This window comes from Pteronotus mesoamericanus, unplaced genomic scaffold (assembly GCF_021234165.1).
Source record: "Pteronotus mesoamericanus isolate MK-2021 breed Mesoamerican mustached bat unplaced genomic scaffold, CSHL_Meso_final contig_75, whole genome shotgun sequence".
In the NCBI taxonomy this organism is placed as follows: domain Eukaryota; kingdom Metazoa; phylum Chordata; class Mammalia; order Chiroptera; family Mormoopidae; genus Pteronotus; species Pteronotus mesoamericanus.
In genome coordinates, this window is record NW_026555249.1 from 5,775,636 (window position 1) to 5,847,232 (window position 71,597).

The 71,597-nt window shown below is 45.8% G+C and overlaps 1 protein-coding gene across 3 annotated transcripts; it reads right to left on the reverse strand.

The window, feature by feature from the left end:
* Positions 1–2,786: 2,786 nt before the first annotated feature.
* C1QTNF3 (C1q and TNF related 3) lies at positions 2,787–20,093 on the reverse strand. 3 transcript variants are annotated; one of them, XM_054584008.1, is made up of 7 exons: positions 19,603–20,093; positions 14,537–14,648; positions 12,154–12,308; positions 10,426–10,555; positions 8,461–8,560; positions 3,890–4,045; positions 2,787–3,626 (listed from the first exon to the last, which is right to left on the reverse strand). In XM_054584008.1, the coding sequence occupies exons 1-7, from the start codon at positions 20,077–20,079 to the stop codon at positions 3,584–3,586; spliced, it is 1,173 nt and encodes a 390-aa protein (XP_054439983.1). In that variant the 5' UTR covers positions 20,080–20,093; the 3' UTR covers positions 2,787–3,583. The 3 variants fall into 3 exon arrangements, with proteins under 3 accessions (XP_054439983.1, XP_054439985.1, XP_054439984.1); XM_054584010.1 differs by lacking the exon at positions 2,787–3,626 and having other exon boundaries at positions 3,786–4,045; positions 19,822–20,093; XM_054584009.1 differs by lacking the exon at positions 2,787–3,626 and having other exon boundaries at positions 3,786–4,045.
* Positions 20,094–71,597: the final 51,504 nt, after the last annotated feature.

The following is a 71,597-nucleotide window of genomic DNA, read 5'->3' on the forward strand; positions in this document are numbered from 1 at the left end:
AAAAAAAACTGGAAACAGCAAAAATATTTCCCAAAATGGAAAAGGTTAAGTAAATTAACCCTTAATAACATTTGAGAATGTTCTTAATATGTTAAGGCAAACCATAGCAAGAAACAAAAATATATAAAAAGTGTAATGTCAAATGATTTGTTCTATTACTATGTTCCTGAAAATAAAAAAAAATGATAAAGATATGCAAGAAAAGACTGACATATACATTCAAAATGCTAATACTAAGTTTGGTGAGATGATTCATTTTTATACTAAATGTTTTTATGTATTTTATAAAATTCCTACAGTATTTTTTTTAAATCAGAACAGAACAATATTTTGAAAAGTAACACTCTAAACGTGATAGAGCATGAAATTGTCTCTAGCCATAAAATACTGCCTCTTCCACAGCCCTCTCCTGCTCTGAGCTGGGTATTGTATTGTCTCCCTCTCCTGTGAACCCCCAACCCTTTGCCTTCTGTGGCTATTAAAACATTCTTCTTTACATTATGCCATCTCTACACTTAGCCTCTCTTATCTATCTATCTTCCTCCATTGGGTTTGTTCAAAAACAACCTTTGAGACCAAAAGTTTTCCTGAAAGATAGGCTTTATTGAGCTATACGCTGGAGAGGAAAAAAAGGAGAAGGTCGTGGGATGTACATTCTAAACCACCAGCAGCAGGGCTAGATGGAGAAGGTGAACATGTCCACTGTCCTACGGTTGGCAGAGCTCTTTTATATGGTGTGTTTGGGAGAGAAAGATTTAAGTGGCTTTGAAAAGATTTATGTGGCTATAAAAAAGATTTATAGATAAGGGGGTTGGGGAAAGGTGAATAAAAGAAAGTTCTGGGATAGGTGAATAGTCTGTAAGGAAGAAGTATTTGATGCTTCTGTGCTGGTTGCGGGCAAGTATTTCATGCTTCTGTGTTGGTTGTGGGCATGTGTAAGCAAGAAGCTGTGGAGGACAGCTATTCTTTCCAGATAGTGGCTTGGAAGTTTATTCAGTTTCAACACCCACTCAGGAATGCTATGGGTCTTTTGTTGGTTTCAGGACCTGACTGTTTACTGGTGAGCTCCTGCCTCTTCCTCCCACCCTCCAGCCTACTGTAATGCAATTTTGGGCATTTCAGAATTTTTCTCTTGTTGGGTTAAAACTCATGGAAGGTAAGTATTGCACTTTAAATGTTGAGTAGCTTCTGCAACAAATAGCACATTATCTTTGCACAAAACAGATGTTTTATCATTTCTAGCCATGCCCTTTGCAGTTCACGTTTAATTATTTTATCCTCTCCCTGAATATTTTTGACTTCAGCTTTTGTTCACAATTTGCTCAGCGAAATTCCTTTAATATAATCTCTTTGTTGTTCAAAGTTCAAATGCAACTCTTTCTACACTGGAAACTCATTCAACCTGATCATTTTGTGGAGCAGCTCTGCACTTACAGGATGCATCTCTGGAGCAAGCAGAAACCCACAGGCTTCATTTACGGAGTTTGCCTTCCCTTGGGTTTTAGAATTTAAAAGTTGGTTGCTTAGCTGATACCTTTAGATCTCCCGTGACCCCTACCTACTACTTCCTAGACTTTCAAATCAAATTCTGGTGATGTGTCACATGTGAAACATTGATAATTATCTTGGCCTTTTCCCACCTTCCTTACTAATTAGTCTTCACCACACCCGGGACTCATCTGCAAGCCCCAAGTGCTTTCTACCAGCTGAAACCAAATCTTGGTGAAAACTGGAATTTAGGCATTAACACATAAAGACTTCGGCCTGTGATGAGGAACACTTCCCCTTCAACACACACAGAGCTCATTAAGGGTCCTCTAAACATCAATGTCTTCAAAACTCAGGTTGAAGTTATAACATAAAATAACTGAAAAGTGGAGTTTAGGAGACAAGTGACGCTGCTCTGTACCCACATAATTGATTGTATGATTTCGCATCATCTGCATGAAAATATTTTAACGTTGTGTTAACAAATCATAGTGACTTTCAATTCTATGACTGTTCAACTTTATTAAGAACATTATGAAACAGTACATGTAACAAAGATGTGTTTATTTTTCACATAATGTTTGTTACATTTTTCTTGCCTCAATCTGACCTAAATCCAGGCCAATATCTTCCTCAAGGCACTTTAGTTGCAGTGTATGTTCTTTAGATATGGAATTCTTTTGGACAGCATGCAACATCCAAATATCTATTGCCAATGCACCTTTACAGAATATTTAGGATATTTGGTAATAGTAAACTTCAACCCCATGACCCCACTGCTCTGGAGGAAGGGGTGACGGGCAGGGGACATAATACAAAATCACAAAAATATTACCAGTCAAGCACATTATAGCTAATATCTGTTCACTTTTAAATAGCAGTGTATGTAGATTCAGGAAGAGTTCGAAAATATTTGCAAATGAAAAGGGTCAAAGGCTGAATTGAGCATGAAACACACTGTTAGCTAATAGGGCAGCCATAATTGATTTTCTCTGCCTCCAGCTGATGAATACAAGTAAACCCACAGTTTAAAAGCCTCTGTGGGAATTCAAATTATAACTGAAAATAAATTAAGAGCTCATTATTTCTAAGGGACTTCATATATGATATTTGTCAGATAGACAACTCTCTATCAGTGCATTTTAAATGTGATTCAACATCAAGGTAATCACATACTTCAGTGATGCTTTGTTTTAAATAAACCAATTTTAGGTACTATCTTTGGGTATTCAGACTGTATCTGTGGTACATTCTCATGAATATTACTTTGGTGACTAATTTAATACTTGAAGAATAGATTTTTGGGGGGAGGGATAAGTAAATGTCAAGTGGCACAGCTGCTCTGTGAATATTGGTTAAATACAGTAATCGAAAATGTCATATCATTTTTATTTAAAAAGGTTAAGAGATTTTTATTGTACATCTTCTAAGTGGAATTCCCTTAGGTTTTGTATCTGTTAGTTTGGCTGTATATAACTGAGTGTACAGCTTCTTCAACATGACCTGTCAGCATGTGTAAAGTTTATTAGGGTAATTTCTAAATTGAGAAAAAGAAGGTGACGATATCCATACGATGTGGACCTGAACTCACCTCAGCTGGCTCTGCAGGTCAGCGTCACCAAAGATCTATTGTACTCTAAGAAACGTAAGGGAAGAGAATCAGTCTCATCAACTAGATCTGGTCAGCCCAATTCTGGATTATGAGAAAATTCTAATACAAACTATTAGAAGCTAGGATTTAATGATAGCAGTATCCTTATTGAAAAAGTATGAGTCCATTATCTCTGGGCACTGTGAATATTTGTGCTATCTAAAAGCTATCAGGAATACCTAAAAAGAAAAAAATCTATACTTTATTCATGAATATTGACCCACTGGATCAAAGTGTAACTTCCCAGTCTAGGCTTTACAAATGTTTCTCGTACTTTGATCCCAGCAGTGGCCGTGTTCTTGCCCAGCGCCGCCATGATCACTGCATCCTGTTTGCTGCAGTTATAATGATGAACCCAAATCCTCGAGGGTTCCTGAAAGCTGCTATTCAGTTAGAAACAGAGCGACCAAAGCTCTTTGCAAATGACTTCTCTGATGGGAACAATTATTTCCAACCTGTATCAAGAGGGGAATTCTCTTTTAGGTGCCTAGGGAAGAGTGATAAAAGTGGTAAGTATATTAGTCAAGGTCACTTGAGAAAACTGTTTTGTGTTTTTGTCTTCTGAGCCCCTGAGTCATCCCACACTATTGCTGTATCTGTAGCATGATTAGCAATGTAACCAATAATTTATAAAAAAAAAAAAAAAAAACAATATGTAGAGCCATCAACTCTAATTTTCCTCAGATTATAAAAATACCAGTTCACCTACAATTCTTCCCCAAAGTGGAGCTGGTCTATTCATGTATTTACTTAGTTTCAAAAAGCAGGAAGCCCGCAAAAGTAGAGAAGCGTTGGTGGTCCCCATGAAGAGCGCCGTTGCCCATTCTCAGCCAAACCTCATCTCCTTTGGCCAACTTCAGCACTGCATGGTTGCTGGACGTATCCGATTTCCCCTTTGTTTCATAGCTGGAGAGAAAATAAAAAAGGTACCAACTACTTAGTTTTGCAGTGGACAGCCTGCTCTTTACCAAAATCTGTCCTTCTCTCTCAGTTCTCATGCATTACATATAGTCCTGTGATTGAGATCCTTAAATGATGTGTGAACAGAAATGAAATGTGCCACTTACATAACAATTGACCAGTGCAACCCTCTAAACACCCCCCTTGATCATTTCTCATTATAATTGTGTGTAATGCTAATGACAATGACCAGAATGACCATAGAAGTTACACGTTGAAGCCTGAGTTCTTGAAGACTGTGTAGAAGAAAGCTCTCTGTTGTCCACCACAACTGGAACAAACAGGAAATTCTACTATGTTCAAGTCTATACACTGGGCCAATGTTACAGCAGGTTAGTCTACCCTAACTAATTTAGAATCTGGTACTAAAGAGGCTGCTGCCATGTCCCAAAGTAAAATACAGATACCCCTCAATTTATGATGAGATTATGTCCTAATAAACCCATGGTAAGTTGAAATATCCTAAGGTGAAGATGTACTTACTATCCCTAACCTACTGAACATCATAGCTTAGCCAAGCTAATTTTAAACCCATTCAGAACAGTTACATTAGCTTACAGTCGGACAAATCGTCTAACACCGTGAATGCACTGTAGAGTATCAGTTATTTACCCTCGTGATTATGTGACTGGCTGGGAGCTGTGGCTCCTGCTGCGGCCTGGCATCACGAAATTCAAAGTATGGTTTCTACTGAATGAATATTGCTTCTGCACATTTGTGAAGCAGAAAAATTGTAAGTTGAACCCTCAGAGGTCAGCGACCGTATGTAGGTCGCATTGACTCATGGTCAGGCAGAGAGCAGTGAAGAAAACAAACCCTATGGACTTGAAACTGGACATCCACGTTATGCTGCGGCAAAACATTTGAGAAAACATGTGATAATTTGGAAGACAGACCTAATGCCTACAAGCTTACCCTCTAATAAAGGAAGTGATTGAAAAGCTAAAATACTCTTTTCTTCATTTAGAAAGTTGTTTCTAACATAGGTGAGATCAGACAGGAACTGACGTGTTGGAAGCAGAGGAAGCAGAATGTTGGGGCCTAATAGAGATGAAAAGCCAAGTGCTTTTATACCAGAAAGAACAGAGATACAGTTGATGTTGGCCTATTAAGACTTCCTGTTCAGTCTAATAGACACAGCCTGTGACACAACCTGGTGGATTAACCATAGTGCCTTTCTAGGACAGTCTCTTTAATAAACAGTGTAGGGGAAACTGGACAGCTGCATGCAAAAGAATGAAACTGGGCCACTATTTTATACCCTATACGAAAGTGAACTCAAAATGAATGAACGACTTGAATGTATGACCTGAAACCATAACAGTAGAAGAAAACATAGGTGGTGAGCTCCTTGACACCAGTCTTAGTTATCATTTTTGGAATTTCAAACGAAAAGCAAAGGTAACAAAAGCAAAAGTAAATAAGTGGGACGACACCAAACTAAAGAGCTTCTGTACAGCCAAGGAAAACATCAACAAATGAAAAGACATCCTACTGAGTGGGAAAAATATCTGCAAATCATATACCTGATAAAGGGTTAACATTCAAAATATAGTTTAAAAACTTATCCTACTTAAAAGCAAAAAAAAACAAAAAAAAACAAAACAAAAAAACCAAACAAACCCCAAATAATCTGATTAAAATTGGAAAGAGGATCGGAACAAACATTTTTCTAAAAAGGACACACAGATGGTCAAGGGGTACATGGAAAGGTATTCAACTTCATTAATTATCAGATAAGTGAAAATCAAAACCACAATGAGGTATTACCCCATACCAATTATCAAAATCAAAAAACAAGATTATTATCTTTATTATCAGAAGACAAGAAATTACAAATGTTGGCAAAGATGAGAAGAAAAGAGAACCCTAGTGTATTGTTGGAAGGAATGTAAATTGCTGCAGCCAACATGGAAAACAGTATAGAGGTTCCTCAAAAAAGTAAAAATAGAGCTAACAAAGGATCCAGCAATTCTATTCTGGATATTTATCCAAAGAACGTGAAAACATTAACTTCAAAAGATATATGTACCCCCATGTTCATTGCAGCATTACAAAACATGGAAACAACCTAAGTGACCATCAATGGATGAATGAGTAAGAAAATATGGTGTCTATATAAACAATGGAATATTATTCAGCTATATAAAATGAAATCTTGCCATTTATGACAATAGGGATCAATTAGGGATCAACTGTGAGGGAATCAAACTAAGTGAAATAAGTCAGACAAAGGAAGACAAATACCATATGAATTTACACATGGAATCAAAATGAAATAAAAATCTTATACAAAGAACAGATTGGTAGTTGCCAGAGGCAGGGTGAGGAGGACAAAAACATGGTTAAAGGAATCAAAGGTACAAACCTCCATTTATAAAATAAATGGGTCATGAGGATACAATCTATGACATGGCAACTATAGTTAATAATATTGTGGTGCATATTTGAAAGTTGCTACATGAGTAAATCTTAAAAGTTCCTATCACAAGAAAAAGTTATTTTACTATATATGATAGATATTAACTAGACTTATTGTGGTGATCATTTTGTAGTAGATACAAATATTGAACCATTATGTTGTGCTTCTGAAATGAATATAATGTTGTTTGTCAATTATACCTTAATAAAAAAAGGTTTTAGAAAATTGCTGTTCTACCAAAATGTATTATTTTTGAAAGACTTCTGGGAGCCACCATTACATTGAGAGAAAAAGACATGAAGACAAGAAATCAAGGGAATAACAGGCTGAAAAACAATCTGCCAAGAAAATAACATTGGATGTGGTTTAACAACGCATATAACTGACTGGTAGCAAATAATTCAAAATTCTGGTTAGTTTCTGAGAAAATGGTATTACCCACCCCCCCCCAAAAAAAACAACCCTGATCTAAAAAGAGCTCAGGATGTTCAACTAAATCCTCTTGGCCTTCAAATTTGTACCAGCAGAAAGTGGGCTGTGAAAGACCCCAAAGAGAACTTACGTTTTTACATGTAGCCACAGAGACAAATAAACAAGGAAGACCCGCCCAGACAACAGGATCAGGGGCCAAAAAGAAAAACAGCCTAGAAACTGACTTGAAGAAAAGGATCCCTCACCCTGAGATTCTGGACTTTGGGCTGCATGTGTTAACCGCAGTTCAGGGTACTTCTGGGGAGAGAGATGGGGAGGCATGTAGCTAAAAGTAGGAAGAGGGTTCAGCAGATACTTGGTAGCCCAGGGGGCAGAGAAGGCTAGCTGTTCACCAGACTTCATGGCCCCTCTTCCATAGGAGCCACTCTACATTTCCTCGCTGTCCTTGGTTGGGTGAAGGTGAGTGGAGAACAATGTGGCAAAGTGCTCCGAATAGAATGCCTGATGCATAACACTTTCAACAAGCCTGTTGCTCTTTCCTCCTTCTGATTGTGGCAAAGACAATGGCCAGAGAGAATTTGGAAGTCAGTTTTACAGAAGGCAGAACCGCTTTCACCAGGCTGCATTTTCAAAAACCAGGCAGAGCCCCACCTCCTGCCTCCCAACCTCCACACAATTCCTTCCCCCTCCCTCTCTGCCTCATACCTTCCCCCAACCTGGAACCGGTGAAGAAAATGGCGTTCCTGAGCGTTGCAGCCACTATCTTCTGGATCCCAATGTTGCAGCGTCTTCATCTACCAGACTCATCCCTTTCTCTGTTGGCATTTCACACATAGTGCCCTCCCCCACTCCCCACCACTGGAGGCCAGGCTCCAGAAGAAAACATGGCAATCCTCACAAGTCATTAAAATAACATTGAATGAGAATAGCCCCAAAGTCTTTTATAGATAATTCACCACCAATTTACTTTTGGGGAAGATGCTGCCTCTCTGCCTCTCTCCCACATCCTAAGCTTACAGCAGAGCAGGTTGAACTATTTCTTTTTAAAACATTTTTTCAAAGGAGGCCTAGTGCCAGGTTGCTAGGATATGTGTCAGAGCAGAAGCGCAGCTGAAAGAGAAGAACCTGCTCCCAGCTCTCAGGCCGCCTGCCCGCAGGGCTGGTACAGAAAGCTGTCAGTGGGGCTCAACTCTGAGCAACGGGCCTGGGGGAGCAGAAAGGCAGAAGGATGAGGGAGAAGGAAAGAGATCATGAGTTAAGAAAAGAATACAAATTACTAGTTATGGGGAGTGTTGCTAGTTCAAGGCCTCTTAACTTGTTTATGCCCACATCAGGTTTATTTCTTCCCAGTGGTGTCTTCCCGGCCATATATTGGTGTATGGGGGCTCTCAGGGATGACATGGTCCGCTTCAGGCTCTGTGGATTCCTCTGCAGTCCCCTGGCATCGGCCATCCTTTGAGCAAACATGGTGGCGTGGATGTTACCTATGATAGAAAAGGCCACCCACCTGTACATGCTGAAGACTGTATTTCCGTTGTGCATGAGGTACACGTACACTTCCTCAACATCCTCGTGCTTCATCATGCTGAAGGTGAAGAAATACACACCTGAAAAAGAGAGGTAGTTATTCACATTTACATCACTATATGGTGCATTGAGGACTGTGAGATAGCAGGAGGTAAGCCACATTGTGGAGGATGGTGAAGGCTGACGTCAAAGCTCAGGTTAAGTGCTGGCAAAGCCACGCTTGACCGCTTGCATCTGACAGCAGCTGACGGCAGCCAGAACCCGTCGGGGTGGAGAAGGAGATAGATAACCGCAAGCTTCTGCTGAATGCGACTGTAACTTTTGCGGAAGAAATATTTTATCATTTAGATAGCTTGGGAATGGAACAATCTTTGCGCGCAGCATTTTCTTAAGTCTGCAAAACCTCCTTGAGGTCTATGTAACCAGCTCTAAAAAATAAATGCGGTAAACAGGTTCAGGGTCATTGTCTCTCCATCCAAGGACAATGCCCCACCTGGTCCCTGCTTTTCCTTAAACTGTGTTGTGCTGTGTCTTTCTTAATCTGCTGTCGCCCCCACTTAGGGACCGCCACTCCTTGCCAGCACCACATGACTTCACACCTCTTTTGTTGATAATCTGTGTGTATGTAGGTTCTTCTTGGCTCTTATTTGTATGAGTGACTCTTTGTCCACTCTCACCTTCAAACTGCTTTAAATTGTTTTGACACAATATTGAAAATGTGTGTGTGTGTGTGTGTGTGTGTGTGTGTGTGTACAGGGGTTAGTATAAAAACATACACAAACATCACAGTAGCAATGATCACATCTATTACCCAGATCTTGGTTTCTAAAGACTACTCTCCAATTAAAGGGAAAGGGCTCCTCGGAAAAGTGGGTATTTCCAAAGCTGGGACAGGGGAAAGTGCAAGACAAGCCCGAAGCAGCTTTGGTGCTAGTAAGGAAATTGTGGGGGCTGATCAATGGCTCTCAAAGATGCGCATGTCCTAACCTCCCCAGCATCTGTAACTGTTACTTTATGTGGCAAAAAGGACTTTGCAAGTATTATTAAGTTCAGCTCTTGAGATGGGGAGATTATCCTGGATTATCCCGGCTCCAAGGGAATCACACTGTCCCAATAAGAGAGCCAAAAAAGTCAGAACCTGTGAGGGGAAGGTGGCGTGACAATGGAAGCAGAGATTAAAGTGATTTGACCAAGGGACACGGGATACTGGCCGCCTCAACACACTGGAATAGGCACGTCCCTGGAGTTTCAAGAACCAGCACTTTCTATACATTGAGTTTAGCCCATTTGGACTGGTTTTGGACTCCTGACCTCCAGAGTTGTAAAAGAATAATTTTATGTTTTAAGCTCCTTAGTTTGCAATTTGTTACAATAACAATGGGAAATGAATACAAAAGTGCTTACATTTTTTTTAATGTTTAAAGATTTTTTAAAGGATCAGACCATCCTTGGGATGGTGGCAAGGAGAGAATAGTGTTATGACACATTTAACCTGTGGGAATCATGATCTAAGAACTTTCAAAGTCCAAGATAACTATGCTCTCTTAGGGGTTGTTTGATTCCGTTCAAATCAGAGATAGTAATCTTAGTAATCATGGCCATTACTTTTTACAGTGTTTTTGTCTTTTCAGATTCTAATTTATTTACTTTGAAATTCAACAGAAATCTATATATGAGCTGCTTGTTTTAACCAGAATTGAAAACAATTCTCAATTTCTTTAATGTCTTCCATTCCTTGTTCCCTCTCCCCTTTCTTTCTTCCTTTCCTCTTTCCTCTTTCATGTCTTTCCTCCTGCCCTTCCCTTCCTTCCTTCCTTCCTTCCTTCCTTCCTTCCTTCCTTCCTTCCTTCCTTCCTTCCACCGTCCTCCAACTCTTTGACTTCCTTTCTTCCTTCTTGATTGCTAGATTGATTCATTCAGCCATTCACTTGTTTTTACATCTCACCTGATACAGGGGCCCCAAATCTACCAGTCATGACATCAAAGAAGTTTCCGATGTTGGTCTCCACACTGCTGAAGATAATGCCGCTATTCTGATTGGTGAAGTGTGTTGCCAGAGAAGCCATGAATGCAATCTAAGGAAAGAGCTGGGGGTTAATTAATAGGCCCTTTATTTTAAAGAAGTAAAGTTTTTATACACGAGTTTATTTCAACAATATTTGTAATAGCAAGATGGGAAATCACTTAAACATTAACCTATGAAGAACGAATTAAATAAATCATGGTAATTTCTAACATTTTTATGCTATGGAGCCATTAAAATGATCACATATAACAGTTCTTCTGATCATGTGTTTCAAGGAACGTTAGACTTTAAACACTCTTAGAAATGTTAAAATTCTAATATCAAACCATATTGGGAAAATTTGGGTGAAATCTTAAATGCACATCAGCATATCCAGAATCTGAGAAGCCTTTAGCCAGGGTATTAGCACTCACAGGTTTGGGGTTAGAGTTTCCAACTTTGAGAATGTTTATCATCCATCTTATCAGGTACTTTTAACCTGGCCAAGTGGCATCTGTCTCCTTTTCTTTGTAAATTTATAGTGGCACATGGCTCCCAGGTTGCTAAAATTATTAAGCAATAGTCATTAAAAAATTACAAAACCACAAAAGCAATTAGAGTAGCACAAAGGACCTCTAGTTTACAAGGCTGCGGGACATGGTGGAGTTCATCCGTGGTCACACAACCACTGTCTGTGCCCAAACGAAAGGCAAGGTTTTCCCCCACTGGTCTTTCAAAGAGTTGCTTTATATTCTAGTTCTTTAAAAATCTCTCATATTTCAGTGCATTCCCTCAAATTACTTTATTTTAACCGCAGTGTACTGTTTCAGAAAGACAGCAGCTGGAAACAACTTTAACAAAAAAATGCTAATTTTCAATGTTCATAGGAATCCCTTGGAAGAATTGATTTTAAAAATATTAGCCAAAAACAATTCAGATGTAATAATTTTCTTGGTAATCTAACTTCATATTTTCAAGTTTTAGATGTTACTGGCAGCAAAAAAAATTTCAAGATCATTTAAAAAAGAAATAAAAAAATAGACAAACTGGTGCTGGTCCACTTACAGCCCCATAAATAAATTTTTAAAACTTTAAGATGAAATAAATATGACCTGGTTTGGAAATCTATGGGTAGATAACAAAAGAAAATGTCTCTAGTGATAAAGAAGATACTGATGAGAAATATTTACATAAAAATTGTGCCATAAAAATCTGAGTTGTAGAAAGCAATATTTGTACCCTAACATGTGATTTAAATATGTAAGTGTAAAGAAGTTAAAAAATAAATGGGATGTTCAAATGTCAACTTATAATATTTTATGGATCCAGAAGTTTACATATTCAAATTGCCAAAAACCTTTCTGTTTAGCATATCTTCAAATTTAGAAAATGGGAAATGAGCTGATATTCAGGGTTGCCTTGTATTTGGTCTGTTGAGGGAGCTGAATTTCGTTCTTCAAAAATTCCTCTTCTCCCTAGGAATGATGGGAAAGCACTCTAAGTGGATCAGACCTTTATGCAAACACCTTGCACTAGGGACTAACGAACTGAGCCTCAGAGTCCTCCGCCCTGATGAGAGCTCCTCAGAGCACCGAGCCTTCCGATTTCCGGCCCCTCGAGATCGGGACAATTTAAAAGTCACCCGGAGACGCGCCGAGGGCGAATTACCTGCAGTTCGGGTGGAATCCCTGGGTAGCCCTTCTCGCCTTTGGGGCCGTGCTGCCCCCGCTCCCCACGTGGACCCAGGTCTCCTTTGTCTCCTTTCTCACCTTTGGCCCCTTCATGACCAGTGGCTCCGTTATTGCCATTGTTTCCATGGTTTCCTTAAACAACCAGACATCATCACATGAGGACTCCCCATCACGCATATCACCTGTTTTTATACTAACACAGACCCAAAATGTACACACTTAATTGTGAAAGGGGACCATTGGAAACAGTCCCAAATGCAGCCATGGAGGTGCCATCAAATTGGATCTCTGTTAAACCGGACACTGAAAACAACCTTAGATACTGTTAGGGCTCCAAAGCCTGTTATTCTCATCAAGTAAGATTTGGGTGAAAAGAAAATTGTGCAGAAGACTGATCATCAAAGCATCATTTATAATAGCAAAGATTAGAAACCACCTCAATGTCCACCAACGCTGGAAGGGCTAAATTTTTTAAAAACTATACAACCAGGAGATGATGTTATATAGTGACAAAAAAAGAATGCTAAACAAAAATACTTAATAATATTAAAAATACTCATTATATTTTTAGATAAAAGATTATAAATCAAAGATAGCATAATACTATGTGTGGATACACACACACACACACACACACACAGTATCATGCATATATGTGTGTGTTATATCCAAGGAGGGGGAAAAGACTAGAACAAACTACATAAAAATATTTACAGTGTTATTTTCTAAATGGATGAATCATGAGTGATTTTGTGTCCTTAAATATACCTTTCTGCCTTTCTGATGTTTTCAGAAAAGGACATGTAAAATCTTTGATAAAAAATTATAATTTTTTATAATTTTGAAAGCAAGATTTGGATAACAATTTCACCACTTCACTTCACTTTGCCACTCTGGGGCAATTCCTATCCCTCTTTTTGTCTTATATTTGTTGAACTTCAGGCCCTTTTGCTGTTTCTCTTGCCTGCTACCTTTGATCAGTTATCACCAGGACTGCAATCCTTCCATATGAACTGTGACTTTGTTTACAGATTACTGAGCAAATGACCAAACTGTTGCAGGTGAGAAACATTAAGCCAAGGCCAGCCTGTCCTGTCACCTCAGATGAGTTTAGACCCGAGGTTTTAGGAGGGTCTGACTGTCTCCTACCTCCAGCCGCTGAACGTCCTGCTGGCTGCCCTCAACAGTGAATGACATTGATTCCAAGCCAGTGATCACAGTTTAGAGCCTAGAGGAGCATTTTCTCCCTTTAAACTTGGTTACATTCAAGAAAGCACTCAAATGTATTTAAAAAATTAAACCTCATTTGATAAAGATTAGTATCAACAAGGTAAAATAAGAAAGAACAATATTGGGGGGGGGGAGCGGGGAGAGGAGGAGAAAAGGGAGATAAACAGTAATGAAAAAAATAAAGAGCCCTGGCTGGTGTGGCTCAGTAGATTGAGCCCAGCCTGTAAATCAAAGGGTCATCGGTTCGATTACCAGTCAGGGCACATGCCTGGGTTGCGAGCTAGGACCCCAGTAAGGGGCAGGGGAGAGGCAACCACACATTGATGTTTCTCTCCCTCTCTTTCTCCTCCCTTCCCCTCTCTAAAAATAAATAAATAAAATCTAAAGAAAGAAAGACAACTTTATAGAACAGAACAAAAAAAGAGGACTTCCATCACATTCCACAGGCCTGGGGCACCACTCAGTAGAGTGGGGATGGCAGAAGAGTTTGGAGGGACCCCAGGAAGCTCCACAGCATTCCCCGTGCCACCACGCATGGTGCAGGAGAGCAAAAATGTCCCCATGAGCCCAAGAGAGGCATAAAAGTCAGCTGAGAGACAGCTGCACAGGACAGACCCTGGGGCCAGGGGAAGGGAACCAGAGCTGGAGAGAGAATCCGAGCGAAGGTGGGCAGCTCAGGGAATGGCACCGTGGAGATGCCTGTAACCCAGACCTGTAAGCCCTCCTCTCCTTCACACCCTTCCTTCATGCATTCCCTGGAAGTGACACAGGGTGTATCGCATGAACCACACTGTGGCAGAAGCGCTGAAACCAGCGTGCGTCCCCATTAAGGTCACGCAGTTCCATACTCCCTGATGCTGAAGGGCCTCCAGCCTATGAACCGAGTGCCCCAGGGCGCCTCCCGCTGTGGGATCCTTCAAGGGGAATAGCCAATGAATGTGACAGAGGTTATGCCGTTCCACCTAAACTGTCTCCATAAACCCAGTCTACGCAACTTCCAACTGTGTCCCGGATTTTCCACGTGTACACTAAATCACACACACCCGTCTCAGATTATTTGGCTTCACCCTGGCTCTCGGTTTGGCACCATCTCTATTAGGCTGGCAATTGCTCCTCTCGCCCGTCCTTACCTGGAATGCCGGGGGGGCCGGGAGGTCCAGGCGGCCCTTGGTAGCCTCGGAAGCCGTAATCTCCATGGCAACACTTGCTGCAGTCTGGGGGCAGTCCACCGGTGGGTGGAGACTTGAAAGAGAGGCAAAGAGAAGCTTCAGGGCAAGGTAAATAAGACCTTTGGATTTCCTCTGACCTTGCTCCCTACCTAAGCATACATCCAAACAACCCCCAACAACATCAGAAAAGAAGGTGTGGGGTGGGGGTGTCAACAGTGAAGGACTCGAGGTAGCTAAGAAGAACCAAAGATCAAAAGGAAAAGGCAACAAGAGAGCCAGCAGAAGAACACATCCCTTGGAAATCCTTTGGAAGGGAATGCCCGTGGGCCTGGGGGGTTGGGGCAGTATGTGTAAGAACTACTTCTCTGCTGGTACTGATGAGAGCAAAGAAGGAAACTCCAGGAATATGGCTTCTTTCCGAACTGCCAGGACTCTTAGATGTAGCTGGATTGAGTTAGATAACCCTCAAATAAGAATGATCAACTTCAAACATGGTGATTAAGACTATATTCATGATAATGGATTGAGCGTTCTTAGACACTCTTCAAGTGTAGCGCTAGCTTTTTAAACAGCCGCAACATATTCAAATTGCCTTAGGACATCAAGGAAGTGAAGTATTCAGCAGTCCAATACATTTGTACGAATTGTCTCATATTAAGTTTGGTTTCATCAAGAAACCACTCAAAAGTATTTTTAAAATATTAAACTCCAGTTAATAAATAGTAACATCAATGGTGGTAAGTCAGGGAAGTTGTTTCTCTATCTTGGAACAACTTCAACTTCCTTTTAATAAATATTAAACACCATGTACTGTTTTATATTCCACTTCAAAAGTTAAATGATTACATTGTTTGAGCAAATATTTAATGAGTACGTAATGGATACTGAATGCATTCCAACATGACACTGAGTTAAATGCTTATTTATTGAAAGATAAATTTCTGAAATTTATGCTTTCACTTCAAGGAGCTAGGCAGAGTTAGAACTGCCTATAAAATTTGGAGTCTCCTTTAAATTGGTAACTTGCCTTTTAATGATATCATACAAAATACTTGTGGAAATGTTCCTAGACACCAACTGTAATTCAATGGTTTCTTGAAAACAGTATATTGTTGGAATGGGATTCATTTTAAAAAGGAAAGGCGGGAGGGAGTGGAGAAAGAAAAGAGAGGGAGAGACGGAGGGAGAAAGAAAGAATGTAAAATCCACATTTTCTCTATCATTAGAAACTTCAGCAGAAAAGACGATGAAGGCTGCACATTGCTGTTCATTTTGACTTCACTTTTTTAAGATCAAAAATGGGCTTGGACCTTTTCCTTACTCTCTCATTCCTTTTTCTGAAAGGTTTCCACCAAGCCATCCAGCAAAACGCAGAATAGTGTCTGTGGCCCTGCAACAGCCCAGAGGCCACATCTTGAATGGTCAGGGGCTACTATTGGGAGCTAACTCTTCGTCTAGTCTTCAGTCTGTGAGACCCAGCTACAGGCAGGCGTGAGAATCTATGAAAACCTGTTGTAAAACTGGTGGAGGAAAAGGAAGTCAGCAAAAGTAATTTGCCTGGAGACAAGGGCTTTCAGACACTTGGGAAGTCAGACGCCACAGCACTGCCCGACCTTCTAGTCCAAAAATGCAATCTGAGATGTATTCCATAATTTCCCAGTATGGTCTTGCAAATGTGGGAAGACAGCTCTTTAAGTTCCAAGAAATCTAGTGCCAATAATGGATTTTAGAGAAGAAGGGAGTGGAAGGAGGTGATGTCCTGAAGTGGAACCATTTGTTTAAGAATGAAATACTGAGACATTAAGAATGTCAGAAAGATCACTAGACTGGAACATGAACTCTCCCCTCAGTTCCATGTGCCTCTAGGGATTTTTTTCCAGCACTAAGATGCAAAGATACTCAAGTCATTCCCAAAGCCTCAAATAATGACTTAGAAAGATTTTGTTTTCAAAGTCTAGTATCTAGACTTGAGAAGTTAAGTCCAGGCGATGGGGGTGCCCAGTACCAGAGCTGACTAGGACTGGGGCGCATGCTGGAGCTGCTTGGGGTTTTTTGAGAGCATAGAGCTGCCACCCAAGTGGGGAGGGACTTCGGGTTACTACTAGGTGGGCCCCTCGTGAGAACTTTCCTGCAACTTTTCACATGTTCCTTCCTCTGGCCTGGCTTTAAAGTGCAGTCAAATGAAACAGCATTTGTGAGTCTTTTGATGGACTCGGAATGAAATGGACAGCATGTGGTAACTAAGACATTTTCTCATAGGTAAGGGAAAATTAGGTAGTCACTGTTTATCATCCTTTAAGTTCATCAATCTTTATCCCAAAAGTAGGTCAAGTGGGAACACCAAGAACATGCAAATGGGCTCTGTGGGAGGAGGAAGGGGTCACTACGGCCAGTTCTGTCTGTTTTGTAGATGGAGGCCTAGGATCAGCCCCTCAGCTCTGCCATTAGTAAGGAACTTCTAGGATAGGGAGTCCATAGCTCCCTGTGTAACCTAAGGAAGAGGGAAGAGATGGAGCACAGGGGAAGTGGGAAAAGAGAGAGACAGGTGTCTGGAACGAGAAGGGGAGACTGATAAAGGTGAATGATGAAGAGCTACAGAGAAGAAAATGCCAGGAAAAGGGAGCCCAGGTCTGCTCACGCCCCCTCTCTGCACACGCTAATCCATCGAAGACCCTGGGGGCAGAGCCACCTTTCTAGAACACAAATCGGATCACCTCACTGCCCTGCGATGAACAAACAAACAAAATACTTGCTGACAAAGTAAGATCTCAGCTCTTTAAGTGGCTAACAACACCCTCCAGCCTGGGGCTACAGTCATCTCACATCCTCGGCCCACAGCTCCGGGGCTCCAGCCTCCTCCCCTCCTCCTGAACTTTCTCAAGGCCATGTTGGACTTTTTTGAAAAAATTTCTTCCAGAAACAGCCATCCTTTTGTCTCATCTTGGAGACCCAGCTCAGCGGCCACCGCCACTCTAACACTCTTTTCCCAACTGCCTTCTGTGCATTGACTTGGTCACATGGTTTTTTCACTGATCATTTCCTGTGCTTCTACTATGTACCACGCTTTAGGATGGACATAAATACACCCAAGCTCTTATCTCTGTTCAGTTCTGCATTGGAATCTGCATTGGAATCTTCAGAACTGAACAGAGATAAGAGCTTGGGTGTATTTATGTCCATCCTAAAGCGTGGTACATAGTAGAAGCGCAGGAAATGATCAGTGAAAGAATGAATGAGGAGAAAGGAAAGTTAAAATAAAAGAAGGGTGGGGTAAGGAGGGAAAGAGGAAGAACAATGGTACCAGTCTAAATTCAATGGGGATCTACATATTCATTGGCAGAAGAGTTGTTTAGAAAAAGCTTAGAATACCAATGACTGAATCTCTTCAGTATCTCTCCTTGGGGGTTTGTTTGGAAATACTTGAGGAAACCATGGAAGTTTGAAAGCCCCCCTTGGCTTCAAAAACAGCCAGAAAGTGACTTCTTGCCCCCCTCATCTGATTTCAGTATGCTAGATGCCGAGGGGAACTAGAGGATGGGGTGGAGAAGAAATTAGTTTGGATTTCAGTGGCCTGCTGTGTGTCCATTGCCAAGAAATAATGACCAATGACAGTCTACATCTGTTTTCCTCTGCTTCTAGGGGCTAACGCCACCACGGCCAGGAACCATCCAGCGAAGCTCTCATCTATTGAAAGTCCAGATCAAGGCTTAGACAAAAATGATAGATCTTCCCCACTATGGAAAACACAATTAGCATCAATCATCCAATCTTTTAGCCAAAAGATTGTCAGATGAAAGGACCAGCTCTAAGAAAAGCTTTCAAAAAAGTGATTGTGTTTAAAGGTCATCATTTCTTCTGCAGCTCCTTAAACGAGCCATTTTTTTCTTGACAAAGCCCCACAGAACTGTGTGGTGAGAAGTCCCAGGTTAGTTCCAGATCTACGAATGATTCTGTGTGTGATCTTGGCATGACCAGATAACCAGTCTCAGCCCCAACTTCTCTATCTGTGGTAGAAGAGGTTTAGATTTCAGCTGCATGTGCTTTTGGGGGGGCTATTTAAATGGATCAAAGCAGTCAATTCTTGAAGTAAAACCAATTTGCTCAAATATCATATAATTCAAGGTATCTCTCCTTGCCCCCTCATCTGATTTCAGCAAGCTTGATACCTACAAGGTAAATCAGAATGTTTCTTCCTTATGTTGTTCACCTAAAAGCAATATAATGTTGTATATCAATTACCTCAATTAAAAATTTTTAAATTATTTTTAAAAAGACATTTAAAAACCCTATTCTTAATGTTTAAAATAAATTGAGATTCACCGATTTGCCATTCACTACACTGAAACTTGAACTCACTCCCATACTACCTTAAAAGAGTTAAAGATTGTTCCCTTATTGCTGAGCTTATACTCTGAGAAATTAGTCACGTCTTCTGTGGTTATCAGGCATTAAATCATACAATAAAGTTTACATTTTAAATATACACAGTCTGTGTTTTAATTCTTTGGTCCTTTTTCAAACAGGCTGGACATAGACATTTAGCCACCTAGAATGCCATAAATCACATCAACAAGCCTGGAAAAATATCACAGTAAACTTTCAAATCAAAGTGAAAAACTCAAAGGGCAGCTCCTCCCTGCTGGGAATGATCAAGGAAGCCCACCTCCCTTACGATCTGCAAATGACAACCCACAGGCCCTTGGCTATCAGCATAGGTCAGCACTCCCTTGTCCATGCAACGGGGGAAACAAACAGTCTAGCAGGGAGCGCAAGGCCCCTGTTGTACTTTTTTATGGGGAGACCCCACAGCCTCTCTCTATCCCAGCCCATCATGCTACCTCTGCTGATTTTCTAACAGAGACCCACAGTCCCCCTCGTAACACAGAGCAACCCAAAAAGAGACCCACAAGCAGCTCAGCAGATTTCTCGAAAGCCTTCATCCCCAGAATTAAAGGTGAAACAAAGAGCAAGGACAGGCAAACTCACGACGCTTTCACAGTAAATCCTTAGAAGAGAACGCTGAGTACCTGGCCCCAGAATGGGGTGATCTGGGCTAGGTCATCTACCTCGGGGTGCGGTAGCTCATCTGGTCTCAGGGGTTTTAGGTCTGTAGAAGTGTTATTATCCACAGTCCCAGTTTTAGCGTGGCTCCGCTCTCTCACTTTCTCCCTCCTGGAACCACTATGGACGGTCTGCTGGTGGCTTTGCACTATTCTCGCCACCACTTTATTAGCTCTTCCGCTCACCTCCATGTATTCATCTTGACACAGGCAAAATGGGAGGAAAAGCAAAGCCAGCAGGTGCCAACAGATCAGCTGCCCCGGCATGATTCTCAACAGAGCCACGGAGCCTCCTGGAGAAGACGGCCGGGGCTCCAGGCGCCGTGGTCGCCTCGGGCCAGTGCCAGGGCTGGAGACGAGAGCCGCAGCCGGCCGGGCGGTTTTATACTTCGGTGGTAATAAAGAAGGCTGCAGGCCTGCCAGAGGGAAAGCAGAACAGCCCATTCATCACTTCCCCACATCACAAGCAAAACGGATTTGTGTGCACAGCTCCCGGTTGCTGGGGTTCGTAAACGTCACACCTTGGCACATTTTTTGTTAAAGTGCAAAGAGAACATATGCATCCAGCTGGAAACAGGGAGCATGTGTCCGGGGGCTCGCTTTTGTGAGGAGACATGGACAGGCTGTGCCTCTGCCCGCTAAGATCCTTCTGGAAAAGACTCCCCTCGGGCTTGCCAGGAAATCCGGGCTCAACTGCATCAATCTGTCCGAAACGGCAGTGGGAGCCCCTTCAGAGCAATGGAGAGAGCTCCTGCACTCTCTGAAAAGCTAATATTTCCCCCTGTGGTCGGCTTAAATAGTAGCTCATTTCCCCTTCCGGACACCAGCAGCAGAAGGCAGTCGGGTGTCCAGAATGCTGAGCTGGATTCGGATGCAGAGCCTCTGGGTTTAGCAAATGATTTCCCTGTCCTAGCAGAAGTATTTCCCCTGAGTTTCCAAAAGCCAAAGTTAAGTCGGAGTTATTAACCAAGTTTCTTATTGTCAGATGAAGCTAGAACAGCCTGCTTTGTGTTCAGAGAAGATCGTCTCTGGCTACTCTTCCTTCTGATGTATTTTTTTTATGGAAATTGAACAAATGGAAAGCACCAAACCAGACACCCTATTCTGTGTACATCAGGAGGGAGAGGATTCTCGTTTCTTTATTTTGCTTGCTACCCTTTTATTAATTTGGCTGAAGAGCAAATGGACATTCCTAATCTCTTTGTGACAATAAATCAAGAGAGTGTATAGAGGTTTGTCATTAAAAACCGCTTCTATCTACCTATTTCATTTAATATTACTCATTCACTCACTAAGCAAGCGGTCACTGGCCCGGCCCCAGGAGGACTGAGGAGACTCTGGGACTTAGAGGGGGTGGATGAATGGCAAGTGTTTGGTGCCGCGTGGACAAGGGGGCACTGTCGGAAAGCCCAAGTTTGGAGATGCCAGTCCTGAGGATGATGTGACAGAGCAGCTGGAGAGAAGGGGGGGTGACAGGGCCCCTCACAGCTGCCCCCTCATTCAGCAGAGGGGCCTGAGAACCCACCACCTCCTGACGCAAGCTGTGTCCCTCCTGCAAGTGCCAGACAGCTGCCTCCAGAGCCCACGTTTATGCATTGGATTTGGTGCTGAGGGTAGAACGAGAGAGCGAGAGGCATTCTGTGAAAGAGAAGCTCTCCCGTGCGCCAGCATAGGGGCCTGGGGAGTCACGCTGATTCGAAGCAGGCAGTTCCCATCGGGTGGGACTCATGACGCCCTGCCAGCCCCCACCACAAGTGTGCCTTCAGCTGTGCGAAATCTCCCCTGTGTTCTGTGCCAGGTGCTCCAGACACATGCCCGTCGGGAGGGCAGCACCTCGAGCTACATGGCGTTCACTCTTAGCGGAGGCAGGAAGGGTAGCACCCCATGCTGTGGACAAACAGGTGGGCGGGTTAGGGGAGCCTGGAACCCAACTTTCAGGGAGACCAGAAACAAGGAATGGCTCTGAAATCTGGGTCACCCGATTCACGAGTTTTCTAGGAGCCATCACCGGCAGCTCCCCCAGCCTGGCCCATCTGGCTGAGAGGCTACACACCAACCTCTCCTGACTTTCAGCTGCACTGAGACTTTTCACTGGTGTTTGCAACGCGTCCATCCATTCTAGTGGTTCTCAATCTTGGCCTCATCATAAAATCAACCAGGGAAATTCTAAATATATCAGTGTTTGGATTCAATCCCAGACCAATCGAGTCAGAATCTCTCGTGGGGCCTGGGCACCAACGACTTTTAAAAATTTCACAGACAGGATTCCAATGTGGAGCCAGGGTTGGAAGTCACTTCCTCATCCTCTCCTTGACTTAACAAGAATAAATACTAACATCTATAATCTTTTGAGCACTGACCATGTGCCAGCAAAGTACTTCTTTGCTTCAGCTCACTGACTTCTCTCAGTAAACCTGTCATCCCCTCTTGCCAGCGAGGAAACAGAGGCTCAGAGAGGTAGAGTGACTTGTCTGGTGTAACCCAGGAGGGAAGGGGTCATCAGGGTTTGCCTCTATCTGCCCCTCTGCCTTCCTCCAGAGAAGCAGGGGAAGACAAATGACAGGCGGACCGCAGACAGAAAGCCTACTCATAGCTCAGGAGGCCTGCTCACTGGAATCTGAGGCCAGAGAGTTACAAGTTGAAGTGTGTCACCCCAAAAGATGTTCAAGTCCTAGCCCCCAGCACCCGTGAGAATGACCTTATTTGGAAATAAAGTCTTTGCAGATGATCGTGTTAAGATGAGGTCATTAGGGTGGGCCCTAACCAGATATGACTGTGTTTTTATAAAGAGGAAAACTTTGGACCCAAGACAGACGCACACACACAGGGAGATTGCCACGTAGAGATGGAAGGAGGGATCAGGGTGATGCCGCTACCAGCCAAGGGACGCCAAAGATTGCCGGCCAACGACCAGAGCCAAGGGGAAGGGCATGAAGCGGGATCCCCCACACAGTCTTCAGGGGATCCAGCTCCGCTGACCTCAGACATCTGGCCTCCGGAGCTACGAGACAATAAATTCCTTTATTTAAGCCACCTGATTCGTGCCACTTTGTTATAGCAGCCTCAGCAAATTAAGACAGAGAGCGTGAAGGGAAGCTTGAAAAAACTACAGCCCAGGAAATGGCAGTCTTAAAAAAAGTAGCCAACTGTTTAAGTTCATGAATGCGGAGTAGCGCACCTGACCCAGAGAAGACTCCCCAGCCTCTCAGTACAGGGCCTTTTCACTTCCTCCAGTACCTTCCCATTAAATGCATTTGAAACCCTGGCTCATAATTAAATCTTACTTGGGGTTGTCATCTTATACACTCTGACAATGTCCTTTGTTCAAAAAAGTGAATTAGTATTGGGTATAATTTCTTGCTTGTGGGCTGAGTATTGAAAACCTCTAGAATCGGGAGTCTCACTTCTGCACCGCGGTCTCTGTCCATGAAAGCCACAGAAGATGCCTGGAGACACCTGTCTGCTGAGATGCACGGAGGCTGCCACAGACTCTGGCTTGTTCAGCCGACCCCACAAGTCCAGACGGGATGTTGGCAGCGCCAGCACCACGCGCAGCAGAGGTGCCTATGAATATGTGCGCTAAGTCAGCCCCGGGATTAGCTCTGACAGCCAGAAGCAAATATTTGTGTAGCTTTACAAAGACAGCTGTTATGAGATGTGTAGGTGCCCTGTGGCCTCCCCGGGGTACTCCACTGTGGCTTTGGCAGAAAGGAGATCAGCTGTGGTCTGGCAAGGGACAGTGAAGAACTGTGTGGGACTGAACATGTCTTTTTTTCAGCGCCAGTTTACGGGGTAGCAAAAGAAGACGCCTGTTTGCAGGATTTTCAGGAGTGCAGTGAGACCACCTCGCTCTCCCCCTTCCCACTGAAAGATCCTCAGTGCAATTCTAAAATCAAGGTTTGAGCCACTCGATCTAAACAAACTAAAGGTTTATTAAAACGCAAGACTAAGCTACTCCCTGAGATGAGCTAGGTTAACTTGTTGGTCATTGATGGTGAAGGCTTTTTCAGCGAATTTTTATTTGAAGAAGAATTAAAAGAAAGGAGCACGTTTTTCTTTTTCTTTCTTTCTTTTTTTTAATTCAGAAAAGGGACATTGTCTTTCAATATCAGCTATTGCCATTTGAAGAAAAATATTTTCACGCGTGGCACCAATGTGGGGCACAGTGAGAGGGAGAACACAAGTCAGCTCGGCTGGCTGGTCAGCCGGGTGTCCTCGCCTTGGTGGGACTATATGGTTTAGGGTTTGACCGTAATGAGGCAGGGGCAGGGGACATATCACCAGTGTCCCAGGAAAGACGCCACCTCCACGGCCAGAACAGGGCTGAGACTGAGGTGTAATAATAGCATTCAAGTGAAAAATCTAACTCTCAAGTGGACTAGACATGTTTTATATGTTTACTAAACAACAAATTCCCGCTGTAGGAATTCTTTCTTTCTTTCTTTTTTTTTTTTTAAGATTTTATTTATTTATCTTTGGAGAGGGGAAAGGAAGGAGAAAGAGAGGGAGAGAAATATCAATGTGTGGTTGCCTCTCGTGCACTCTCTACTGGGGACTTGGCCTGAAACCCAGGCATGTGCCCTAGACTGGGAATCAAACCAGCAACCCTTTGTTTCGCCAGCCGGTGCTCAGTCCTCTGAGCCACACCAGCCAGGCCACCGTGTAGGAATTCTACAAGAGAAGGCAATTCTAGTCAGAGTGATGTGTGATCAAGGAGGAACGTGTGTGAGCGCATGCTTATCCGTGATGGAATTTGTCAGACAGTAGCGTATTAACGGCTGGTACCATCGAGCACTGGTGTCAGCAGTCAGGGTTCAAACAGAAAAGCAGAAACCACCTCAGGGATGTCAACAGAGAGAATTTAACATAAGGAAGGGTTGAATGCAGAGATAGTAACTGCAGGAAGCAAGCCGGGAGTTGAGAGGGAAGAAATTGGTGTTGTTAGAATTTAGAAGCTGGAAGAAGAGACCCTGCGGTAAACAAAAAAGGACAAGCAAGTGCCTTCTGGGATCCCCCTGCCTTCCAGAACCTCCTACTGGTTGGCAAAGGAGAAGAGTAGTTTACAGAGTCCCTGTCCCAGCGTCCGGAGGCAGAGCTTTGAAGGCTGCGGCGGAGCTGAGAGACAGCAGTGTAGCTTTTGTAACCTGATGCACCAGTCTGCGCTCTCAGCGTGTTCCTGCCCCTGGCAACAGGTACTCGGGTTCCAGGGACAGCGCTTGAGATCCATCATCCAGGTGGGTCTGTCTGAATTCTCTTTTTATAAACTGCATGCCGCTCATCTCCACTTTTCCTAATACTTTCTTTCTTCAGACAGAGGACAGTGCAGTTACACAAAACCTTCCCTGTTTCACCCTGGAGACAGCAGTCAGGATGCCTGCTTTAGATTTAGAGCGTCCATAGACGACCTTCTGAGTCGTCCCCTTCCAGGGGACTTGCCAACCACGCATCGGACACTAACATGATGACCTTCCCCAGGACCAGCCTGTTCAACCCCTTGTTCCTCACTCAGAAACCGAGGTCCACTTTTGCCGTTGGAGGCCCAATGAGCTTGCTCCAGACCCTGAAGGAGCCTGAGGCAGAAGCAGCGCTGACACCTGGGAAGCCTGTCCCCGTGCTGGCCTCCAGGTCATCTGACGAGGCGAACTACATTCACAAAATGAAGGCGACACAAGTGTTGTTTCCTCAGAGATCTTGCTGAGCTATAAAGCAAGAGCCTAAAATTTAAGCTAATCCTCAAAATGGGAAATGGTTGTTAATCAGAGCTGTGTTATTAGTCAGGGTTTCCCAGAGAAACAGAGCCAGCAGGATACACAGAGAGGGAGGTTTACTCTAAGGAAATTCCTCCTCAGGCTGCAGAGGCTGTCAAGTCTGAAACTAGCAGGGTCAGCCAGCAGCTGACGGTACAGTCATGAGTCTGGATGAAGGGGATATGGGGCCGCTCCAGGGACCTTGGTCTTTTCTCTTCAGGACTTCAACTGATTGGATGAGGCCCACCCATGTCTTTAAAAGTTCTTTCACAGCAACGTCTAGGCTGATGTTTGACCACACAACAGGGCACCAAAGGCTAGCCAAGGTGACACATGAAACTCACCGTCACAGGTCTCACTGTGAAACAGTGAATCTATATGCCAGGAGAGCTGGGTACGTTTGGTAACCACAAAGAATAATTTAGTAATACTGGAGACCAGAAGATAATTTTCCCATCCTGAAATATTGCAGGAGAATGGGATAAAGACTTTGGGAAGGGCCTGTGGAGATCACTGCACTGTCCCTGCCCCCAAGCCCCCTAAGCTCGCCCTTGCTTGGGCGCCCATGGACTTCCCCACCCCAGTCAGACACTTCCTTCCATTGCCCATTAATCCTCATCTGTCTTTCTCTCCTGGTCGCTGTCTCCGTCCTAAAGAGCTCTCTCTGATCCTAGAGTCTTGCTTCATGACATTTTGCCAGGCTTATTCAGATAACACAAGAGTGGGTTCTTTCTCTTTTTTTTAAAGATTGTATTTATTTAATTCTTAGAGAGAGGGGAGGGGAGGATGAAAGAGAGGGAGAGAAGCATCGATATGAGAGAGAAAAATCGATCCGTTGCCTCTTGCACACATCCCAACCAGGGACCGAACCTGCAGCCCAAGCATGTGCCTTGACCAGGAATCCAACCAGCAACTTTTCAGTTTACAGAACATGCAACCGACTGAGCCACATAGGCCAAGGCCACAGTGAGTCCTCTTGCTGTTATAATACATGTCTGAACTATTCACTTAGTACTTAGTATCATGTCCACGGCAGACACTGTTTGGGGCCCCAGAACTATTGTTCCCTTTCTTCCTTGTAACAGAATTTGATTTTGCACTCCTTTCTAAAGAAGAGGACCCCAGGTGCAGGGATTGAATCTTGACTGGTGTCATCTTTTGCCAGTGATTATTTTGGGCACGGACACTGAGGTAACACAATGTAAAAGAAATCTTCTGCAGGACTTGGGGGAGGGACTTCGTGCTCTTAAAACGGGACATACACAAAAGGACATGTACCTTTTCTGTCTTTTCTTCCACTTAATATTGTCCTGTTTATATGTGCAGATGGCAGAACAGAAAGATGTAAAGAACCTGGTCTGTGACTGGCATCCCTGAGCCACTGAGTATCTATCTAATTCCAAACTATTCAACAGTCTTGCTATGTGAGATAATATATTTGTATTGTGTATCCCTTTGATAAACAATACTGCCTTTATTGTATTATTACTTAATATCTCTACACATTTGTCTTATCTTTGCAACTAGATCGAAGAGCCTTGAGGGAAACAACAATACTACATGTATAATTGTGCAGAGCCTTATTCTGCAACTTTCACATGCAAACACTCCACAAATGCCCTCTGCTAGTGGAATAAACAAATGGAATATATACTCCAAATGAATACATTGTACAGACTAATCAGTTAAGCCTGCCTGACCTGAGGAGGCTAGAGAGCTGGAAAGCCTTCCCCTGTTTGGGTGCCCCAGTACCCCTCCTGCGCATGCCAGCCATTCTTCCCCGAAGGAAGCCTTCCATGGCTGTTTATAGCAGAAACAGTGTCCCGTATTTCCATTTCATTGTTCTCTTCCTAGATATTTTCCAGCCTCCTTTGCCATTCAATTGGGACCAGGTGGACAGAGAGATGGGGGATGGGTAGAAAAATGGGTGGGTGGGCTGGCGGATATCAGAGAGATGGGTGACAGATGGAAGGAGGGACAGATGGACACACGAATTTTGGCTTTGGCTTCAGACCCAACCTCAGTGTGAGTCCCAACTCCTTAACTTTCTAGCTAGGTTACTTCAACCATTCCAAGCCTCAATTTCCTCCTTAGTGAAATGAGGCTAATAGTATCTGTTTCGTGTGGTAGTTATGAAAATTGAAAGAATTCTGTAGCATGTCACTCTCTTCCCAGCATGAAGCCTGGTACTCACTACCTATCATGATGCAGGGATGGGGTGGGGCAGGAGGTGGGGAGGGTGGAACTAGAGAAAATCATTAGAAAAAAAAAAAAATCAGGTCACTATAAACCGGTTTAGGCTTCCTGCTAGTGATTAAGCAATTAAAATCACATTGGATTTGTTAAACCTTTTGAGGTTTATTTCAGATGGGTAAAACCAATCAGTTTCTGTTTTTAAGTGCTGGGAGAAAGTTTTCCTCCACTGAATTCCGCTTTGGGTACTAGAGGGTGTTGGTATTCCGTAAACAGTGTGGGAGCCTTGTGTAATTTAAAAAGATATTTTATTAATTTCTTTTACTTCCCAAAAGTACCTTTGAGAAAATAAGGACAGATGTCTTTTCTACGCAGAAACATAAGAAGCTCCTGAAGGAATACAACTCTAGAGATTTATGAATAGCTCAGATAAAACTTCTACTCTGCCTTGAAAATCAATCATTTATTTCAGCAAATAATAGGGCAGCTCTGTCTTGTCTGCTTTCTTGGTTTGCCACAGCCTGTTCCAGCATCTTCTGGAGGTATTAAAGGGCAAAATGTTTCCACATGAGTAACTCTCAGTCCAGACACCCCGCCCGAACCACAGAGAGGGCAGATCTGGGGCTGGCGTCCCGAGTCCATTTCTTTGTTCCAAGTCTTCAACCAGGCCCACATGAAAGTCATTGTTGAATTCCAGACCAGGAGCCCAGCCAGCGTGTCCCCTGATGAGGCTACTCACTCCATTTGTTCCGGTCCCTTGCTGTGACATGGTGCTCCATCTCTCAGAGCCCTTGATCTCTTTTGTTTGCATCTGCACCACAAATCCAGTCAAATGCCAAGGCTCCGTGACTGCATCCTCCGCCGAACACATCTGGGATGGATTTGGGTCCGAAATTAGCCAGAGTTTGGACACCTAGTTGAGCTGTGTGTCAGAGGTCTCATGTTTTCTGAGCAACAGGAGCACCCTGGGATTTTAAGAAAAGCAGAGCTGGCTCCAGCCCATTTAATCTGTTTCTTCACCCTGTTATCTCTGAATGAAGAATGGCTCAGGAAGAAGTAACATGCCCGAGGCAATGCGGCTTGTCGCTGGCAGCTCCAGAACTAAGGCATAGATCTGCTGACTCCTAGACCAGTGACCTTCCCGCCTCAGGACCAACCGTGCATTGTGTATCTAGTGCACTGAAGTGCTGCTCTGCAGGGTTTAGGGACTGAAGGGGGATTAATTACTGGTCTTTGCTAGGCTACATCTCACTCAGGCTTCTAAGCAGAGTTAAATCCCATCACCTCCATCCGGACTTCCCCAGGAGACGGAGTATCAGCGGAGAGAGTACCAGGCCCAGTCTGGGGAGACCTGGCTTCGGTCTCTGCTCTGCTCTCCCAGCTGAGTGGCCTTGGGCCCTTGGTGTCCCCACACAGGCCATGAGTGTCAGAGCAGGGCCTCCAGGCAGGGAGGGGAGAGGGCGGGCCCCTCTATCCTCTGTCAGGGTTTGTTCCTATCCTCTGGCAAAACGACGGCAGCCCTCTGAACTAGGGGCGAAGGGAAGCAAGCCTCCTGTCTTCCCCTCAGCGTGTGGAAGGTTTACCTGGGGAAGGAAGGGCATCTGGATGAGGAGTGAAAAATAAGAGGGAAATGTGTTTCTGTACCTTAGTTCTTAGAGATCCAATGTCCTATTCTAGGGTTGGCAATCTTTTCTGTAAAGGGCCAGATAGAAAATATTTTAGGCTTTGCTGGCCATACAATCTGTCTCAACTATACTCAGCTCTGCCAGTGCAGATCAAAAGCAGCCATCAATAAGATAGAAATGAATGAGTGGGTTGTGTTTCAATAAAACTTTATTTATGAAAACAGATGGCAGCCCTTAGGCTGCAGATCCCTAATCTATTCCACACCAGATCTCTCCAGGGTAAGACTTGACTGAATTAAGGAAGAGATTGTCCAGAAAGTCATTGTTGTTCTCTAACTCTTAAGGAAAATGAAGAGTGGAAAGATACCAACACAAGGACAAGAGGGGATGCTTCTAAAACAGCTGTGGGAATCTGCATCTTTTATCTGCTTCATAACCTTCCTGTTTGTTTTCCTTCTGTTTTTGTCAATATCTTCATGACATTTGTATCGTCGTCCCTTTCTCCTTTTCCCTTCTCCTCCTTTTCCATTACCACCCTTTCTACCCCCACATAGACAGAAGGCCTCTGTATCAATTGGGGATGCGGGTGTTCAGCAATAGGACCCATCGCAGGAAGCCTCGAGCGGAAAGACTTGCACTGGAAAGCTGTGAGATGCTCATAGAATTGACTGGCGCCCTGGCTGATGGCTCAGTGAACTGAGTGCTGGCCTGCAAACTGAGAGGTCACCGGTTCAATTCCCAGTCAGGGCACGTGCCTGGGTTGTGGGCCAGGTCCCAAGTTGAGGGCGTGTAAGCAGCAACCAGTTGATGTATTTCTCGCACATCAGTGTTTCTCTCCCTCTCTCTCCCTCCCTTCCCCTCTCTCTCAAAAAATAAAATAAGATATATAAAATCTTAAAAAAAAACAAAACCCACAGAATTGACTGGCAGCTAGAGGGCCAGACTTGAAACACGCAAGAAATGCAGGATGGAGGATCCTACACAAAAAGGTAATCGATGATGTCACAGTAGGATCTGCCAGGCTCTAATGTCAGTGCCTTGTAGTCAGGTCCTACTTCCAGACGCCCCTTAAGCCACTGTGTCTAAACCTTAACCAAGTCATTGCTTTTTGTCATTTATTCCAAATTCAGGTCCTGTGTGGAAGTATCCAATTGCCTGATTCCAAACCTACGCACCCGTGCCATGGCTGGCAAAGGAGAAGGAGAAGAGGAAATCTATACTTCAAATCCTATACTGGATGGTAGGTCACTGAGTCCCCCCAACACACAATGGGAAGGTCTCACCATACAGACAGGATAGAGACATTGAACGAGCCAATAAAATGACAAAAGTCAGTTGGCACAGATGAGGACTTCAAAGCCAAAGTTGGCCCCTGTGTGAAACACCCAGTTCACATCTGAGGACTGACATGTTCACCTCTTAAGGACTGAGGGTAGATTCTAAATTGATCACAGTATTGCTACTTGTGTTCTGCCTGTGGGATCAGGTGTAAGAGGTAGATGTAGATGGTCAACATAATCAGACTCACCTTCTCCAGCCATAGAGGAATCTTCAGTTCACAGCAGGGAGCATAAGCTTGGAGACCAATCACTCCTTTATACTCCTTTTGGTGCTGGGTGGACTGTAATCTGTTTTCTAAGTCCATGGGGGCTTGACCAATAAATTGAAGCTCCAGAGACAGATGCGGTGTCCTGGCAGCTGTGCCCGTGAAAGTCTCCTATTTTCCCACATGCACTGGGAAATCTGCATACATCTGTCCTCAGCATGAAACACACAGCAACTGGGGGACAGCTGCTCAGCCCTGGGTTAACAGAGTTCATTACCCCCGACACCCACCCCTTGTAACCTGGCCATTCTGTTCAAATGGCTGCAGTTCTAGGAAGCAACCTACTCGAGGTGTATCACTCAACCTGGTCATTGTCTCTAAAATTTCAGGGACCGCTCTTCAATTTAGGAGCACCATCCATCCATTTTCCCCAGAAATGCCTGATTTCACACTTTTCTAGAAAACTTAATTAGTTTACCAGGAAAGGTCCTCTGTTTGATTGAAAGTCATGCAACGCTTTGATGAGTTCCAAGCCATTATTTTATGGTTTCACAACAGACAGCACATCGGGAAGGGGGAGAAAGAGGAGACCGAACTGATACAGACTCAGTAAAGTGCAGTTTTAGGTGCCTGTCATGGAACAGCCCTTCACACTGTCTCCAACAGTTGCTTGTGCATGTTTGTCACACTCATGGGTTCGCCTGTCCCAGAATGCACACATTTATATCCAGTATTCACACTGGAGTTCGCTTTTTGTTATTTCTGACATTATTCTGTGTTGTAGAATTTTACTTACTAATTTTTATCATGACTTTTATATTCTCATAACCAGTCAGTATAGTGAAATGTATTTTATGAATTGGGATATATGACAGACAGGAAGAAGTAACAATGAAAAATGAAAATTTAGCAAGCACAAGAAATAACTTACTTACTAATACCATCAGCTGACTCCAACCACATCCTTAATTGAATCTGAGCCCAGCTGACCAGTGTTGACCTTCGTTTTCCTTAAAAAGTATAACACTTACTAAGAGTCCTGTGGTGTTTCTGGAATAATACTTTCTTTATCTTACATATCAAAATTTGTGAAACTTATGTACATCAACTTACTTTCTTCTGAAACTGTCACACCAGCTTCTAACCACTTGATTGACATGTGACAAGCAATGGTCTGAAAACCACACTTTGGAAAGTACTCAGTTTTCATACTCAGTACAGAATCACTGATTTACTTAAAAGAAATTATAGAAATTATCTACAATAATTTTCAAGCTTGTGGGCCATGTGAGTCCTTAATTTTATGTATCACTTTTCTGGGCCATGATGCCCCAATATGTGGTCAGACATTATTCTGGATGTATCTGTGAATGTGTTTTGGATCAGAGTAGCATTTAAATCAGTGGACTTTGAGTAAAGCCTGTTGCTCTCCATAATGTGGGCGGACCTCATCCAACCAGTTGAAGGTCTCAACAGAACAAAGTCTGACCTCCCACAAAGAAGAAGGAATTTTGCCAGCAGACGGCCTTTGGATTTGATCCACAGCAATGACTCTTCCCTGGGTCTTTATCTTGACAACTGACTGTACAGACTTTAGAGGTGTCAGCTTCTACAACTGCATGAGCCAGTTTCTTAAAATCTCTTTCTGTCCATATATTGGTTCTGATTCCCTGGAGGACCTTACTAAGGATAGATGTGTGAAACTGAGTCAACAGAGGAGAAAGGTAACTAGGAAATGGAATAATGAGAGCTTTTTCATGAGAATGAAGGGGACCGCCCTGGCTGGTCCTCTGCAAGGGCAAGTCTGTGAGTTTCTAGACACTCTCCCAGCACAGAGAATGGAGGATTTCACATGAGGCTTTACATTTCAGACCTGACTCCACTCTCTACTCCCTTACCTTTGCCTGTCTCCCCTGAGGTACTGTAAAAACCACATGTCCTTCTTGAATTCTAATTCTGTCACCAATAGCTGAAAGTTACTGATTTGGGGTGGATGGTTGGGGTGGAGTAAAGGCATGAGGGGGAGAGAGAGAGGAAGAAGCAAGGAGCAAGGTGAACTTCTTAACTGCTTTCCTGCTAAAGTCTCCATACTTAGCTACACCTTGTTTCCACAGCTCATTGGGCAGCTACTCTGCATACCTTCAAATACCCCAGGGGTCCCAGAGAAATATCACCCTCATCAGAATATGACAGCCCTCAAACCAGGCAAAAGCCTGAGTAAGACAAAAGATGGGCCGGCCAGAGAGGCTTGGCTGGCTCTCAGTGCACACCGGAGCGGGGAAAAAATGGAAATGCCACGGGGTGAGCTAGCTCTGCTTTTTCCTTTCTCTAGGAGTTGGTCCAGTTCACAGGCTTAGGCAATGTGCTAAGTTGCAGAAAGTAGACTTTCAAAGCCGTCTGTGGGAATCACAAGTGTCCTGACATGCAGCCTGCCGCTGTGCATGAGACTCAGTCAACTACCCTCTTTCCACCAGTAAACCTGAGAGAAAACCCTTATGGCACAGGGTCTTCTCTCCCTCTCCTTGGGTGGAAGATGGGCACTATTCATTCGCCTTACCTGTGTGGTCACAGTGGTTTCTTCTATCCCTAATAGCATTATCACATTGCATTGCAATATGCATTTGCTACTCTGAATTCCCAAGTTCCTTTAGGTCCGGAACTCCATGCTATGCGTTTTGTTTCTCTAGAGTGTAGCCTATTGCTATCATTTAGGTTGCAATGGTGACTGTGTTATTCTTTAAGTGAACAAATAATCATTAGCACAAAGCACTCTTTTAATAAATATACTTTGAATGACTGCAGAAATGGATGAATGATCACACCTTCAGCAAGATGCCCCAAGATACACAAATTGACCAAAACATAGTTCTCTCCCCTGCAGGGATTTACAGCCAAGAGAAGGAGGCCAACAGGAAAACAAAGAGCTATGGCCACATGAATGTGAGGGCACTTTGAACTGGGTGCAGGGGAGCAGAGGGGACGTGGGAGGTGCCAAGCAGTTCCCCCTCTTGATTGCTTTAGTCTCCTCAGGCCACCGAGACAACGCACCACAGGCTGGGCGGCTTACAACACAGAAATTAACTTTCTCATGAGTCTGAGCTCACGGTGTCCGCAGGTTTGGTTACTCCTGAGGCCTCTCCCCTTGGCTTGTGGGCGGCTGCCTTCTTGTTGTGTCCTCTCGCAGTCATGACAGGGGACCCAAAAAAGCCCGGAATTTATTTCTAAAAAAGTGTGTATTTATTCTTATGCGTTGAAACTTCAGTCACCGTCCAAGTACCCTCCCTTTGATACGTTACACCGATGGAGATATTTTTTCAGAACTTTAGTAGTTCTGCCATTTTTGTTTCACCTCTTCCACATTGTCAAAATGTTTCCCTTTGAGGAGTTTTCATCCAGGGAAACAAACAAAAAAAGTCACTCAGGGCCAGATCTGGTGAATAGGGAGGGTGGGGCACAGGGTCATGGCGGTTTTGGTCAAAAACTGCTGAACACTCAGCCTGGGTCGGGCAGGTGTGCTTGTTAATCACACCCATCGTGAAATGGACAAACGTGGTGAAAGAGTCTTCAAAAAAGTTCACTGACGCTGAACGCAGCCTCTCACAACAACTGATACAGATGGGTTCCTAGAACACTCTCCCAGCAGGGGAAGCCTGTACTGCAAGACAAGGGGCCCACCCTCCGGAAGATAATTCCAGGGTTTTTTGAGTTCCCCCCTCATATGTGAACTTCCAAATGTCCTGTTCGTAGAGGTTCGTCTCAGATTATTATTAACGCCCGCACAACAGACCTCATTTTCATTTCATTATCTCTTTAAAGGCCCTTTCTCAAAACAGTCCTGTTCTGAAACACTGGGGGTTAGATCTTCAACATATGAACTTTGGGAGGACACAGTTCAGCCCCTAACAAGATCTATGGCCTCTGGGGCGTGAGCCTGGACCACACCTCAGGCTCCAGCATCCCAGCCTCCGACTTGTCCCGGCTTCACTGCAGCCACCACAGCCCCTGGATCTGGGCCTCCGTCCCTGCTGAGCCTCTGGGGGTGTGATTACAGGATGGGGAGCGGCCACTTTCCTTGGTGCCTGATTGGAGAGTTAGGCCTGTCACTGAATAACGCCCTTCTACAGAGACCACCAGCGTGTAGAATGTGACAATGTATACGAGCTGCCCATGGAGGCATCTCATGCAAATATTTCCTCATTCAAATGACATCACTGTCCAGCTCTGTGGGGCTGGCCTTGCTTGAGCAGCATGACAAAGCGGACGAAGTGCTCCTCATCTGGCCTTTGGTGGACTCTTTTTTCCTACATTTTTGTGCACAGGGAGAAGTAAGTGTCATTTCAAAACTGAGAGTAGAGCTCTGGCCCTTTACTTTCTTCAAAACTTGATCCTAGAATGGAGGAAACCTGGACCATGTGAGATGTGACCCAGGTTACAAGAAAAGCAAACAGATTTGCTATAGTGTTATCTACAGCTAGAGAAAGAGGGACAGGAGCCTGAATGAGTAGAAAAGTAAGGCAATTAACGTTCACAAAGCCCCTACCTATATGCACACACACGATGCAAAGCCCCGCGGCAGAGAGAACAGCCCCAGGAACGTCCACACGTTAATCCTGGGAATCCGAGAAGACAGATGCTCTGTTTGGTGGAAAGGAGGCTTTAAAGACGTGATTTAGATTATGGACGTGGAGTAAGAAGGAGCTTTCAGTTGACTGAAGGCAGAAGAGATGCAGCAGAAGGGGAAGCTGGGCAAATCCAAGTGTGAGAAGGACTCAACACACCATGGCTGGTTTGAAGCTGGAGGGGACGACGCACCAAGGAACGCAGGGAGACTTAAGGCACCGAGAGGGCTCCCCACTAAGAGAGGCTCCTGGCTCCCAGCCAGCAGGAAGAGGAGTAGTTGAGTAAATGATGGGCGGCCGTTCAGCAAAACACTGCACAACTGTTACAAACGAGAAGCACTGTTATTGATGTGGGAAAACGCTCATAATAAGTGTTAAATGTTCAGTGAAAAAAGAACTTTTCTGATAAGCACACGTGTGTCTACAGTACAAAATTTTTCAAAGTCACAAAACTAATCTGTAAAACCTCCCTTTTCAAATTTGTTCCAAACCGAAGCTAAATTTGGATCTTGGGCTGCCATTCCCCTTGGAACTGGAAGCAATATTGCCCGTACAAGTCATATTTGTTTAATTTTGTAATAACTCGTCTTTCACGTAGGAAAAATTTCAATTTCAGCAGGCTGTCTTTCCCCATCTTTTTTTCCAGGGTGGGTAACAAATAAGCCCTTGGGAGAAATTTTATATCTGAAGACTCTTAGCTGACGTGTGCCCTGAGGCACATAGAAAAGGCTTGTGGGTCCTGAGGCCAGGGGAGGCGCCGGGGCTCCGTTAGATTCGCCATGAGCACATGTCTGGCAGCCATTTCCATTTCTACCTGCTGATGCTTCTCATTTACTTTGCTGATTCCATGTGCTTCACCCTGGAAGCCAGACAGAGGATGACTCTGTTTTCAAAAGGAGCGAAGGGAGGGAGGAAGCTTGGAGAGAAGAGTTTGAGACTGCAGTTCAGTTCTAGGGAAACATGGCAAGCCAATGGGACATCCTCAAACCCAAGTCCCCCTTCCCAGCAGCAGGCCTGCCTAGTGTCCCTGCCACACTCGCTCATTAGCTGGGAACCCTGCAAAGAAAGACTGGTCTCCATGGGAACCCAATGATGGATTTCCGAACACAGCAGCTGGAAATCTGCTGGCCACCACAGATTTGGTCACTTTTCAAGAACAAGATTAAAAATATTTCCAAAGCATTTATCATCTAGATTGAAAGAAAGATCAGGGGGGTTTTGTTTTGTTTTGTTTTGTTTTGTTGAGAAAGCCATTTATAGCCAAGGCATGGTAAGGAGCTGGAAATAGGATACATTTGGTTGCTGCAGGTTCTTCTTTTGTTCATTTGGTCTGAAGTCGTTCTTGTTTTCCAGGCTCCATCAGTTGCTATCCCTTGCACTCAGAGAGTTTACACGTAGCGGGGGAGACAGAGATTAATCATTATCAAATGTATAACTGCAAATATATTTTTATATGCACATGCACATGCATGCACCTTTTTAAGGAAATTGGGGCCATATGTTAATCACGTCCTATATATTCCTTTATTGAATTCTTTAAATTGTGGTGAATTTTTGTCTCTACATTTAGAGTCGTGGCCATGATGACCATCAGCCGCCTCTGTGGCGGGGAAACGGTTTAAAATGTGCCTGTGGCCCAGCTCAGGCGGCCGCCTGCCTGTGACAGCCACCTGTGAGGCCAGCTTCCACAAGGGTGACGGCGGGGACCTGCATGGGCCACTCCAAATACGCCGCTTCGGCATAAGGATTATTTTGAGCTGAAGGCAACGGCCACAGCAGACTGACAAAGTGTCTGTCCTCAGCCTAACAGCAGTTAGCCAATCTGAGCCCTGGGCTTGCGCAAGCCTTGGCTTTTGGGCTTGCACGGTCGTCACCACATTGCCCAGTTTTAGCGAGAAGGCCAACAAGTCAGTGTAATCAGAACCCCGCCTTCTATATCTCAATGTCTAGCCAGACTCCTGGCCCCAACTCGTGCCCCAGGGATGTCTGATCGCCTTCAGCAAGAACACTCTTACGTGAGTTCAGTAAGAACCCCCTTACCCTCTTTAGGTTTCCTCTTTAGTAATTTTCCATCCACTGTCCCCCTTGGCTGTAAAGTCCTGCTGGTCTATGCTGTGTTGGGACTTGAGCTCAGTTCTATACTGAGGTCTCTTTCCCCCTATTGCAATAGTCCTGAATAAAACCTGTTTTTACCCCTTTAACAACTACCCTGCTCTGATTTTTCTTTAATGAGGCACAGAAAAGCCCTCTCTTTGCCTCTTTCTGTTTGCCTAAAAGAAGGACAGAGGTTTCCCTTTGTGGAGGTGTCACCCCCCCTCAAACCCGGAAGGGCAGAGTGTCTTGAAATCCCCTGAACCACCAGAAATGGCTCTAGACAGGACACACAGACAGGAGTCTGTGTAAGAAATCTTACCGAACCCATTTGCCCGTTCATTAGTGTCTCCCCTATAGTTACCTTTTTATAACCGACTGCCTCTAGAAGCTCCAAGTCCTTTTCCTTTTTGTCTATTACATCTCCACAGTGTATTGCTCTTGGTAAAAATGGCATATAAGCTTCAGCCCTAAACACTTCTTTAGGGTCTTCGTTTTCTTTATATGAAGTCCTCTGTGTACACATGAAATAGTAACGTCAAATAAAACGTGTATGCTTTTTTCTCCTGTTAATCTCTTGCCAGTTTACTCTCCTAGGCGCCAGTTGCAGAACCTAAGAGGGTAGAAAAGGGATTGTTTTCTTTTTATCACCCTTCAGTTTAACAAGGGTGAAAGTCAGCAGGGGATGAGGAAGGGAAAAGGGCAGGCAAGATCTCCGAAGGGGAGGGCCATCCATTGGCACCGTTTCGCCTTTGAGAAGAGTTCTGCCCGTAGAGATTGATGGGGAGAGGAAGTTCCCCACTCTACCCTTCCTGAGTTCTTATGACTCTTCTAAAATGAAAATTTACACAGCACCGGATTAATGAAAGAAAAGCCTATTTAATACATGTACTTGGGAGATTATAAATGATGCCCTGAGAAATGATGAACCAGCCAGCTTATTATATTTCTTAGACAAACAATAAATTTGTGAAGCATTGAGACAGGACAAAGACAGTCAGGTCTGGGTGCTAATTAGCAAGGAATCTAAAAAAGTTTAGTTTGGAGGAGTAAATTATTAAAGGAGTAACAAGGCTTGTTTATGTAAGATTTTCAGTCCTGGATTCCTTAACTCTAGCAATAAAGGTGCCTCTCTCTTAGCCACGCCCCCAGATCAAGGAGGGCGCCTTTCACAGGGGAGGTTTGTTTCCTGCGTTCAAGAGGACAAGAAAAGGTCCTCGTGCGCTTCTCATACTGACTGCGGGTCAAGGAACTTGAATTCAAAGAAATCAATATACCATTGTGAAATATTTTGGGGTGGTCTGTCCTGGGCCCCAACGAGAGCTAATGGTTATTTGCAAACTAGGCTCTTTCTTAAAGAGGCTCTGATATTTGAAAGTGGGAATCACTGTCCTGAAATGTAAGCCACTGGTCTCGGTTGAGGTTTTGGTCTAGTGAAGCCTGGAGCCTGGGGTGGATCTGACCACACCCCTGTGGCTACAGGCGGCAGCCGATTTGTTGGTTTGAAAGTTACTTTGACCATGGTTTGGTAAGATGGGTCCGCCACAAAATACACAATCACAGCATCTATCTGTTGTTACTTACCAAGGTGACGGTTATTCCCAGACTCATCATGGACCAATTTTGTATAACTTTTTTTACAAGTATCTTTTATTGATTATGTTATCACAGTTGTCCCATTTTGTTCTCCCCTTTATTCAACTCCACCCTGAACCCCACTCTCTCCAGCATTTCCCCCATTTAATTCATGTCCATGGGTCATACACGTTAGTTCTTTGGTTTCTCTACTTCCTACACTATTCTTAACCTCTCCTTGTCTATTTTGTACCTACTATTTATGCTTCTTGTTCCCTGTACCTCCCCTGCTTCTTCCCTCCTCCCCCTTCCCTGCTGACAATCCTCCCTATGATCTCCATTTCTGTGATTCTGTTTTCTGTTCTGTTCTAGTTGTTTGCTTAGCTTGTTTTTGTTTTTTGTTTTTTTAGGTTCAGTTGTCGATAGTTGTAAATTCATTGTCACTTTACTGTTCATAGTTTTTGATCTTCCTTTTCTTAGATAAGTCCCTTTAACATTTCATATAATAAGGCCTTGGTGATGATGAACTCCTTTAACTTGACCTTATCTGGGAAGCACTTTATCTGCCCTTCCATTCTAAATGATGGCTTTGCTGGATAGAGTAATCTTGAATGTAGGTCCTTGCTTTCCATGGCTTTGAATACTTCTTGCCAGCCCCTTCTTGCCTGCAAGGTTTCTTTTGAGAAATCAGCTAATAGTCTTATGGGAACTCCTTTGTAGGTAACTGTCTCCTTTTCTCTTGCTGCTTTGAAGATTCTCTCCTTATCTTTAATCTTGGGTAATGTAATTATGATGTGTCTTTGTGTGTGCTTCCTTGGATTCAACTTCTTTGGGACTCTCTGAGCTTCCTGGACTTCCTGGAAGTCTATTTCCTTGGCCATATTGGGGAAGTTCTCCTTTGTTATTTTTGCAAATAAGTTTTTAATTCCTTGCTCTTCCTCTTCTCCTTCTGGCACCCCTATGATTCAGATGTTGGAACATTTAAAGTTGTCCCAGAGATTCCTAAGCCTCTCCTCATTTTTTTGAATTCTTGTTTCTTCATTCTGTTTTAGTAGAATGTTTATCTCTTCCTTCTGCTCCAAATCATTGATTTGAGTCCCAGTCTCCTTCCCTTTGCTGTCAGTTCCTGTATATTTTTCTTTATTTCACTTTGCATAGCCTTCATTTTTCCCTCCATTTTGTGACCATATTGAACAATTTCTGTGAGCATCCTGATTACCAGTGTTTTGAACTGCGCATCTGATAGGTTGGCTATCTGTTCATCGCTCAGTTGTACTTTTTCTGGCGTTTTGATCTGCTCTTTCATTTGGGCCATATTTCTTTGTTTTGGAGCTCCCCAGTATGTTGTAAGGGGCAGAGCCTCAGGTATTCACCAGGGCGGTGCAACCCCTGTGGCTGTGCTGTGGCCCAGTCTGTTGGGCAGGGGTCTGAGAGGGAACATTGATGCTTGCTCAGCTCTTGCTCCACTTTCAGGTACTTCCCCTGCGACCCTCAGGCAAATTAGGTCTTTCTGTTGTTGATTCCCAGTTGGGTGGGTTTGTGTATGTTCTAGGACCCTGTGAGTCTCTCCAATGAACTCTCCTGTGAGGCTGGGAGTTTCTCCCACCACCGCAACCCAACAGGTTTTCACAGCCAGCAGTTTGAGGCTTTCTTTTCCTGTACTAGAACCCTGGATTGCACAGTCTGTCTCACTCCCCAGTTGTTCCTCCCAGTTTATCTACAGGCAAATGTGGGACCACAGAGTTTGCCAGCCGCCACCTTGCCACACATCCTCTCTGCCCTGGCTGCCCAACTCTGCCTCTCCTACCAGCCTGGATGAATGTTGCTTCTTTAACTCCTTGGTTGTCAGACTTCCATACAGTTAGATTTTCTGGAAGCTCTGGTTGTTTTTTGTTTTTAAATTTGTTGTCCTTCTTTTGGTTGTGCAAGGAGGCAAAGTGTATTTACCTATACCTCCATTTTGGAAGGAAATCTCTCCCAATTTTGTATAACTTGTTAAATTTGTCTAGATCCCCTGAGTTGAGTCCTTCAGGTTTAGGGGGTCTTGCCCTCTTCATCCCTCAGTGACTTCCACAGATTATTTGCCCAGGGAGCACCCATGAACTACCACTACCCATCACCACCACCAAAATCAGAGAAAGCCAACCCCCCTCCAACTAGATTAGGACAATGAGATGCGTAAGACCCTTGGTTGCAGTCTTGTGATCAGGGGGAAGCCCTCATTGCAGTTGGCAAGGGAAGGAGCTGTACAAATAGGCTTTCTGACTCTGACCACAGCCATGAAGTCAGTTTCCAAATGTGATTCCCAGCTGCTCCTTCTGCCTTGACCACAGGCCACATGGCAACTGGTGAACCTAGTAGGGAAGCCAAGACGCTCTCAGCAGCTCATCTGTGAATCTTATTCTCCTGGTATTATAGGAACATCTGCACGGTTCATTTGACCCTGCAGAGTAAGGAAAAGAAAAATGCCACATACTGGCTCACTTGTCAGCAATGAAAGACTTTCCACTGAGCAGGGCAATTGGCTTCTGAATAGCAATGTAAATGAAGTCATTCTGCAGCTGGAGCGCCTGCAGCCAGACGCTGGGGATCAGAGACCTCGTTGTTTGGGCCAGAGCCCAAAGATTTAAGAGCCAGCGTGCAGAACAGCCCCTGTCTGTTCTGAGACCCCTAAACAGAAGAAAGTGGATGAAAATAAAGCAGGAGAGATGTGGGTTCTGAAGAACTCTAGACTGAAACCACTGGGAAACCCTGAAAGGGTGAGCAGGTCAAGAAGATCACAAGATCATATCCCTTCACATCTCCAAGAATAAAGGACCCACTCTTTCTCCTCCATTGAGAAGCAACAGTAGTCCACCTAAGCTGTTCATCTCTACATCACAGCCTTCTTCTTTGGAATTTCTCAGGGGACAGGGTTCATTTGGGGTTTCTAAATTTTATTATACATGCTGATCCCTCCGGAAAAGTCACCGCAACCGTAAGAAATACCCAGAGCCAGGAGCTAGCCTGTGTGGAAGTATTGCAGTCATCAGTGGGTAAAGCTGGAGCGGAGGATTCAGTACTCATTGATGCATTGTTCAGTGTATAGTTCTTTTACTGAAACATGTGTCAGAAACAATTATAAATGCATCTGAATTGTGTCCCCCAAAAAGACCGGTTGAAGTCCTAACTCCCTGTACCTGCGAATGTGACCTTATTTAGAAATAGGGTCTTTGCAGACATAATTAAGATGTCAGTTAAAATGAGGTCACACTGACGTGCTTTCTCCTACTGGAAGCAGGATGGGCCCTAACCTGATGATAGATGGCCTTCGGCGAGGAGGGAAATTTGGACACAGAGACACCTGGAGAATGTCATGTGACAGTGGAAGCTGCGATTGGAATGCTGCAGCTGCAGCTGTAAACTGAGGAATGCCAAGAATTGCCAAGAGTTGACAGCAATGCCAGGAGCTGGGAGGTGAAGGAGGAGTCTTCCAGTCTGAGAGGGAGCGTGGCCCTGCCCACACCTTGGCGGCGTTGAACTTCTGCCCTCCAGCTCTGTGAGAGAATCTAATTCGAAACCAGCGTGCAGTGCTTTGTTACGGTAGCTCTGGGAAACTAACACAGTACCTTACTTTTCCTTTTCCTTTTTTGATAGGAATCACATGAAACAGAACTCTTCAGATTCCTGTGTTTGTATGACACAAAGTCTTAGCAATAGTAGAAACAGTAAATGTATGGAATTACATGTTCTATGCCTCCCAACTATCAATCACAATATGCACATTTCAGTCAACCATGATGGAGTAAAAACTGACTTTCTATTGCACATGAAATAACAACGTTATCATCATGTGGAATGGCAGTCGGAAAGAATACAACCAAAAGTTGTAGGAAAAGTATTTGGAATTGTGTTAGGCAGTTACTGAATAAAAACATAATGTTAATATTTGTCCCCCCAGAATATATCCATGTTCTATTCCCCAGCACCTCTGAATGTTACCTTATTTGGAAAAGGGGTCCTTGGAGAGGTAATCATGTTAAAGATTTTAGGATGAGGTCATCCTGGATTGTCCAGAAGGCCCCTAAATCCAATGTCCAGTGTCATTATAGGAGACAAACAGGGGAGACAAACCTGAGAGGAGGAGGTAATGTGACCACCGAGGCAGAGATTGGCATGTTGTGGCAACAAGCCAAGGAGCCACAAGACATGCTGGTGGAACAGGGTGCAGCTAGACCCCTCCCAAAGGGGATTTGTAATGGGGTCCAGAAACTGGGGTGTCCAAGACAAATACAGGATATTTTCACCCTTCCCTCCAACGCAGGCTGCCACGGGAGACTGGCCTTTGAGAGTAATTTTGCATGTCAACAACAGCAGGTTAGCTTCCTGCCTCGTGTGCAAAGATGGTTATTTTGCATATCAATGAAGCTCACCAGGAAGGTTTGTCTAACTTAAACCCTGGATGTAAACAGGCAGGAAGCTCCTCTGGTTGCATCACGCCTGCCGAAGGAGTCAGAGGTGGGATTGCTGGGGAGGATTCCCGCCGCAGTTGGGACCTAGGTGTGGCAGCCATGCTAGAGGCTTTTGACCACATGGTTTTGGGAGCAGAGTTGGGGCTCCCTTCACCACGCGGCTTAGGAAGCCAGAAAGCAAGAGGTAGTAGCCACGCAGGCGGTTCCCCCTGATTACAGCATTTGTGCACAAGAGTTCGGAGGTGGTTTGCTCCACACTGTGAGGGAACAACACGAAGACCATGCAGGAAGGAAAAGGGAGAAAGGACTCTTGCTAGTGGGCCATGAGAAGGTGCCACGTGGTTCTTAATTAAGAACTGGAGAGCGTGGCGACACAGCGGATGGTGCTGGGGACAGCCAGAGGCCTGCCTAGGCTAGCTGAGCTCTGGACTCCTGATCTTTTTCTTCTGAAGGATGGTACCCCTGACCGGCCTGACTGGCCTGACTGACCTGACTGGGCAAAGTGGGGAAGGCAGGACTGTGTGCGTTGATGGGTGTTCTAAAGGGATTTTGAGATTTAACAGTGACATTTAGCCATTAATCAAAACCTGTATAATTTTTGAATAAATAGCTCCTTTCCTTTTCACCAAGCTCTGTCATTGAAAGCTATAATTTTTAAGGGTGGCAAACAAATGACCTAGAACAGAGGGACCCTGAGGGGGGCGTCTTTCCGGTAATAGCATCTGGGCTCCCCCCCGCCCCGCCGCCCCCGCCATGGGTCCACGTTTGGTAACTCTGGGAAGCCACCAGAAGCTGGAAGGGGACAGAAGAGGCTTTTCCCCTGGAGCCCTGGAGAGCCTGTGGCCCTGCTGACAACTTGATTTCAGGCTTCTGACCTCCAGAGCTGTGAGAAAATGAGTTTCTGTTGTTTTAAGCCACTAAGTTTGTGGTCATTTGTCATGACAGCCACAGGAATCTAATAGTCAGTTGTTGGTTTTTTTTTAATTTTGTAATTTGTTATTTCTGCTCTTGTTCTGAGTAAATAATCACTTCCATACCTAGCTGTGTACTCAAAACCTTGCATTCTTTTCCTAGGTTTGTTTAAAGGCAATGGGAGATGCGTCACCTCAGTCCTAATCTGGGGATCTCTTTCCCTTCCTAAAACCCTGTGAGAATCTAAAGAGCTTATATTTGGACAACAGGGTCTGGAGACCGAATACTTCCAGGTCACCCCTGAGCTGTGACCCATTTGGAGTCAGATGAGTCAGGAGACTCTGTTTCCTCTGAGCTAAGCAAAGAAAAAGGGATGTTTTGCTTCATTTCCAAGGCCAAGGCTCTTGCTTTCCTTTTGTTTCCATACTCGACCCCTTCAGAAACCCCACACTTGTCTTCACAAACTATGTGGTAACAGGGCACAGGCTTCCACCGTTCTGGAAACCACCCCCGAAAGCCATGCTGCCTCTGATGTCACTGGGACGCCTGTCTTTTCCTCTCTGGGCCCAGTTATTTGCCTCTCTCTTCCCAGCACCCGCCTCTTTTCCCTCCCCTTTCGTGGGCTGCTCCCTGATGCCCTGAAACCCCCCGTCTTCCATTCTAGGACAGAAAGGCCATTCAGTAACCACTGGGGTCCCTAACTCTAAAGATGAGGGCTCAACTACTCTCTTAGAAGCAAGGTGGGCAAAGAGCTGGGCCTAGTACCTCATCTCTTGCAAAGCAAACACAAAAACATATGAAAACACACTCACAAAAATCAAACTCCCAATCAAGTAGCCTACCATGGTATTGTTCCTTTTTCCGTTGGTGACGGAGGAGAAGCAGCCTGGCCCCACCCCTGCTGCTGAGCAAAGCTCTGGGTCTGAGCGGAGCTCTGGGCCAGCCTGCCGGTGGCCCTGTTCCCCACAGGGACTCTCCCATGCCGTCACGTGACTTGTACACTTGAACAGTGGTGGCCCACTCTCTTTCCTTTTCCTGACAACCACCTTCCCTGTACGACACAGGACTATGGAAACGGTGCAGCCACAACACTTCAGAGACCCGCCATCCGGGACGCGGTCTGAAGGGTCACAGGAAGGGAACTGACGTTTGTCAGCAACATCTGCTACCCTGGGACATACTGTCTTCCACTGGCGCTTGCCTGAACGCTTTGAGGAAAAACATGTGTCAGGGGAAAAATGTACAACTGTGCATCGCTGGGGGACTAGTCATGGGCAAGCTGTCTGCCTGAGTAAAAAGCTTCTTCTCCTGAGAAGAGGGAGGCAGGAACCTCAGGGAAGCCCCCAGTTACTGGAAGCTTCTAGAAGCCTAGATTAGTTCCTTTGGCTCAGTTTTTTAAAATGATCCCTTATTGATTCTACCTGCATTTCTGTTATTTCACATAGGTGAGCAAATGAAAATCAGAAGATTTAAAAACCTTCAAAGCACCTCTTTCACCCCTGCTTCAGCATTTCTGTGACTTTACTGAAGTCACAGGCCTGGGAGCCTCAATTCCAGGGGGCTGCTTTTGTCCTCCAGTAAATCCCATGCCTTGCTCCACCGCCACCCACAGTCCCCACGGTCCCCAGAAAGCCCTTCGGATGGCTCTGCTTTCAAACCAGCCTGCCCTCCTCGGGCGGAGGCCAACAGCCAAGGAATTCAACCTCTGACCTCATGACCAGCTGAGGTTGTTCACTCCTCAGCATAACACACTGGGTTCTGGGAAGGCTTGGAAACTTGTCCTGAACCACTGCCCCTATTCTGTACTATGAATTAATAACTATTTATGAATAGTTTAATTGCAATGCTAACAGCACAATTATGCCCTATTGTGCCTTTTCTCTTATATATTTGTAAAACAAAAATACTTGAATGGTGACACTGTATTTGTAACCCAGTCTTGACTCTGTTCCCATTTCTAATATTTCTATATTTCAATACCTAGAAATAAACTAACTTCTAAGATGCTCTGCCCCAAACTCTCATCACTGCATGGGTAGCAGAGCCCGATTTTAGTGGGGCTCCGTCGTGCTGTGTGAAACTAATAGGCTGAGAAACCCCCACCCACCTCCCCACCCACCTCCCCTGTATGTTCTAGTTGGATCTGAAGCAGCCCTGTCTTGGAGGGACCCGTGAAACCCGAAAACCTGGCTTTTGTGTTGCCTGTCACCTACTAGGCCCAATAAGCAGAGACAGGGACTGGATCTTCATGGGCGTTTTATTCAGATGGCTGGCGATCTGAGAAGATGGTGCGTTTGCACCCTGGCTGACCGTATTATCTTTCTTTTCAAGCCAGCCTTTTTATAAAGGGGCAGAAGTGTAGGTAAGGGATTTGGAATTCTGGAAAGAGGTTAATCAGATAAAAGCTGCATTCTGGCAGTTTCTCTAACATCCTTTCCTCTGCTGACCGGTGATTTTCTTTCTGTGTCCTGTGTCCTGGGCAGTGGACTGTCTCTGCCTGGAACGCAATGGCTCAGGTGCCACCTTGATTGCTCATGGTCTCTCCTGGGGCACAAAGGTCAGTCACTTGTGACCCCTGGACTCACGCTGGGCTGTACCTGCGGTTCCTGAAACAATAGCTTTCCACATGCATTAAAGACGAGGCTTATTAACTATTTACCTGAAACTAAAATTCTCCAACCCTTGAGTCCCCCCTTACTCCCCTTCCCCTTCCATTACCTTGTTTTCTCCTCCTTTAATTGTCCTTTCACACTTCGTAAAGTGCTCACAGTGCTCTTCCCCTGTTTTATTCTCCAAACCACCTTGAAGGGGCTGCAACCGACCCTCTGGGAGATTCGCTGGTGCTCTCAGGCTCCCATCGCTGGCAGGCAGCAGACCAGGCCGGAATCAAGTGTCCTGACTCCAACCGCAGTGCTCAGGTAGGGGTAACAGTGTGGATCACTCCCACTCATTGTGTGCTCAGCCCAGCTCTGGGCACCAACTCCAACATCCTCGTATCATCCCTGGAAGGTAAGCTCTTGGATCAGCTGAAAAGAAGACACGGAGATGAGGACTCCAGCATGAGTTATCTGGAAGGTGACCGTATAAAGCAGACCTAGGGGGGCTGGGGACAGGAGGGCAGGAAAGAGGTGCTCATAAACGGTGCCACCACCGATGGGATGATTGGAGCCTATTCCTGCTGAGGACACGCTAGAACCAGAGTAGAAGTCACACCAGATTGACTCACTAAGGGGCAAGAGCAGCCATTGTCCGGGGGTCACTGTGATGGTGGGGTGAGGGCAGGGCGTAGGCGTTAACATCCAGAAGCAGCGAAGAAGTCGGGGAGGAGCGCCACAGGGGTTGAGCACAGCATGTGGCTGAGGCTGGTGGGACCTGCCACATGACCGCTGCTGTGGAAAAGAAGAAACAGCACGGAGAGCTCTAGCCACCTGCCCAGGGTCGGAAACCCGCGGTGGCCAAGCTGGCTGTAAAGAGTCAGAGGAGGGTCTGCGCTCTTAGCTGCAGCTGCTGCCCTGTCGCCTGCCTCGCCGTCCGGCTGATGACCCATCCCTCAGCCCGGAAGCCCCCGCGCCTTTGCCTCCCGCCCTCCAACCCTGCCCTGGCCGTGCTCCTCTGGCCTCCATGCTCGGGCTCCAGAGGCTCCAGAGGCTCCACATGCTCCTGTCTCTTGACCTCTTCCTCCTTGCCCCCACCCCGCCCCGCACCTCCCGCAACACAAATGCATGACCCCAGGGTTCAGTTTCACAGGGGGTTCAGGCATCAGAACCCCCTGGGGCCTTTTCTCTGTCACAGGCTTCATGATCCTGAGACCCACAGCTTTGGGCTCCAAAGGTCTAGGGAGTGGCAGAGAATTGGCATTTCTGCCCCTTTCCTGGGTGATGCTGCTGCAGGCCCCGGCCGTGTCCTGAGTCCCACTGCCCCCGCAGGCGTGCGGGCAGGACTGCTGTCTTCCGACCCGCCCAGGGCGTGCGGGTCTCATAAGCCAAGCAAGCTGGAGATGAAAAGGGAGCACGGAGCTCCTGGGATTGGACCTCACGTCCTCCATGAGGAACTCAGGTCCCGAAGGACTAAGTGAGGTGCCCAGGGTCACTTCTGAAGTTCTGAGCATGTAACCAAAAGAAGTGACCGGCTTCAAACACAGGAGGTCACTCAGCCACCCCCTTGGGGCAGGCCCTGGGGGGTAGGGACTGGGCAGAAAAGCACTCCTCAGAGGAGGGGGCTGAGTCCCACTCCCTTCCCCCACCCCAGCCTAGGAGGAGAGGCTGGCTTGGTCTCCGCCAGGGTGACACTCCGAGGGTGCTGGCGGCGGCAAGGAAGGAAATCGGGTGAGGAGGGTGAATGGGAGGCTTTCAGAAACCTGAGGGCCGATGGGCAGCGCTGGGTCAATACCTGTATTGACTTTATCCCCACATTTATGTGCTCTTCAAACAAAGAGCCAATTCAGTTGGCTGAGCTCAAAACTGAACTAAAACAGTTAAATGTTATTTAGTGCTGCATAAACTGAACTGCTCCTGGACTGAATTGCTCTATACATTTTGATGTTGAACGTGTCAGTTACGATCTGGACATGTGTATAAGTGCCTACTATGCAGCAAGGCCCTTGGAAAGCAACGGTGAGGCAAAGTCCAGGATTTTTCAGTTTGTCCAACTGAAAAATTGCGCATGCATGTGTGTGCATGCACGCCACAGGTGCTGGGGTGAAAAAGAGGGCACGCTGGTGACAAACACCTCAGTGTTGACAAATGCCTCAAAACTGTTGGCATTTCCCACCAGGACTTTAGTCGATAGCTCTCTCCTAAAATCGAACTCTCAGGAAAACATTCCCTTTGTTTCCCTTAGGATGGACAACCCTCACTGTTTTACTTCCTCCGCAACCTAAATTCCCCTGCGCCCTTGAAGCGTTGCATGTTTGGCTTCTCAAACACAAGAAGGACGCACATTCTGTGTGCAACAAAAGGATGCTGCCCAAATGGGCATCTTTGGTGTTTCTTTGGGCTCAACCAGGCTGTTGTTGACTTACCTGCTCTACACAGCACATGTTCAGCAGAGATCCTGTTGTAAAAAACAAACAAACAAAATAAAAAAATGACCTGTCCACAGATGATCATGAAGCTAAAAGAAAAACCAAGTCTTGGACTGCTTAAAAAAATGAATTTTCGCATACTGAAATGGAAGGGGACAACTTGCACAGAAGGAAAATGGTTGAGCTGGACTTGAGTGTAGAGTTTGTTGGGTGACAGCGCCCTCTATTGGTGCCTTTAAGGAAAACAGGCAGAGTTTTCCTGAGTTCGATTTTGGGAGAGCTCTAGGCTAAGGTCCTGGTGCGGAAATGCTAGTAATTTCGAGGCATTTGTCAAACCTGAGGTGTTTGTCCCCAGGGTGCCCTCTTTTTCACCCCAACACTCGTGGCAGCCCCCCATTTCCCAGCGCCTGCCCTCCTAAGCCTGCTTTTCTCAGGCTGCTCAGAACGCCCGGCCAGGGCTGCTTCCCTCGCCTCCTTCCATCCCTTCGGCTGCCTTTCTCCCTTTGGGAACCTCCCTGCCCCTCACCCTCTCAAGAGCTTGGGCTTGACCACTGTGCTGAGGGACTCGCGGACACAAACAAGACAAAGAGACTTCTTCCCAGCCCCATTATTGTTCCAAAGACATTAATGGGCAACTTGGCAGACGGGACCCAGTGTTTGTTGTCTGGCCAGAGGCTCTGAACAGAAAAGAGACTCCAGGCCAGGACTAAGGAAGGGAAGTGTCACATATCACAGAAACAGAGGGAAATGCTTCTAGAAAGTTTCCTGAAATTAGAATCATAAACAATCTGAACTAACAAGCAAAACAGAGACAGATTCATAGGTACAGAGCAGGCGGACAGCTCTGGAAGGGGAGGGTGATGGTGGAGGAATTGCGCAAAATAAATAAGTGAATTGAGAGAAAGAACTCATGGCAACAGCAGTGTGGTGACTGAGGGGGGGCTGGAGGAGGAAGAGGGTGTAGGGGGGATAAACGGTGTTGGAAAAAATAGAAGAAAAGAAAAAAGAAAAAATTAGAACTATAGGTACCAATGACTTCACGGAGGTGGGGCATGAACATTTCAGAAGAGCATCAAGCATTTTGAGAACCAGACTCCTCTTTCTTAAACCTTCCATGGCGCCCCTCCAGAGCGTTCAGGGTGCTCTTCAGGACATGCTCCTGCCACCGCAGTGTCATTGTATCAGGCACTGGCCTGGCCGAAGTCCCGTTCACGGAATGCGAGCTCCCTCTGGCATGAGGAGCGCCTGCCTGAACTGGAAGCTGAAACTTGAAAGAACGAAGACTCGCTGGTAACAGTTTCCTTTTCTCCTGAAGACCCCTCAGGCGCCACACTGCTGGAGCTCCACAGCTGACCTTCACCCACAGAGGGCACCGTGCAGAGGCGTCCCTGCTGCTGGGTCACCTGGAGGCCAAAGCAAGGACAGAAGCCACTGTCCTGCCTAACCCTCGCAGAGAGTGTGGCAGCACCATTGGGTGACTCCACAGCTGACCACCAGTGTGTTTGTGTGAAGCCCATGTGCGGGAGGTGCTTTCCAGCTCTTTTAGTGACCCGGGGCACCCGAACTCTGCTTTGAGAGTGAATAAACAAAAGGAGGAAGAAAGAAGAAAAAGTTCACGCTATTTTCCACACCCATTAACATTCTGTTGAGATTTTTCTTCTCCATTTCCCACTTGTCCAGCAAATGCCACCCCAGGTAGCTTGGGTGATGTCCCGAAAGCCCTAGCGTGGAAACTGACACCATTAAGCTCCACTGAATTTGTGCTGAGTTGAAGCTGCTTAAAAATCCCTTACTTTTCCACAACGACTTTCATTGCGACAAACATTTTCTCACTGGTTACCAGCAATTCCCCTGGGTGGGATCTGAACTGGGTATTATTCCCCGTTCACAGCTGATGGGAAGGCGGATTGGAGGGATTAAGGGATGTACTTGAAATTAGTACACAGCGAAGTCACAGTGCCACATGCTATCATGCAGCTCTACTGATCAAGGCAATGAGGGCAAGTAACTGGCTCAAGAACACCATCCAAGTCCCATCTCTGTGCCGGTGATTTTCCCTGCCACTGTTCTCGTTCACTGAATTTCCATGTGCCCCTGGCTCTGTCTCTGGACTCCTATCCTATTTCATCCGTCCGCCTACGCATGCACGAGCCACACTGTTCTAACTACGGAAGCTGTATTAGAGTTTTAATGTCAGGTAGACACCCCCGTACCTTCTCTTTCAGCATTTTCTGACTATTCTTGCTCATTTCTTTTTCCACCTGAAATCCAGCATCACCTTGGCTAGCTTCTTAACCAAAGCTTGCTGGTGGTTTTGGTTGTTGTTGTTTAATTGGGATCAAGATAACTTTATAAATTTATTGATGAGGTAATGGCATGTTGATATTGCAGAATCCTTCTCTTCAAGAACAAGGGATATATTTGCATGTGTTTAAGGCTAATTTTGTGTCTTTCAGAGAAGATTCCGTGTTTTATTCATTTAGATTCTAACATTCCCGATTAAGTATATTCGTAAGTATTTAATGTTTTTAAAGGCATTTTTCATGGAGTTTTCCTCTAACTGGTTATTATTTGTTTATATAGCTCTTTATTCTTTTAAACTCTTTTTATTTCAGAATAAGGTTAGATTTACAGAAAAGTTACAGCATAGTACAGCGTTACAGCATAGCCCCCTAGCCAGTTCCCCCAGGGTGGCAGTCTCAGGTCCCCGGGCTACCAGGGTCTCAACTGAGAAACCGGTAGTTCTCCCTCACTGTCAAAGTCCAGCCTGTGTTCAGATGCCGCTGGTTTTTTCACTAAGTCCTTTTTCTGTTCTGGGATCCCACCCAGGACACTCTATTCCGTTTAGAGGTCGCATGTCTTTAGTTTCCCTGACCTGTAACAGCTCTCAGTCTTCCTTTGTTTTTCACGATCGTGACAGTTTGGGGAGTACTAGGCAGGCATTTTGCAGGACGCCCCCAGTTTGAGTCTGTCCGGTGTTTGGCTCACAGCAGGCTGGGGGACGTAGGTTTGGAGGGGGAGCGCCTCAGGGGTGACGTGGGCTGGTGTCGCTCCTGTTACTTGTACATCCTGCTCCGCTGTGGAATTCTTTCATTCTTTGTCTTAGTATCATCACTGATTAGAGTGTCTAGTTATATTGTCACATCAGCTGCAAAAAAAATGATAGTTTTACTTCTTTTTTTCCATGCTCCTGCCTCTCGTTTCATTCCCTCGCTGGAAGGACTGAACCCCGAGGGGAATGGATGCAAAAGGTGAAAGACAACAAGAGCCGATGCAGGAGGAGAGGGTCCAGGCAAAGGGATTTGGATGGTTCAGGAGGGAGGGGAGGAGGAGTGGCCGGGGAAATGGCATGACAATTTACATAGTGAACAGGGCAGAGCACACGGGAAAGTCCACATGGCTGCCACGTCCACTAGAAACACGGATTCTGTCCCTACAGAAACTGCTGTAGCCCGTTTGGGGCCTAACACGACTCCCACGGGCTGATGTCGATTCACCCCATATCTGAAGCCACACTCGAGCACCCGCGGAGGCCCGTTCAAGGAGGGAAAGGCGCCTGAGGAACCCAGATTTCTGCACGGCATCCCTGCCTCGCCCGTGTCTGCGAGCTGGGGAACCGCCCCTCCTCTCACAGCCTCAGCCTGCGCACCTGTGATCCCGGCCTCGCAGAAGAAGAGCAGGCCCCTGGGGCCTTGGGGGACTGGGGTGGGGGAGAAGGGTGGGGGAGGTTTGGGGCAGGAGGGGGTCAGGTACACGTCCTTGTAGTGGTCTTCAAATCACCTGCCAGGGAGCAGCCACAAGAAGCAAAACTTTAGGATTCAGTTCAGAAAGCACAAAGCAGACAGAGGCACCAGCTGGCGCTTTCTCTCTGCAGGGGGCAGGGGCCAGACAATAGACTGTGATTTTGCTGCAACCCTGAACCTCTTTCCCAGCTTTGCCATTAGTCCGTGGCTTTGTGTTCAGAACCATTGTCCTTTGAGCCTCTGTGGTTCATTTAAAGAAAAAAAAGAAGACACTTAAGGCTGTTTGGTAATATTTTTCCTTTCCTGAAAGAAAAGGAAATTCATGTTAGATAATTGTATGCATTTGTCAGCAAGAGGGCCCATAGAAAATGAAACTGCATTTAACAACAACAACAACAACAACAACAACAACAAATCAGGCTTATTTGCATGAAGAAAGTAAAACAAGTTCAAGTTCTGGGCTTTGCTACTAATGCTGTGAAGGATCGAGGGGGTTTATCACCACCCTGAGACTCAGTTTCTCCATCTGCAAAATGAGGGGGTTGACCTGAGCACTTTTCTATTTATTGGTTAACGACACCCAATTCCCCCTCGAACTCTAATCTTTTTTAAAAAAGATGTAAATCTGCAGTATAAATGCATGCATGTCAACACCTTCAAATGCACGTTGGATTTTTACAAAGTAGTGGAGCTCGGCTGTCTGTGTGCTTATTTTGGTTGCTCTGTTGCACAAAGTTTCTAATCAATTTGCAAGAAAATGTTTGCAAGTACTAACAGTCTTTACAGTCTTTTACTTTTTTGGTTTTTTCATTTTTGTCTTGTTTTTTTTTTTGTTTGTTTGTTTTCAAAAATCGCTTTACCAACGCAGGATACTCCTTAACTAGGGCAGATTGGGTTAAATCTGAGGTCATCCTAAAACAAAACAAACCCGGAAGCTAGCTAACCAGGCAGCCTAAGTTAATGCATTTCAGTGTGTCAATAATTCTGAAGTACATTTTAACAGCATTTCTAATCACAAATTTAAATAAATTTTTAAAATGAAAGTGGAACAAAATATTTGAACATCTCGGCCAGGCCCTCTGCAGAACCCTGGCTTCAGAGAGCATCTGAAATCCACTGGGCTAGCTGTTCTCTAAGACGTGTTATGGTTTGAGGATGAGTGATCCCTGCCTCCCCCCTAACCCCCATCCCCATTCCCCACCCCCACCGAGATCCCCGCCTCTGCTCCTATATTTACTCTACAAATATTTGGTGAGTTCTTACTGTGAACTGGGCTTAGGAACACTTCAGTGAATCTCCCCAAATCTGCGTGCACCTGCCACACAAAAGCTTCACCTTTGGAGCAGTTTCAGTTTATGCTGTGTCACATACGGCTAGCTCTTTTCCAAGTGACAGTGCGGCCCACCCAGTGAGTGACCTGTTCCTGGGCTGTAGCCGAAGATGGTGGGCCATCAATCAACCTGCTAACAGACAGCTGCTGAAGACAAGAGATCTGTTTGTTCCTCCCCCCTCATTTGTTGGCTGAACAGCAGGGACCAGGTCTTTAGCCAAGCCAGGTTCCCAGCAGAACCAACCCTGCGTCCTGGGGCTGTGGGAAACACATGAGTAAGTGAGCCCCTGACACTGGGTCCATTTGGTGCTTCTTCAAGGTGCTCTGAATAAGGTGGTAGCTTTTAAAAAAATATAATGTCCCATTCAGAAAAACTCAAGAGTCCTCTCAAAATGCTCCAAAGTCAGACTAAGAGAAGGGCACAGCCTTTGTAAGCTTGGAGAATTAAGTATCGTCAAAGAACCTTGTTTTATTAAAAGCCTTCTGTCCTTTTAGAAACAATTCTCAGAAACCCCATTCAGCTCAAGGTAGACTATTTAATTCTCCAGACTCTTAAGAGAATGTCAGTGGGAATTCAGGCGATGTCATTTGGGTCCTGTGATAATGTCTTCTTAACAATTTACTAGGTTAATAGCCCCCAAGGGAAGGGGAAAGTAGAATAGACAAGCCTGAGAGCACTTGTCCAATAGGTGGCGCTGTCCGCTTATCCCAGGAGCATAAATAGACCCCGGAACTGGTGTAGGACCGCCCCTCCATCAGGTGGCAATTCAGGTCTGCTGTTGGGAAGAAATTAATCTGATTGGAAAGGTATGTCGGAGGATGAGGTAGATACACTTATTGGGGGAAGTGGGGGAATTAAGCAACGACTTTTATCAACTCTCCTGAAACTAAAGAAAATCAAAGCATGAAGCTGGCAAAACAAACGACTCCAAAATTCATGAAAGCATTTGGCTTATTTCTTCAAGTATAAAAACACCCATCACTGTGGTTAATTGAGCCAAGAATGGACGCATGGTTAGAGCTATTTAATAAACTGCTTGTTGTCTTCCTGAAGCTTGGAAGGAGTTTCTGAGAGTAGATGCAGTTTCTGCTCTCATCCACCAGAAGGTAGCAAAGTCCTACAAACTGCCTTCCAAGAGCCCGGGATGGTTTCAATCAGGCAGAAGAGGATGAATTAGGTGCGCTGCCCTGCTCAGTTACGGAAATGGGCACTGGCCAAATGCTTTACCTGCCATGTCTTGTACACGTCCATAGAAAAATGAAATATCTAGGACTTGAGAAAGCAACTGCTGGGTGTTCAGGACAGGAACCTGTGGTCCTCTTCCTGCAACCCCACCAATCACAAGACCCAGACCCGTGGCTCTGGCCTCTGCACCTCCTTCCAAAGGCCATCCTCCTGCGGGGACTCTGAAGGCCCTCTTGGGATCAGCTGTCCGCCTGTGGATCAGTCAGCCCTGGGGAGGGGACATGTGTCACAAAGTGTAGGCGTGGCTACGGAGTCCCAACACAGAGAAGCAAGAAAACATGGGTTCCAGTTTCATTATTCTAATCTGCCCTTGGAACATGGGCCATTGGTTAGTGTCTCCTTTACACTGTAGGAGCGAGTGCTGACTCAGAGCAGAGGACTGGTACCCTCCAATTCTGAACTCCATACTTCTTCTTTTTTAATTTTTAAAAAAATTATTTATTTATTTATTTAATTATTTATTTATTTTTACAGAGTGGAGAAGGGAGGGGGGAAAGACATCGGTGTGCCAGAGAAACGTCGATTGGTTGCCTCTCGCACAGCCCCTGTGGGGGGCCTGGCTCAAAACCCAGGCATGTGCCCAGACAGGGAGTAGGATCGAATGACCTTTTAGTTTGCATTGCAGGACAACTCCCAACCCCCTGAGCCACACCAGTCAGAGCTGAGCTCCATACTTCTATTGCTATGACCTAAGTTGGTGAGCTTTTTTTTTTGGTTCCCATTACTATGCTTGGCTAAGTTACATCACCTCAATCTTGTATTTCAGCCTTTCCGTCTGGCGACTTAAATGCCAGATCATTACCCCAAGAGTTTTCTTTTGTAACGTCTGAGCTACTGTCCCAGTGTGCCAAAATCTTTTCCATTTTTATTCTATTACCCATTATAGGAGAAAGCTTGGCCAACACTATTTTTAGCTATTAATTTAGCAAAGTTTTGTTTTGTTTAAGAAACTGAGTTTGGCAGGAACTGATTGAGATTATACTTTCAGTGAGCTACCCAGGGAAATTGTAGGAAATGTGTAAGAGACCTAGACATACCACTTCGAGGAATTTATTATACAGAAATTCTTAGAGCTATAAACACAGATTAGAATATTTAGATTTTTTTCTCATAACTTATAGTTGCCAAAGAATTACAAACACATTTACCATCCAGCAGTATGGAAATGCTTAAATAAATTTTGATATATTCATTCAATGATATATTTTTGCCATCAATAAAAATGTACTTTCAAAGACTTCATGGTAGAGGAAAATATGTATCATGTAAATTTAGCAGAAACGTAAGTGTTGTCAATAATGTTTTGATTTTTACTTTCTATTTATTTTTAGTAGAAAAGAAACAAATTTTCCTTTTGTTTCCATGGGGCCCGGTGAGCGCCCCCAGCTCTCCTAGCCAACAGCATTGCCCTCCTTAGGCTGGGACGGCAGGAGTTACTCTGTCACTGGTGACTCCGCCTTCTCAGCTTCTGAGTTGGTCCCCCGAGTAGCAGAAAGGACATCACCTGAGCCTCAGACCCAGTGAGGCCTGGGATTACACCGCAGGCAACCCCAGGCCGTCTGCCCGGGACGGAACTGATGTCGTGAGGAGGTCAACGAAGCGGTTTCTGCGGTGCCTCGCCCGAGACCCGAGCTTTGCTTTCGTTTCGGTACCGCTCCCGCTCTACTTCTAAACTAAGACTGGCCCTTGGGCTAAGACTAAGAGGGGCCCCAGCCTCTTTGGCTGCTGTTCTGAACCCCATTCCGGTACTGCCACGGGCCCTTTGTCCCGTGGCTTTTCACGCCCTACCTGAGCTGCTCAAGGTCACCCGGAGCCAATAGGGCCAAGCCACCCGGAGGTCGCCGTGGCTGTGCTCCCTGACACACAGGACCACCTTGCTGCCGGCCCTTTGCCAGCCTTTTTACCCTCCTGGTCTGCGTTGCTCCTTCCTCCCCGCCTGCCTATGAAATCGGGGGCCCAGGACGCCTCCTGCCCTGGCCCAGGCTCCCCATGATATTGTGCGTGTTAAGGGTTGTGGGCGCACCTGGCCGTGGGAGGACTGGGGGAGGGGGAGGAGAGTGTGTGTGGCGGGAGGGTCCTTCTTAGAATGTGTTTTTTATTGTAAAAGCAGAAAGTGAAAATTACAATTTTGTCACAGGAATACCCTTTACGGCCTAATATGATCTCTTTTAGTCTTTTCTGTTGCTATGTCATTTTTTTAGTAATAGAAACTGTGTAGTAGCTGGAACTACTTAAAGCACCCTGGAATGGCGCTTCTCTTCCTCCGTTCTTTTCCTTCCCTCCGTCCCTGCACACCCCTGTCTGATTGCCGGTGATTAAGGTAAGATCAGGTGAGAGGAGGAGAGGGAGCCTAGTTACTCCCATTACTCCCAACGGCAATTCCTTAGTTGTGTTGACAGCGTGTCCACGGCCTCCTTGCAGGTGGGCCACCGGCACCAGCGTTAGTTCCCTTCCATAGATGAGAAACCTAATACAAAACGACTTTGCGTGGCTTGTCCATCAGGCCACGGTTACCGGAGGCGGGGCAAGCCCTCTTCTCCGTGTCCCGTCGTAGGCACCGGGTCCTCGGGGTTGGACAGCCATCCCCTCGGGGTCTGACTTCCTGCGGGGAAGAGTGGAGGCCGAACGGAGCCAGGAGCAGGGGCGGCGGCGGGAAGGGGCGCCTGCGTGGGCCGCTCCCGCCGCGCCTCGGGGGCTTTCCGCGGGACTCGGAGCAGCGGGCCTGTTTCCCACGGGGCGTCGCTGTCGGGTGCCTTCCCGCTGGGCCTCGGCCCGCGCGGAAGGTCGGGGCTGCCTTCCTCCGGCTCCGGGTGCAGGGCGCGGGTGCGGGAGGGTGCCTGATGGGGACGACGGCTACGGCGGAGCCCCCGACACAGGCAGCCTTCGGGCGCCACGCGCCCGTCTCCTCTCAGCCCCTCATAGGCCTTCTCCGCGGGTTTCTAAGTGACCCTTCATCCCTTTTCTCTGAAAAGAAAGGAGGCGCACTCTGAATTGCGCAGCCCTCGGTGCCCACCCTCCAAGCTCTCCGCGTGTTCCCCACGGAGTCCCTGCGCGGAGGCCTTGACGGGATGCGGGACAGGCGACTCGGATGGCTCAGGGAGGCGCGGGAGCCCCTCTGTCGTGAAGTCCTTTCCCTTCCTACCTGCAAAACATCTGTCGGACGCCCCCCTGGGAATAAGCAATGGAGTCTATCCTACGTGGCCACCGAGCCTAAAGGCAGAGAGCGGTTGAGCGGAGGGGGACCATGAAGGTTTACTATGTTAAGATGAGGCCGTGTGGAACCTGACGCAGCTCTGAAACAAGTATCAGAGAGTTAAGGCAACAAAAATTCCTTTGTGCGGGAAGGGAAGGGAGAGAGACGAGCTTCTTCCTAAACAGAAAGGTTACCACTGTTCCCTTTCAGTTTGCAGGCTCCCTTTCTTGGCCGGCCACTTACAGGAAAACTGGGTAAAATCGGATTTTAAGTGGCAATTTTTCTCCCTCTCTGGAAAAAAAATTACTATTTCCCTTAAATATAAATATTAAGAGGCACATCATCTATTAATTCTCTAGGTGTTATAATGACTTGCTTTTCTTTCTTCTTTTGAAAAGATGATGCTAATAAAGAAAATCTGCTCTTTTTCAATATCCTTGTGTGATAAAAAGTCCCCCACATTGGTTTTTAATTTTTATCATTCTAATATTTTAAACGGCAGAGCAAATACGTAACTGCCTCCTTCTCTTACAGGAAATCAACCCCCTCCAAAAAAAAAAAAAAAAAAAAAAAGGGAGAAACAGCAACTCCACCTGTGATGGAATTGGGCGGTAGAATGAAATAGTTGTGCTCAAGTCATCTCAGTTGCAGCATCTTGGGGCGGGGGGCGGGGGGAAGCTGCCAAATCCTCGGCAAGTCCAACACCGGCGCAGAGAGGCGGCAGGTGAGATGCGTAGGGGCATCAGCGGAGCCAGCTTTGGGGCCTCGGAGAAGCTGAGAATGGGGTGCGAAGCGAGGACTTGCTCAGACCGCCCCTGCTGACAGGGCGCAGTCGGGGGCTGGGCAGGATGGAGGCCGGATTTGCACGGTGCAGGGACAGTCCTGCGGCAGCTGCGTCTGCTGCCTGGAGAGAAACAAAGCCTGAACTAGTTACCTACCCACATGACCCTGAGTCTTAAGAAACTGTACGGCCATCCAGGGTCAAAATATGCTGGTTCTGTGCGTCAGACATCAATCGCTGGGTAACTAACCACCCCTAATATAGTCGCTTAAAAGGACAGCTAATTTATCTGCTAAAGATTCTGAGGGTCAGCAGTTTGCACTGGGTTCAGATGGACAGTTCTTCAGGTGGTCTCGCCTGGGGTCACTCATGAGGCCAAAGCCTTCCTGCTGCTTGGCTGGAGCAGGTCCAAGAAGCCCTCCCTCATGTGTCTGCCAGTTAGAGCTGGAAAAAGAAATCCGGCCTGCCTCACCCTTTCTCGTACCAATGTGCAGGACTAGACGTCAGCAGAGCCATGCCTTCCAAGTTTTCAGAGAGAAAAAAAATGACCAAAACATAGGGCTGCAGAAAAGTGTTTTTAATGCATAAGAATCGAGAGACGATAGCTTCCATATGCTCTTTGCATTAACCACTGAAGGGCGATGTTTAGCCAATTGCTATAGGCTCAATTGCGTCCACCCCTCCTAAATATTCGTAGGTTGAAGTCCTCCTCTCCAGGGCCTGTCTCGTGAATATAGGGTCTTTAAAGAGGTAACTAAGTTAAAAGAAGGTCATGGGTGTGGCCCTGATTCAACATGACCGCGGTCCTCCCTTATGAGAAGAAGAAATTTGGACACAGACATGCACAGAGGGAAGACCATATGAAGATGCAGGGAGAAGACGGCCGCCTACCAGCCAAGGAGAGAGGCCTCAGAAGGAACCGGCCCTGCAGACACCTGGACCAGAAACTTCTGTTCTCCAGGGCTGTGAGAAAACACGTTTCTGCTATTTAAGCCCCCTGGTCTGTGGAACTTGTTATGCCAGCCTGAGCAAACTAATACACAAACCAAGAGAAATGACTGAAATTAATGAAAAAAGAAATGGGATAAGCATTCAATTATTTTGCCATAGGACTGAATCTAACACAAATGTAGGTAATATGTCATCCATTGGCAGAGCACGTGTAAGTGTAAGTCCAGCTTTAAAAGACCTGTGTCCGGTCCTCCAAGTAACTGCTGGGTTGGGCCAGCCCACTGGTTCCTTGGGGCCACACTCTGCTCCATGATAATGAATAACTTCCAAAGTGGCCTGTAGAAAACCCTAGATTTTGGGTTAAGAGCCTCAGAAACTATTAAGAGGACAAGGAGGTAAGCCTGGGGGTCTAGATCCTTTCCTCTTCAAGGGCAGCCCCCCAGGCTTCTCAGCAAGATTTCACCAGAAGGGAGTCTGCTGCAACTCAGGATGCCCAAACAACAGTGAACTGGATCGTTTCTGAGTTCCCTTCCAGGTCAAAAAGCTACTTGCATTTTAAGGTTCGTTTCATCCCATTAACCTTTAAAAAATGTAAGGACATGATCATTTATGTGGAATTTGGCTGAGACTAGGGTGTTACCACCCACGTTCCCAGCCAAGACCCACCCTGGCGGCAGCAAGCCAAGGCGGCTCCTCGGCTCAGGATGGGCCTGTGTGGGAAGTGAGTGCTCCGGCTAAGGATGGCGACAAAGAGGCTGACCAGGGAGGGGACCAGGGAGCTGGATCCCCAGCTCTTGGGTGGCCTCAGAGCAAGAGCTCAGAGTGACAGGAAGAGGCTCCGTTGGAGGCATTTGTGCCAAAGCAAATCTTTGTGATTGTCGCTCTTCTCCCTCCTCAGCAAATGGCTGGGATCTCACCGCCAGGCCTCAGTGGAGACAGGACTTCTCCTGAACAGACAGACAGCACAAAGCTCCTAAAAGGCTGATCTGACCTTTCCCTTCCAGAGCTTCGCGAAAGGCGGCGCCCACACCTAATAGGTACCCTGCATGCTTCCTCCTCTGGGGTAGAAGCCTTTTCTCTCCTGTCAGGATCTCGGGAAGGGCTTTGTTGGCATGTGGGAGGGTTTTCAAGGTGTGCGCTTGTGTGGCGCGAAGGAGGGACAGACAGGCAGAGAGCTGGAGTGGGAATTGTCCTCCACTGGCACTCAAGTTCTGCATGGCAGCCGTTTCCCTTCCAGGAAATGTCAGGCAAGTTCAGAGACCACCGCAGGCTTGCAAACAAATTGTTAATAAAGGGGCTTCCAGCCAGGCTGGAGCAGGCAAGGGGAAGCTCTGAGGCCATTCTCCAAACAGAAACAGAAAAACAAGTGGTGCTCAGAGGACAAGGAGGCCAAACATTAACCTGTTTGCCGGGAGCCCAGAGGCCGCAGGAAATGGCCAGGGGCTCTGCACAGCCTCTAGTCGCAGGCGATCATCAGGCTTTGGAAGGCAGCCAGGGCGACCGAGGCCTCATTTACTGGGTTTCTAATGGCTCCTCCGAGACCCAGCAGTGTTGGATGAGAATTCCTTGAGCAGACGGTTGCCTGACTGAGTTCCCACAGCACAACTTGGACGTGCTTTTCATATGATTTAAGAGCCTTGGCGTCTCTGAAAGAGGAGGCCGCGCAGCTGGCGCATGAAGTCCTGCAGTTTGGGGTTTGGAAAATCCTCTGCAGAAGAGAGTCATGGCAGCCCTGAGTTGTGACCAGGGCCAGAGCTCAGCTGTCACCAGGGTGGTGGGGTCGCCTTCCAAATGGGTGGGCGCACGGGGCTCGGTCCCTCCCCGAGGCTCACTGCCATTTCCTGGAGGGCCGGAGCACTAGCAGGGCTCCCAGAGGAGGCGTCACCGTGTCCGTTCGCGGGGGAGCAAGAGAGGGACAGGTCTCGGGATGGTCCATTCAGGTGCCACACGTTGTCATGGAGGATTCGGTTCTCACAGACCCAGGAGGTGGGTTCTGATTTCAGCTCCCAGCAGAGCCAGAGCCTCCCACTGTTGGGTTCCCGGACCCCCGTGGGGTCTGGCAGCCAGGCTATTCTGTCACTCCTCCCCCCCCCCCCCCGGCAAGAACCTCACTCCCTGATTCACTTATGTCTTCCCTCATTCAACAAATACTAAATAGCCACTAGGCATAAAGCCACAGCAAGGACCATCACAATGGAGAGGACGTGGTCTGGTACTGTGCCGGCCACTGTCCAGAGGAGACAATGAAGTCACTGTCTTCATAGAGAGAACAGGATGGTGGGGAAAATAGACATTTTCTCTTTTTTTTATTTAACACTCACATAGTCCCTGCTATGGACAGGGCACTGTTACAAATATTAACACATTTACTACCTCTTTACAGACGCAGGAGAAAGGTAATATTCACATCCCCATTTTACAGATGAGGAAACTGAGGCACTGAGACATTAAAGTAACCTGCCCAAGATCACACGGCTGGGCAGGGCTTCCGTCCGGGCAGTCTGCCTCTAACGTCCAGCCCTTGAACCTTACACCACACCTCCCTAACACCCATTGCTTCTCCTGTGAATGTTACACCAGCTGACTCATGAGCAGATGAATGCAGATTGATAAGACTACACTGGAAGGAAGTGTGTGCTCAGTGCTTGGAAAGCACCTAGGATTTTTCACATAGGTTTGGAGTCAGGGTGGACTTCTTTGAGGAGGCCGAATTTTAAAGATGCCCCTCCCAAGACTCCTGTCCTCTGATTGTTTACTGCTGTCAATGGTCTTTACAAGGTGTAATTGAGATTATAACTGGCCTTACTATGGAGATACTGACTTGAATTATCTGGGTGTACCCAATCTAATTATGTGAGCCCCCAAAAGTTGAGGACTTTCCGCAGTGAGAACAGAGATGAGGCAGGAGGAGAGGTCAGCAAGGTTCAAAGCATTGCAGGCTTCTAAGATGAAGGGTGCCAAGGAATGTGGGCAAATTCTAGAAGCTGAGAATGCTCCCCAGCCAACAGCCAACAAGGAAACAGGGAGCTCAGTCCTACAGTTGCATGGAATTGAATTCTGCCATCAGCTGAATAAGCTTGGAAATGGATTCGTCTCCAGAGCCTCCAGAAAGGAATGTATCCCTGTCGATGCCTTGATTTTAGCCTGCTGAGACTTTAAGAAGACCATTTGAGCCATGCTGTGTCTAGGGTTCTGAGAAACAGAACTGTAAGGTACATTAATACTGTTTTAAGTGGTAAAATTTGTGGTAATTTGTTATGGCAGCAATAGAAAACAAATACAGCCTTGGCTGGTGTGGCTCAGTGGATTGAGTGCCAGCCTGCGAACCAAAGGGTCATTGGTTCAATTCCCAGTCAGGGCACGTGCCTGGGTTGCGGGCCAGGTCTCTGGTACGGGGGTTGGGGGATTCCTGAAAAGCAACCACATGTTGATGTTTCTCTCCCTCTCTTTCTCCCTCCCTTCCCCTCTGCCTAAAAGTAAATAAAATATTTTTTTAAAAAAGAAAACAAATACACTTCCTCACCCCAAAATGACCCTCAAGAAAGAGTCTCTAGGTCTAGTGACTTTTCTCTTTTGCTTAAGATTCATCAGAGCTACAAGATTCAGATGAAGAAAGATGAGCTTATAGGTCTAGCCCTAATTGGCAACAATAAGAGAAGTCTAAGAAACACTGAAGATGTCACAAATCTAATATCAGTCCCTGAAATAAAGCCTTCTATTGCCATCATTTAAGAACTGTGAAGTCTCCAAATTTGTTGAGGTGGAATGAAGGTAAAATCTGCTAGTAGATGGGACTGCATCCAACCCTCAGATCCGGATCTATGTATTTATGGGAAACTGAAGAGCAGGGTTTAAGGCAGTTTTCTTGAATTACATGAAGCCTGGATAGTGGAAAAAGCACCATGTTGATATTCTAAGCTTCAGTGCCCCCTTCTGTGAAACAGATGAGATTATTCCCACCAGAGATTACATGCCTTACTATAGAAGATCAACGGAATGATATTTACCCAACTGAAGTTATCCAAGTACAATTTTTACCATATAGGCATGCTATTTATTCTACTATTTACCTAGGATTTTCCTTTAATTAACATACTTCATACTTTTTTACAATAAAATAATCACATTGTCTTTAAAATATTTAAATCTTCATCTATGTAATTCCTAGTATCATCTTGCATGCAGTTCTTTGATAAATGATAAGGCAAAGTAATCAAAGCACAATAAATAGTAGAAGATCCTATACAAATGTAAGGATTGAGTTACATACAGGGGCAGGCAAAAGTAGGTTTATAGTTGTAATACAAATAAATAATACAGTAATTAATAAACATAAGAATAATCTCTGAGTTTGGCATACTCCCAACTGTAAACCTACTTTTACCCAGTCCTGTATTTTCAAGCATTATTCAGGGATTATATTTGGGGTTAATAACTGTAAAAATACTTCCAGGTCCATATGTATATGCTCACAATGTCCTGATCACCAGAGTTTGTACATGCACTTGTTCAACAGGCAGCCCACCAGTGTGACAGACAGACAATTTGATGAGAGAGAAATGAACTTCTCTCTGTTTTGTGGAGTCTCTGTGTTGTATCAGCTTAGCCGTTCTGCTAATACTGGGGTTGCTGTGTCCGGACCCTTCCATTGGCGGAGGCAGGGTGGGCAGGGACAGGTCTGGTGGGAAGATGAACCACTTTCTCAGATAGAGTGCCGGTGGCCAAGAAAGGTCCCAGAGTAGAAAGTGTGCACACACCTAGACAGACAGCCTGAAACAGGCTCATGCAGCATCGTTGCCCTGGCAAGGGACAGGAGCAGAACAGTAACCCCATGGTCCCCAGGGGAGCACAGGAATGGCTGAGAAAACTTGAAGGAGCCTGGCATTTAGAATCTCTGGGGATGGCCACCCAACATTGGATAGGAGAAAGAAGAGCTGAGCAGAGACAGTGTGGAAAAACATGCCACCTGAATCTTAGATAGAAGAAATCTGAAGTGACAGAGAGTCAGTTTCTGCTACCCAAAGGATTAAGGATTTAAAATAATAATAATAATAGTAAGGCCCAGGACAGCAGAAGAGTGGAATGTCTCGCACACCTGAATTTGACGATCGAGATTTGTATGCACTACAACAACAACTATAGAGGACTGGCGGTCACTTGCCGAGGGCTGGCCTTGTGCCAGGTCCTGTACCTGATCTGTCTTGCTTGGTCTTCTCAACACCTCAATTATGTTGTTGTTATTTGCCTACTTTATGAACGAGGAAAGAGAATCTTAAAGATATTACATAACACAGCCAAGATCTCCCAGTTAGTGAGAGACAGGGCCAGGACGTCTGGTCCAAAGCCCAGACTCTTCATTAATTAATCAATTAATTAATGTGCAAGGGTAAAACACAACTTGTTATTAGCTTCAGAGGGTCTATTAGTTGAGATTGGAATGCCTATAAAGATTTGTGATCATGTAAGCTTTCTTGATGTCTAACACACATACAAGAAAGTACACGTAAGGGTACAGCTGTAAACTTTCACAAACTGAACACACCCAGGTAACCAGCACCCAGAACAAGAAGAGAACGCGAGCAGACCCTCAGAAGGCCCACGCTGCCGCCCTCGCAGTCATTGCCCTGCCCAAGGCTAGTCCTTTCCCCAGAACCCACTGCTCTCTGGGCCACAGAGTCCGAGGTCGGCCCTTGCAGACCTTGCCTTGATGGATCTGGTTCATGACACTGGCTGTCCTCACTTCTCTTCCCAAAGCTGTCTCAGCATAGAGAAGAAATCAAAGCTCCATGTGTTCAACGTATCAGTTCCCCTCTTTCCGCTAGTTCTTGAGGTCCTTTCAACTTAGCAAATATTTATTCGGCTATAAGCTGGGCACCTGGTGTTTGCGGAAGGTATGTCACAAGGGACAGTCATGTGACTTGGCAAAGAAATTGGACATTGCTACAGTCTTAAAATATTTTCAATGAGTATTTCTTATTTTGATACATGCTACCTTGTTTCACCACTGTCTTGTCATTTTATATCTTTATATTTGTTTTGTATCAACTCAGCTGTCTGTTGGCTTGTTTTACCCATAGGGCATATAGATATAGATATATAGAAAACTATATATATCTATATATATCATAATCTAATCATATATATCATATAATCATAATCTAACTATATATATCTATATATATATATCTTATATATAGATATATATAAGTATCTATATATATCTATATCTACCCTTAACTGAAAATATAAAAATACATAATATTTTTCATATACTTTTACCAAAACAGCTATTATCAGCATTATTATGTTTGAATCTTGAAGTTCATAGTAAGAGCAGAGAGGTTTAGCTAATTCCGTAAGTAGGTGATGGGTGACCTGCTGTTCTCAGCTCGGCAGCTGCCCTTGCAAAGCTGTCTGCTGACGACTTCCCGCCCAAGGAACGCTCGCCCCTCATGCCACGGAACAGGGATATAGAGAGGGCTCTGCAGGTGGGTGCTTGGGCTTTCTTAGACTTGGTGACACGCAGACGTGACAGAAAATGTTTGGTGTTAGAAAGAGTGAGCGGGTGACTTTGTATTGATTAAACTAAGGGGAGGTACAATCTAAAGGAAGTGGGAAAAGATTTTGAATTGGGGTCGGCACTAGCAAAGAATGGTATTGTTTTCCCTCAACGTTGGGCAGGCAGAGCTGCAGAATTCCTCCACCCTCTCAGTAAAGCTAGTGTTCGCCACTAGGTGGCAGTCACATGCCTCGAATGACTAAGGGCATCTCAGAGCAGAGTAATTGGCGTTACTGGTGTGCGTAAGTCCCCTTGCATTAGCAGATTCTAGAGTCAGATTCTGCTTCGGATACATTTTAATAATCCATGCAATTTGTCTGTTCTTACTACAGTCGGTCAAAATCATGGCCCAAAGCAGTCGCTGTTGTTGAGGTCACAGGCTTGTGGTTTTTCTTCCACTGTTTAGGAATTTACACTATAAGTTTGCTCCTATATTTTTCTCCTCAGGAACATGACATTATTAGAAATGATGTCCCAGGCAAATATTTCTTACAAAAAAAAAATAAGTAAAGTAGAGGTCTTGGGTCTGAAACAATTGTCCATTTGGTACTTGTTTTGTATTGCTTTGGTGTTCTTGTTTGATGGGTTTAAACAAAGCTTTCCGACATTTCCCTTTCCGAGCAAGATTAACATTGAACAAACACCATGTTGCATCACAGTGCTACCGGGGTGCTCACATGTTTTGATGGATGCTTCTTTTGCAGGTTCTCATTCTACTTAGCATGCATTTAAGACTCTTGAGTTGGCCTAGCAAGAGATGCAGGAAATATGATCCCTTTATAAAAGATTTGTTCTTAAGACAAAGAGCACTATGCCTATAGTGTTTACATAGGCGCATACTACTAAAAACAACCAAATATCATAGTGTCAGCATCAGTCTAGATTTGCACAGTCATGTACTATGGGTAACTACACCAGTGTCTCTCTGTAAGACAGACGGCCGGCGGCACGCGGAGGGTCAGATGGATGCTTTGAAGGAGTCCACCTTTGGCCGCCCGGTCCCCGCGCCATGTTCTGCAGAGCCTGCTGCCTCGCTAGAGGGAGGGTTGAGATGCTCTGCACAGCTGCTCTCACATGGGGGAACAGGGCATTTGGAGGTTCATTCTGTGGGAAAAAGAAGTTTCTCAGATCTAGCACATAGTATGATGAAAACCACAGTAAACCACTGTTTTCTGTGGCTGGGCCTGAGAAGGCCAGTGAACTGAATGTGGGTTATGGGTCACTTCGAGCCTTAAGACCCCAGGAGCAGTCATCCCGACAGATGTCCCTAACCCTGGCCCCAGGCCGTCATCAGACTGTGGTGTCCTCAGTCACCGTATCTGGCGACTGCAAAAACAACCATTTCAGCTTCCACATAAGGCAAAGAAGCTCCCAGTTTTACCATATGGGCCTCCCCAAATGAAGAACAGCTTCCACCACCCCCCGCCAAGCAAATTGTCCTGAGGTTACTATAAACATGAGTTATTTATGAATGTATTGATTGCAGACACATGACAGCTGAGCCCTAAGTGCCACTGGAGTCACAGTAATGTCAACTCTGGGTTATATTTTAGCAATGCCTGTGTCCAAAGGGGAAGCCAATTATTGGGATTAGTAGTCAGCATAAGTCAACATTTAGTAGGAAACATTAGAGGTGGATCTTTAAAGCCAGGCCCACCTCATCCACCAAACATTCATTCTTGACTAGAAACAGTTCCTTAGGGGGACAAAGTCCACGAGGACAGCAGCCTTGCCCTTCATGGCAGCAGGACACAGTCCAGTGTCCTAACTGCCCACTGTTTGTTCTTTGTCCGAAGTTTATTTGGTACTTTCCACCCTCTTTGTGCCTTGGTCTTTCGTCCTAGTTAGCGTCAAAAATGAATCATCCAATTTCAAATCATTTAAGTTTGTATTATATGTAGATAAGCTTGTGTGTGTATATATATATATATACATATAATCATCCTCACATATCTAGCGTGTATATTTACATCACTCACATACACATGCATGTGTGTAAGAGGGCTTGGCCCTTTTTACTTACAACTAAGAATATGTTATGACTGAATGTGTGTGTGCCCTCAAATTCCTCTGTGGACGCCCAAACTCCTCCTGTGATGGTGTGAGGAAGTGAGGCCTTTGGGAAGTTAATTATATTCAGATGAGATAACGAAGGCAAAGCCCCCACAATGGGATTAGAGCCTCCAAAGAAAAGGAAGAGGCACGGGAGCCCCCTTTCCCCTCCATGTGAGGACAGAGGGAGGAGGTGACCCCCTGCAAGCCAGGAGGAGAGCCCCATCGAACACTGAATTTGCTGGCACCTTGGTCTTGGACTTTCTAGGCCTCAGAACTGTGAGAAACGGCTGTTGTTTAAGCAACCCAGTCTATGGTATTTTGTTATAGCAGCCGACACTGATTGAAATATAATATATATGTGTGTGTATGTACATATGTATGTATATACACACACATATACACATATACACACACATATATATGGAGGACACAGAACAGAATACCATACATCTACATGGCAACAGTAGCTATCACACAGCTGTGAAATTGCTTCCTTTGCTAATACCTCTTCCTTTCTTTTTTATTTGTGTGTTCTAAGTTTGCTGCAATAATCAAATATACTTTTATAGACAGTAAAAACATAATGCAATGGTTTTCAGAAAAACATACACAACTGTAATAATAAAGCAGTCCGTTCCAAGACAAACAGGAAAGATGCGACTGGTCTCGGGGCCTGACAGCCGAGATGACTCCTGGGTCTTTGCTTACCCGGCGCTGACTTGGCAATAGCACCGGAGCGTGTATTCTGATCTTCAGCAGAGGGGCTAATAGGTGCCTGGCCTAGTCAGGGTTGCTGAGGACTCAACTGAGAAGGTTGCATGAAAGCTGTTGGTAATCAGAGCAGCGACATGAGAATGTGCTGACCAGCTGCAGCGACATTTGTGTTTGGCGCGAGCTGGCGGCGCGCCTCCTGTTCCAGGGGCTCCAGCAGCGTGGACGGGGCACGACCTTCCACGACCTTCCTGTGGAATCCCCCGAAGCCCCTGCTCCAGCACTCGGGACAGAGACAGTCACGCAACGCTGCTAACACCCGGACTGCGAAGCCCCAGGCTTCACTCCAAGAGTCAAGAGCCAAGGTGTGTTTCGCAGGGTATCCTGACTGTAGGCTTTCACAGCAACTGCGGGTGTCACAGAACACAGGACACCCAGTGAAAGCGGAATTCCAGATACGGATGAACAACGAATAATTTTTAGTGTAGGTATAACCCAAATAATATAGCACTGGATAGACTGTTATTTACAAAATTGTTTATTGTTTATCTGATATTCAAATTTAACTGGCCGTCATGAATTTTTATTTGTTAGGTCCGATAACCATGACGGGAATGTTTACCCTCCCCCATCAATTTGGCCGGTGGGTTGGTTTTTACTCCTAAAACTGGTTTCATGGCAGCTTAGGTTTTACAAATGCTGAGCCTTTCAGACAAGGCACCAGAGCAAGTAAACCTGGCAGACAGTAAACAATGACAGGCTACCTCCACAGCATCGGCAGGGGGCACAGTCAGGCCTGCCATCAGCTTTCCCTCGGGACACTGGGAACTGCACACACCTCTCAGGGTGACTGTTGGGCCACATCTTGTCCTCCGCTTGGCCTGGTCATCGCACAAAATAAGCAGCATCTGCAGCAGGCAGTGAGCTCACCTCCCCGCAGACTGGACCCATTGTTCGGCCCTCATGACACGGCTGGGGGCAGGCAGGGGTTGGGAAATAAGGCAGGGCAGCGCAGTGTGAGGTCAAGACGGGGCCACAGCTGGCTTTCCACAAAGACCGTCCTTGTCTCCGATCGATGGGAGGGTGGATGGGAAGAGGGGAAGACGGCTTTCCCTGTCGGGAAGCAAAGGCCCAGCCAGGTGCCAGGGCTTGAGGCTGCGAGTGTGAAGGGCGTGACCTCGTGCCTCTTTGAAACCGGCCCACTGCCCCGAGTCCCTACTGCTGGCCGCTCTCTGGGGCGCCTAAGCATTTGGACTAGATTCCAGCATTCACCTGCCTAACAAATGCATCCTAAAGGATTCCTGAATCTGATGAACTATTTATCAAGAGTCAACGAGCAGAAGACAGGCTGAGGATAAAGGAAGAGCCACAGACGAGCAATCAGGAGCCCCGGCTGTGTGACCTAGGTTGAGTCACTTCGCCCTCTAACCTCAGTTCCCTCGTTTGCCACTTAAGAAGCGGGACTCGAGGACACACCACTGAGGCATTTCCAACTCCGCAGTGCTGAGTGAATGAGATGCAGGGTCAGTAAGCTGCGGTAAGGAAAAGGATTTTGTGACAGCTTAGAAACTGCCGGCTCAGTTCAAGCCTCAAGATTCGCCTTAGAATGAA

Coding starts and splice junctions, on each gene's coding strand:
- C1QTNF3 (XM_054584008.1), bottom strand. CDS start 20,079: ATGGGCTGTTCTGCTTTCCCTCTGGCAGGCCTGCAGCCTTCTTTATTA. Junction 12,309..14,536: donor CGGCCCCCCCGGCATTCCAG/GTAAGGACGGGC, acceptor TGGTTGTTTAAG/GAAACCATGGAAACAATGGC. Junction 8,561..10,425: donor ATTTGGGGCCCCTGTATCAG/GTGAGATGTAAA, acceptor TCTCTTTTTCAG/GTGTGTATTTCTTCACCTTC.